General features: G+C 44.5%; 1 protein-coding gene across 2 annotated transcripts; it reads right to left on the reverse strand.

Annotated features, from left to right (window-relative positions):
• Positions 1-2,357: 2,357 nt before the first annotated feature.
• Positions 2,358-46,391, reverse strand: NCK2 (NCK adaptor protein 2). 2 transcript variants are annotated; one of them, XM_044285953.1, is made up of 5 exons: positions 46,182-46,391; positions 36,210-36,293; positions 10,042-10,281; positions 8,979-9,700; positions 2,358-3,412 (listed from the first exon to the last, which is right to left on the reverse strand). In XM_044285953.1, exons 3-5 carry the CDS (start codon positions 10,265-10,267, stop codon positions 3,218-3,220), a joined length of 1,143 nt encoding a protein of 380 aa, XP_044141888.1. In that variant the 5' UTR covers positions 10,268-10,281; positions 36,210-36,293; positions 46,182-46,391; the 3' UTR covers positions 2,358-3,217. The 2 variants fall into 2 exon arrangements, with proteins under 2 accessions (XP_044141888.1, XP_044141889.1); XM_044285954.1 differs by lacking the exons at positions 36,210-36,293; positions 46,182-46,391 and adding an exon at positions 19,189-19,312.
• Positions 46,392-72,089: the final 25,698 nt, after the last annotated feature.

The following is a 72,089-nucleotide window of genomic DNA, read 5'->3' on the forward strand; positions in this document are numbered from 1 at the left end:
ATACCCTTACTGGGTTCAGTATAAACTGTATACTGTTAGCCCCTCCTAGTGCAGTGATAGCGAGACCAGGTGCCCAAACTGCAACCCAAAACCCACTTATTTATCGCAAAGTGCCGACACAACAATTTACCCTGAACACTACAGTCCAATATAGTATATCTTCCATGTAATTTAGCTATAATAACCTGCCTACATTCAGCCTGCCTGTGCTGTTCATAGCGTGCCCTGCGCTGATGAATGGCAGGAAAAGTCTAAGGCATATTGGTACACCATAGACTTTTTCCAGGGCGCGGGTGCCCACAGAGAGGGCTCTGAGCACCGCCTCTGCCACCCGTGCCATAGGTTCACCACCACTGTCCTAGTGGCAGGTGAGATCATTAAAGTACAAATGCAGCACAGGTCTGAGACAGGAGTGAAGGATTTGACAAGGAAAGTCAAAAAAAGAAAAAAGGAAGAGATAAAGAATCAGGCATCAATGAGGAAAGCATCGTGGAGGAGGCTCTGGAGAATGATAACTATCTCTGTATAAATAACCACTTACACATATTTTTAGCCCATGTTCACATCTATGTGAGCTTCCTTTTGACAGAGGTCTCTTGCAGCTGGACAAGACATCACATGCAATGTTTTTTTGTCCAGAAAGAGGAAATTTCCATTGTATAAAACCTCAAATTTCTGCTCAGGGTATGGCCAGGGTTAATATATACAGTTTATTCACAGAGCAGGGAAAATCACAATGTAACTGAGCAGAGTTGATATGAATACCTACGTCACAGTCCTTATCCTGCATACCTCTGGCTTCATTAGTTAAACAATACGCTCCTCTACAAATGCAATGCAAGGACATTCTTCATTCATGCAAGACAGTGACAGAGAGTATTCTTCAGATTTGTTCTTACATGCTTACTGAACCAAGCATCTTTACTTGCTCATCGAAAACATACTTACAATTTTGCTGAAGAATGGTTTGACACAAAACCCTGACCACTGGGCGTCAGACTATCTGGCTCCACAGTCCAATGACAGAATTTATAGTTAGTATGGTAAGTTGCCAATTTTGTTGTGAATTTCAACCCTTGCTCAGTGGAAGTGATTCAAGTCTTTAAAAAAGTTGCCACAGAATGAGCATCCTGCCGATTTACATGTTTGCAGCGTGCAGAAAAGCACCACAGTATTTGTCAAATCTCATCCATTGGCCTTGTATTGTAATCCGCTGCGAAAATCCGCCATGTGTCAATTCACCCAAAGGCATGCCTTAGATATGATGGTTAAAAAGAGCCCAACAGCTATGATGATATAGTCTAGGTTCTAACCAATTACTAAAGGAACATGGCACATTATATATCGTAAACCAAAAAGTCTATTAAAATGTACTTACTAAATGAAGTCAGGTAGACCAGGGAAATGACGGCCAGCAACAGCACTTTGGTAGGACTCATGGCTACGAACACCAGCAAATACCTGTACACAGTATTATATACTGCAGTAAGGAGACCAGCTTCTTACACTATATGAGGCACACCTCCTTGAGTAGGGACACAACCAAGTTTTCAACATAGCTTTGTGAGATTTCAATGCCCACGCCACTCCTGGTCCCTGAACCGTCACTTCTTCCCATGCGCCGATGAAAACATGCAGGATCCCTATGTATTCAAAAGTAGTGTTGAGCGAACTTGTTTTTTTTTTTTAAGTTCTAAAATTCGGGTTATCGAAGAATCGCATTATGGATTCAAAATTCTGTTATGGTCCGTGGTAGCGGAATCCATAACGCGATTCTTCGATAACCCGAACCTGAACTTAAAACACAAGTTCGCTCAACACTATTGAAAAACCTATACTGATTTATACAATTCAGACATATGCCAAAAGGACACACCGGGCCCAAAGAATTTGGAAAATTTGCCGGCATATACCACAAACATGTTGGGAACGGCGCCTAACCGGAATCATGAGACTATCTTTAATCATAAAGGTAGAAGAAAAAAAAAAATGTGATTTCTAATTCAGGTTCTCTTTACATCTCGTTGCAAGGCCGCTTTGGAGGTATATGTTGGGAGGATCTCCTTACGTATAGCTCTGACTGAAATCTGTGATGTATCCTACTATACAGTGGCATACACCACCGATAGGCTCCCATTGTACAGGGAAAAAAAAAAAAAAAAAAGAGAAAAAAAGTTTTTTTTTTTTTTTTTTTTTTAAAAGGTGGCCCTATGCATTGATAAGTGTAGTGTAAAAGGTTTGCTGATGCTTACCGGCCCAGCATATGCCAAAAGTACAGTCCTGGCATATACCGGGTGCATGGACACGGTGGTGGTAATACACAGATTTTACCACTATAATATTATAACATGCACCACTAACATTTCAAAAAACAAAATTTTATTTGTCTGTATTAGCATAGACAGCTACACATACATTTTACTCTTATAATTAAATACTTAATTGTATATTTAGAACAGGCAGGGGATGGGGCATAGAAAAAAAATGAAGATGGCACATTTGGTTACTTTTCATGTAGAACTTGGAATTAAATAACTTGCTTATGAACTTTCTATTATTTTACCAAATACACTATGTACTACAATCATGTTACCAGGGCGTTCTGAGATATGCTGCCACGATACTTGTGCGGAGAGGTGAGGAGGTGGCAGAGCACTGTACAGTGTAGAGAGTGTTTCTACAGCCTAGCCTGGTAAGCAACAAGGCTACAAGTTTCACAGCCACAACCGATACAGCATGTCTACATTATTATTACTATTTGCTGCAGCTTCAGTGCATGTCGTTGTGCCTAACATCTTTCAATAAAGATTTATCTTTTTCTATGATAAAAAAAAAAATAAAAATTATAATATAGCGTTTCTTAACACTGCTTCAAGTTGCCCCCTATTCCTCGGGCTAGTCATACCTAGCTATGAACTGTAAACATGTGCAGAATAGGAGGCCTTCAACCAAGGCCTGACAGTGAGTGCTTACAATGGTCACTTGAGTGAGGTCTTCAACCTGAGGGCAAGATGACTTACAAACAGAAAAGACAGAACGGATATACAAATAAAAAAGATAAAAGTACTATGTCAGAGTGTTTGTGGGATCAGAGGAGCCCGTATTATTAAGACTGCTTCCTTTGTAATGATGGCTCTGTTCCCTGGAAGTCATTTCTCGGAACTAAGGCTTGAAGATTGAGAGGCCAGTGTGAGCGAGGCCGCAGAGCAGTCTGACGTCACGGCAGTGCCTTCACCAGATATAACTTTTCGCCATGTTCACTAGTGAAGATAGGGGCTTTTTTGTAATGTTCCACCAGTTCGTCCAAGCTCTTAAACCTCCTCTGTCCAATACAATAGACACTGTCCACCAGCTGCACTTTAAAATGCTTGTTTTTTCCTGATGCCTTTAGTGAAATGGAAAAATCGCTGGGCTGGAATACAGAAGAAAAGAACAAATTTACATACACAATCAGAACGTAACCAAAAATGTGTGATCTATCAGAGATCAGAAGATTAACATCTAACTTTATTACTATATTGAGTATTACACACCCAAAACCTAAGGCCGCACTACTGATAGACATCATAATAGGAACTGCTGACTCCACAATCTGTCAGGTTCACTGCTGCCCTTGTGAACGCCCCCGCACGCACACAACAAAACTACTAACTATTCAAGGCAGAAAAGTTGTACATACGGTTGGCTGTATTTGACTAGTGCAACATACTTAGTCTACATTCGCATAAAAAAATAGCAGAGAGAAAAGTCTTGAATTGAGGAACTGTTTGAGGGTGCTATAGCGCCAGAGGCAGCATGGTAACCTCTCTATTATTTCCATGGGTCAAGATGCTGTTCCTACTGAAAAACGCTATACATTTGATAGATGTGAAGCAGGGCTTCACAGCTTTGTGACATTCAAAAGATGAAACTCCCCAATCTAATATTATCCTAAAGGCAGGCCATGAATTTGGTGGTCCAGGAGATCTGCTACAGTGTCTGGGGGCTGAAAGACCCTGAACGCCCACTCTTGGGTGATGGAAATCAGTTGGATAGATTCAGCTAATTCATTTGCCTCATTCCCCTCCGAGTGAAGCTGCTCCCCTTGTATGAGCTATAGGAATCTGGTCAAGCCAGAAAAAGGATGTTACTGGGGATATGCTTTGACACTACACTACTGTATATTTATTAAGTATATTACTCAAAATCTTTGGTGTTGTCAACATATCTTAATACAAAGTCTTGTTAAAGGGGCTGTCCGATTGTTGAAGGTTTTTTTTGTGTAAAATAATTGAAATCCTAATAAATGCTTTATTTTCCAAAGTTGCTTACATTATCCTTTTCGGTGGCTGTCTTGTTATACGCCATGAGGCAGTCAACCAGGCCCCGACGCCATGAGGCAGTCAACCAGGCCCCGACGCCATGAGGCAGTCAACCAGGCCCCGACGCCATGAGGCAGTCAACCAGGCCCCGAAGCCATGAGGCAGTCAACCAGGCCCCGAAGCCATGAGGCAGTCAACCAGGCCCCGAAGCCATGAGGCAGTCAACCAGGCCCCGAAGCCATGAGGCAGTCAACCAGGCCCCGAAGCCATGAGGCAGTCAACCAGGCCCCGAAGCCATGAGGCAGTCAACCAGGCCCCGAAGCCATGAGGCAGTCAACCAGGCCCCGACGCCATGAGGCAGTCAACCAGGCCCCGACGCCATGAGGCAGTCAACCAGGCCCCGAAGCCATGAGGCAGTCAACCAGGCCCCGAAGCCATGAGGCAGTCAACCAGGCCCCGAAGCCATGAGGCAGTCAACCAGGCCCCGAAGCCATGAGGCAGTCAACCAGGCCCCGAAGCCATGAGGCAGTCAACCAGGCCCCGAAGCCATGAGGCAGTCAACCAGGCCCCGAAGCCATGAGGCAGTCAACCAGGCCCCGAAGCCATGAGGCAGTCAACCAGGCCCCGAAGCCATGAGGCAGTCAACCAGGCCCCGAAGCCATGAGGCAGTCAACCAGGCCCCGAAGCCATGAGGCAGTCAACCAGGCCCCGAAGCCATGAGGCAGTCAACCAGGCCCCGAAGCCATGAGGCAGTCAACCAGGCCCCGACGCCATGAGGCAGTCAACCAGGCCCCGACGCCATGAGGCAGTCAACCAGGCCCCGACGCCATGAGGCAGTCAACCAGGCCCCGAAGCCATGAGGCAGTCAACCAGGCCCCGAAGCCATGAGGCAGTCAAGCCCGAAGGCAGTCACCAGGTCCCGAAGCCATGAGGCAGTCAACCAGGTCCCGAAGCCATGAGGCAGTCAACCAGGGCCCGAAGCCATGAGGCAGTCAACCAGGCCCCGAAGCCATGAGGCAGTCAACCAGGCCCCGAAGCCATGAGGCAGTCAACCAGGCCCCGAAGCCATGAGGCAGTCAACCAGGTCCCGAAGCCATGAGGCAGTCAACCAGGTCCCGAAGCCATGAGGCAGTCAACCAGGTCCCGAAGCCATGAGGCAGTCAACCAGGCCCCGAAGTCATGAGGCAGTCAACCAGGCCCTGAAGCCCGACAAATATTCAAACCTATCAATCATGCTAAAGGCACCAAACAGATTCGTACAAACCACACAACACAAATATTCGCTGTATAACCTAAGTTACACAACAGAAATATTCTCTGTATAACCTAAGTTCATAAGGTGTTCCTTGTTTCACAGCCCTAGAGGCTGCATGCTCCAGGCTCCTCTGTCCGGGGGACAGAAAACCATACTAAGGGCTCTTGCACACAAACTTATTTTTTTTTCCTGTTTTCGTTCCGTTTTTTGCGGATTCCGTTTGCGGAACCATTCATTTCAATGGGTCCGCAAAAACAACAGAAGGTACTCCGTATGCATTCCGTTTTTTTCCGTATTTCTGTTCCGTTCAAAGATAGAACATACCCTATTATTGCCCGCAAATCACGTTCCGTGGCTCCTTTCAAGTCAATGGGTCTGCAAAAAAACTGAGTGCATCCGTATGTCTTCCATGACTGTTCAGTTTTTTGCGGAACCATCTATTGAAAATGTTATGCCCAGCCCAATTTTTTTTATGTACCTACAGATTAAACATTATTGTATGCTTCAGTTTCCGTTTGTAATCTGCAAAAAACGGATCACAAACGGAAACCAAATGGCAGAAAGGAAGCGGAAACACTACTGAAAAAAAAAAAAAATTAAATAAAATGGAAAAACGGACCCCATACAGAACGTTGTGCATCCGTTCCGTGCATTGGGGACTGCAATTTGCGATCCCCAATGCACGGTCAACGTCCGTGCGGCGGCCGGGACGGATCGAGACCAATTCAACTTGAATGGGTCCGTGATCCGTCCGCACCGCAAAAAAAAAAAGCACAAGTTCTATTTTTGGGGCGGTGCGGAGGCAGTTCCGATCCATGCTTCCGTTGCGAATCTCTGCATTCAAGTGAATGGGTCCACATCCGTGATGTGGAGTGCACACAGGCCAGTGACCGTGTATTGCAGACCCGCGTATGAGAGCCGCAATACGGCCACAGGCACACTCAACATTAGTGTGCAAGAGGCCTCAGGGAGGAAGTGGGTGTTCCCTTTTTGATTGCTCTGGGGCTTCCTGTTCAGTTGTGGGGGCGGATCCATCTCTCTATGGTGCTGTGGGAAGGGAAAAATATTTTTATATTTTAATAGTACGGACGTTTTTGGTCGTGGTGATACCTATGATATTTTTTTATATTTAGGTATTTATTTTTTAATTATACGGAAAAGGGCGATTTACACTTATTTTTTTTATATATTTAACAGGTCTTGATTTTGAAGCTCGTATTTGAGCATATAAAATCCATTTTTTTATTCTGAACAATCAGATTTTTTAAATATATTTATTACTGACTATTGCTCATTTCTTATATGGGCCTTTAATCCGGTGGCCAAAATAAGAATTGCAGCATGAATGCCCTCAGCCTCTTCTGCGAGGCTGAGCACATTCAAATCAATTACCGGCATCCTCACTGGCCACACAGGTATTGTTGGGATAATGGCACCTACACATTGTTCCCTGCTGCCGTGTACTTGTCTTAAAGGGGTTCTTCAGTTTGTTTAAACTGATGATCTATCCTCTGGATAGATCATCAGCATCTGATCGGCGGGGGTCAGACATCCGGGATCCCCGCCGATCAGCTGTTTGAGAAGGCAGCAGCGCTCCAGCAGCACCGCGGCCTTCTCACTGTTTACTGCAGGCCCAGTGACATCACGAATGAAAATGGCCTGGTATTGAAGTTAAACAATGTTTTCATAAAAATTCCATAGACATTTAAAAAAAATTAATTAGGAACCAGTTCCAATGTATGTGCGCATTTTTCTCCTGGTACCTTGGATTTATATACGGCATTCTTCAAACTTAGGCTACTTTCACACTAGCATTCGGGGGTTCCGCTTGTGAGTTCCGTTTGAAGGCTCTCACAAGCGGCCCCGAACGCATCTGTACTGTCCTAATGCATTCTGAGTGGATGCGGATGCGCTCAGAATGCATCAGTCTGGCACCGTTTTTCCTCCGCCGTTTTTCCTGGCTGTGCGGAGGTAAACGGATCCGTCCAGACTTACAATGTAAGTCAATGGGGATGGATTCGCTTGAAGTTGACACAATATGGCTCAATTTCAAACGGATCCGTCCCCCATTGACTTTCAATGTAAAGTCTGGACGGATCCGTCTGAGCAACTTTCACACTTAGAATTTTTTCTAAACTATAATGCAGACGGATCCGTTCTGAACGGATCCCATCGTCTTCATTATAGGAGCGGATCCGTTTGTGCAGACACCAGACGGATCCGCTCTGAACGCAAGTGTGAAAGTAGCCTAAGACACACTTTTTAGCATGAAAAAAATCTTGATAAAGAGTCTCTGCATCGACTAGATCAGAGTTACCTTCAGTTACTAAGGAGGCTGAATAGCAGCTAGAGTTGTGAGCCAGGTCCTGTTTTAAGAATCTAAGCTTTAAAACAAGACCAGGATGGAATGCTAGCCATGATACAGCCTTTAGAAACCAGGAAATGAGATCTACTGCTATTTCCTTATAGGCTAGCACCTTGATTCAGGCCTCCTGCTTACTGATATCAAGAAAGCTGAAGTATCCCCCCCCCCCCTTCCCCCCCATATTAGCATGGAAGGAGCAGTGGGCTGACATGCTGGCAGAGAAAGAAGGATAGGCATACATCCTACTTCTCCTTGTGTAGCAGAACGTGACCTGGCAGAAGGGGAAAGTTGGCCTTAATATCTGTGCATGTTTATCAACCCTCCCATCAAATTAAAAAGTTACAAAATGTAAAAAGAAACAGTTAAAATATAGCCACATAAATAACTTCAGATTTTTTCGGAATATCCGCAGTCATCCCGTTGAGGAGAAACCCTGTTTACTAGCATTATGCAACATAAAATCACTGAACTCAAACCACCATATCATATACAATTCCCCAAACACTTTGGAAACAGAAGTAAAAGCCTGGAGAACATTTAGAAGCTTTTCTTCCGCTCATACGCATTGATCTTCACAGAGAAAGAGCTGACAAGTCCCAAATGTAAGAGCAAAGTGGGCAAATGTTTGCCATGTGACAATGACTAAGCTTCATTGAACAACAAGCACAACTATGTGACCTATACCCTGTAGTGATGAAATTACACGCCATTTTCTGGGCAAAGCTTTTCAGCCAATTGGAAAACAAAAAGAGCTCTCTCACTATAATCAGAGATTTTCTATGGTACATCTGGTAACAGCGGGATATAAGCTTACATATTTCATGCACCGATTAGTGGCATAAAAAGTATGAGGACTTTAATCAAAACACAAAATTAGGACCCCACAAATGTAAACGACTCCTCAACACTGCAATTTAATGGAACAGAAATTTCCTGCTTCATAATTTATGGAACCTTTTTACAATTTTAGATAAAAATGAGAGTAAACTTTCAGAATATATGACCTGCATACAGGAAAAACAGCTTGCAATGCAGAGGTGGAGAGAAACGTACTCACCGAAGACTCACTGTCTCGGACAAGAAAGTCTCCCTCTGCTCCTCTTTCATTCAGGGCACATTCAGCTTGATGCCTTGTGACGCCTCCATAGTACCAGCCTTTCCCAGCAAAGCGTCCTGTGCATGCAGGGCCAGTGTAGCTTATTTGGTGCATGTGAGAACTATTTATGGAAGGACCATCATTTAAAATAACCACATAGTTTTTGGGAACAAGGCCAATTTGTCCACTGGAATTTTTACATTTCCACCATTCAGGGTCGTTTTCCGGCTTCTCAACGACTTCCATGATTTCTCCTTTCTCAAAGTTCAGCTCTTCTTCAGTTACCGAACTAAACGGGTAGAGTGTCTGAACAACATGGAGAATTTTAGTGTTCTGTCCATTGCTTAGAGTCGCTCCTTTCCTCAAACTGAGAAAACTGGGGGAATCAGCCGTTGCTTCATCAACCTCTTCCACTACGTAGTTTGATGGGAACCAGCCAACCTGTCCATTGTGTGTCCCACGCCACCAGCCATCACTACATTTTTCCATAACAATCACTCGTGAACCCTTCACGAGGGAGAGCTCATCATCTCTCTCTGCGGTATATGCAAACTTTACATATGCTGGAATGTTTAAGTCATAGATCCGATCCGAATTGGTACCATTTGTTGAATATTCTGCATCAGTACTGGGAGTGGGTGAGGCATCTCTAGTGCTAGTCTTCCTCTTAGTCTTCCCCAGACCTAGAAAGAGACAAGGAGGAAACACTAATCAAGAGCAACATAACTAAAAAATAAAAACAAATATAAATAGTTGTTATGAACCATCATTATATTGGATCCGATAGATCATTGGATGGAAATGAATAGACTGATAATTATACATCTTCAAATTCATGCTCTGACATTAATAGAGATGTTCTCTACTGAAAGGGGGACACACACAAAAATGTGTTACATTTTAACGACCTGAATTTGAATATTCCCCCGTTTTGGCATGGTCGGATGCCCACCATTAAGTCGTTTATATGGCATATCCTACTTATGTGCTATAGTGGGAATACCCAAACATAAAAGTGGCTTACCCAAGGTGTCTTTCAAGTTCTTAACCAGTGATCCTTTCTTTAAGCTGTTTTTCCTCTCCACGTAGTTTGACGGTACATATCCCATCTTGTTAGCTGCATTTCTAACACGCCACCAGGTTTTGGAGTCATCCAGCAACCAGAGGCGCTCATTTTTCTTAATATCAAGTTCTTGGTCCTGCTGTGCCATATAATCCCACTTGGCAATAACAATGACTTCCTCTGTCATTTTTCATGGAGTCACTGTAAATTAAAGTTAGAAGCCTTAATTAGTAACTGTAATAATTCAGATGTATCCCCCAAAAAAAGAAAAGCATATCATCAGTTTATTAAAAGGTGCATGCCCATCTGGCATATAGCTAGGATCGAAACAATGGAAAAATAAATACATTTCGAAATGACCAATGCTTTATTCCTAGGTAGATGCAGTTGACCTATCCGAACATTTAGCATTAGAAATAACAGTTTATGTATCTTTTTGAAAATGATGGTTGTTGCGATACAAATTCTTAAGTGATATCCAACATGACTGCATTTACAGTTGTCACCTTTTCATCTTAATTTTTATGTATTAAGTCATTGGTGGCGCAGTGCTGCTGTGTGTACTGTGCACAGGGCAGCAGGGAGAGTGTAAGATCCCATTCACCCTAATAGAACTCTATTAGGGTGAATAGGACAAGGGATTAAAAGATCCCAGGTTCTAGCCCCTAAGGGCAATAGTTATTAAATAAAAAGTAAAAAAAAAAAAAAAAAAAAAAAAATAAATTTAAAACACAGCAAAATATTAAGTATAAATCACCCCCTTTCCCAATTTTACATATAAAATATATAAACAATAAACATATTACATATCGCCACATTCTCCTATGCGGTGAACACCGTAACGGAAAAGTAAATCAAAACCGCACCATTTTTTTTAGTCACCTTGTCCCCCAAAAAATAGGATAGGACTGTTCGATTATGGTCCGGACGTTCCATAAAACGCAGAATGCACACAGCTTTTTTTGGCGTTTTAGTTTTTTTTGCGTGCTATCGAGTATCGCCATAATTTTTTATGGTATCGAAACCCGAATCAAAATTTTGGTATTGAACCAACCCTAGAATACATGCAGGTTGCAGAATAAAATATCAAACATTTGAAAAGCTTATATACTTTTTAGTAAACAGAAATTACTTTATTAATAAAAAAAATTAACTACAATGAAAAAGAAGATCAGTGAAAAAAGTTCAGTCATACTGAAATATAAAACAAAAAACTACATTAACAGATTATGTTTTATTCAAATGTGATAACAAAGCAATAGCTTATTTTTTTCATTAATCAAAACTAGTCAGTCTAATTACACAGACTTCAAATGAATTTCACCAGCAGCAAAGAAATGTAATTTATCTTTTAAATTAAAAGCGACAAAATAATTCTAATTACACAGAACTGGTTCTGTACTGCAGGCCACAAATTATAGTATTCCCTCAATGCTGTTGGAGAATTCATGCAGCTACACACAGATCTATCATAAATGAAGCCAAAAAAGAATAAAATAATTCCTCTCAATTCTGTAAAAGTGCCTACAATGGAAAACGTTTCCTTGGAAAAGACAAATTGCAAAACTAAAGATTAGCACAATGGCCATACTGCCATGTTCATGTTGTCACTTATGTGTGATGAGAAAATGTACATCTGACGTCTTATAGGAGTCCCATGTTTTCAAGACATGTAGGCTTCCATCCACTGCTTGACTGCTTCCTTCCTATTCTACTCTGCATTGGGAGAAAGCTGTCAATCAGCAGCGTGTAGGCGAGGGGAGCCTACATATCATAAAAATAACGGACTGCTTGCTGGCCATACACTGCAATAAATGAGATCTAAGCTCTTTTAAACTACACCAAATTAATAAGTAATTGACAGATTGCCGATATCTGTGTGCGCGACTTTATGCAGTACAAAGCAACAGGCAAGTCCATTAAAACATTAGGTCTTCTACATATAGTGGTCCCATCATCGTGTGGTCACTGTAGAGACACCAATTAACCATCTACTTTTAGCATTTCATAAGATGGAAATCACAGGAGACCATGAACTGGGACCCAAACCAAACACAAAGGAAACAAATGCTGTACTCCTTTAGACTTGAGCTGAAAGTGTGATAGTATTGTCACTAGGGTTGTTTTTCGGGTATCGAACTTTCGATACTTTTATGTAGGGGTGGTCGGTATAGGCGATATGAATTTGGGCCACGATATGGATTTGCGCCATATCGCCATATACCACAGGGTCCCCCTCCTCCCCCCATCATTGGTGGCAGTTTGCAGTTCCGATCGGAGCCCCAGCAGTGTAATGCTGGGGCTCCGATCGGTTACCATGGCAGCCAGGAGTCACGCTGCTGAAGTCCTGGCTGCCATGGTATGTTAGTAAGCAGAGAGCAGCGCATTATACTCACGCGCTGTGGCTGCCGGTCGCTCCTTCTCATAGGTCTGTGTCAGGGCAACATGGGGTTAATGTTGGGGTTGAGTTTGTAAAACATAGAATAAATGCTCAAGAAATAAGGCTCCTTTCACATCACCGTTTCTCCTTTCCGTTCCCCGGCTCCGTTGAGGAGCAGGAGAACAGAAAGGACAGATTCTGCAGATAACTGAGACCTAACTGAGCGTAACAGAGCCTAAAGACCCCATAGACTATAATGGGGTCCATTCGGTGTCCGCTCAGAATATGATTTTTGAGCAGAGATGAAAGTCCTGCATGCAGTCGGGCAGGAGAGTCAAAGGCTCCTCATTAGCATTGTTACTTTGGCAAATTCAATATTGAACTCTGACCTCTGGTGCAGGTTTTTCTGTTTAATTCAATAAGGGCTGTTTCACACGAGCGGATGCCGTGCGTGGCATCCGTTCCGTGAAAGAGTGCCAAGACCCGATGCAGACTGCAGAGGCACGGAGCAGTAACAGTCATGTTACTGCTCCGTGCCTCTGCAGTCTGCATCGGGTCTTGGCACTCTTTCACGGAGCGGATGCCACGCACGGCATCCGCTCGTGTGAAACAGCCCTAAATGTTTTACGTTTAAAGGATAACTGTCACATTTAGACCCCAATTTCAATTTTCATATATGTAGTTACTAATAACATGATATTCCAGAATCAGTTACTATTAGACTGACTTACCCCATATTTAATAAGATTCAGCCCTTAGCAACCAGTCTGCATAAAACTGCAATTTCACTATTCAGTTAAGATGGCCGCCACTGCCCTCACCCTGAGGCTAATCCCGTCTGCCCTCACTAGCCAGTGACAATAGCCCCCAAAAGTGTCAGTAACCAGAGCCCTCCCCCCTAAAGGGTTAATCTCATGCAGCACAAAGGGGTCCTCTTACCACATGTTGCTTTCATTTATACACTGAGCAGACGGCAGATCTCCCTTTCATGGTCTGCGCTGCTTCAACTCTGCATTCTCCAGCTCTGCTGAGTGAGGGAGCGTCTGCCAAGCGCAGGGACAGGGAGAGGTGCACACAGCCCAGGCACTGTTATCAGCTGCTGGGGAGGACCTGGCTTTAATCATTTACTTACAGTCCCTGGCGGTCTGTAATCTGACCTTGCACGCTGCCTGCTTCTGCGTCCTCCGTCCTTCAACAGATAGACGGACAATGCCTAGCAATACTATTTTAAGCACAGGTAAAAGTAGGCAGTACAGGGAACTAAACTGTGGAATTAAGGGGTAATTGATCACACAGTGAAAAGTTGAAATAGGGCCACCAAGGAGATATTAATCACAACAATCCAATACAAAAATATAATAATAATAATACGACAGGTATACTTTAAATAATCAAAAGGCTTTTTTGTGTTTTATTTTATTTTATTTTAGCGTGGTATCGAACGGTATCGAGTATCGCAATACTTTTTTATGGTATCGAAACAACCCTAGCTCAGTTTGGTGGAGCCGAGATACTTCTTTTTGTCTTTTAATATAGAGAAAATACATGAATATTTTTCTCTAAGGAGTTTACACAAAGCTTACATGGATAATGCATCTGCACATACATGAAGAAAAGATGAATAAAATTGCCTGGAAAACGTTAAAAATTGATGTACTTCTGTACAATACACTAGAAATGAAAAACCAATACTAAAAAAAGAGGGGACAGCCGGGAAAGGAGGCATTGACTTGGGTGCTGGTGAACAATGCCACAGGATAATGACCTCAAACACACCTTGAAGTCCAGAAATGGCTGGTATATTACAAAACCAATACTTTATATTACATCTTAGGCTACTTTCACACTTGCATTCAGAGCGGATCCGTCTGAGACGGATCCGCTCATATAATGCAGACGGTGGATCCGTTCAGAATGGATCCGTCTGCATTATATTGCAAAAAAAATTCTAAGTGTCAAAGTAGCCTCAGACGGATCCGTCCAGACTTTACATTGAAAGTCAATGGGGGACGGATCCATTTGAAAATTGAGCCATAGTGTGTCATATTCAAACGGATCCGTCCCCATTGACTTACATTGTAAGTCTGGACGGATCCGTTTGCCTCCGCACGGCCAGGCGGACACCCGAACGCTGCAAGCAGCGTTCAGGTGTCCGCCTGCTGAGCGGAGCGGAGGCCAAACGCTGCCAGACTGATACATTCTGAGCGGATCCGCATCCACTCAGAATGCATTAGGGCTGGACGGAAGCGTTCGGGGCCGCTTATGAGAGCCTTTGAACGGAACTCACAAGCGGAGCCCCGAACGCTAGTGTGAAAGTAGCCTAAAATACAACCTTAAAAAATAAAATCAGACATCATATAGTACATGACAATGTCTTGCTAACAAAGCCAGAACCAGCCCTGTACCTCACATGGTGATCACAGCAATAATGCTGTCTGTTAAGGCAAGAATTTTCCAGCATCAGCAGGATTGGATCCAGAGCTGCCATCAAGAATTTCAGGGCTCCATGCAGGAAAAGAGGTGTGCCCCCCACTCCTATTTACCAATCACCATAGTAGATGATATGTTCATTATAATGTATGGGTTATTATAATTACAGAGATGCCAATTACTGTTTTGTGATATATAATTTGAAGGGAACCAGTCATAAACTTTATGCTGACCTCACTCAGTGCAGCATAAAATACTGACAGAAATGCTGATTTCAGCGGCGTGACACTTATGAGCTAAAAGTCAGTGGTTGCTGAGGACCAGCAGCATAATCGTTGCAGCCCAGGCCTCGAGAAGAGTTAAATCTACCTGAGAAGAGTCATGGTTAATCCTAATCTCCTGCTCTCCTCACCCATCTGCTGATGACTGGAAGTTCTCTCCTAGAGACAAAAGGAGAAAACTACATAGAAGCCTGTCAGCCATCAGCAAGTGGGCAGGAATTCATGAATGACCAGGACTCTTCTCAGGTGGCCGTGACTCTTCCAGGCCCAGTCTGCAATGATTGTGATGTTGGTTCTCGGCAACCACTTACTTTTACCTTTTAAATGACAGACCGCTGAATTCAGCTCACCTGTCTCTTCTTTATGCTGCAGTTAGTATGAGTAGCATAAAAGGTGATGACAGGTTCCCTTTAAAAAAAAAAAATATATACCATAAGGCATAAAAAATCCCATCTTTACAGTAGAGCTTTTCTATAGAAGAATGGGTAAGTCAGCGGTTTACTGTACAGAAGGTCTGAGGTCCAAATGTCACTGAGACCTGCAAAGTAATCTGTACAGTAAAAGGAATGGCATAAAAATCCTGCCTGCCCTCACTAGCCAGTAACAATAGCCCCCAAAAGTGTAAGTAACCAGAGCCCTCCCCCCCTAAAGGGTTAATTTCCTGCAACACAAAGGGGTCCTCTTACCACATGTTGCTTTCATTTATACACTGAGCAGACGGGAGATCTCCCTTCCCTGGTCTGCGCTGCTTCGGCTCTGCCTTCTCCAGCTCTGCTGAGTGAGGGAGCGTCTGCCAAGCGCAGGGACAGGGAGAAGTGCACACAGCCCAGGCACTGTTATCAGCTGCTGGGGAGGACCTGGCTTTAATCATTTACTTACAGCTGCTGATGAGCTGCTGATGACTGGCTGGTATCTCCTATTGAGAAAACCAAGTAGAAGTCCAGCAATCATGGTAGGTGGGTGGGGAGAGCAGGTGCTTGTGAATCACTGACTCTTCTCAGGCCCATGCTGCAATAAGTATGTTGCTGGTTCTTTAAGCCTATGAATGACATAATGTACCGCGGAAATCAGCTCATCTGTCACTACTTTATGCTGCTTCCAATTGGCTAAAGTTGATAATAGGTTCTCTTCAGGCCTCATGCACACGACCGGTGTTTTTCTCGGCCTCCGTTCCGTTAGTTTTTTTGCGGATAGGATGGGGACCCATTCATTTCAATGGGTCAGCCAAAAAATGATGATAGTTCATCTGTTTGTGTTCCGCGTCCGTTGTCCGTGTTTCCCTTCAGCAAAATAGATAGTGCATGTCCTACTTTTTTCACATTTGCGGCCAAGGATAGGCATTTATTACAAGGGATCTGAGAAAAAAAATTGATCCTCCAAAACAAACGGATGACGCATTAGTTTTTTTTTAGCGGATGCACAATTTGCGGACGCAAAGAACAACTTTCGTGTGCATGAGGCCTTAAGCAGAGAAAATTCAGCCTTTCCAGGTCTGTGGTGTAATGGCAACTCTTCTGCCTGCAATATGGGTCTGGGGTTCAAATCCAAGACCTGTTAAGGCTACTTTCACACTTGCGGCAGAGTGATCCGGAAAGCAGTTCCATCGCAAAACGTATGCCAACTGATGGCATTTGTCTTAAAAATGCCTGATCAGCCGGAAAATGCAAAAATGCATTGAAATGCTGTCTCAGTCTTTCCGGTGTCATCCGGAAAAACGGATCAGGCATTTTTTTTTTTCAGATTTTTGAAAGGATGGATCCAGCATTTTGAATGCCGGATCCGGCACTTATACATTCCTATGGGAAAGAAATGCCGGATCCGGCATTCAGGCATGTCTTCAGTTTTTTGGGCCAGAGATAAAACCGTAGCATGCTGCGGTTTTATCTCTGGCCTGATCAGTCAAAATGACTGAACTGAAGACATCCTGAACGGATTACTCTCCATTCAGAATGCATGGGGATATAACATCAGTTATTTTCCGGTATTGAGCCCCTAGGATGGAACTCAGTGCCGGAAAAGAAAACCGCAAGTGTGAAAGTACCCTAAATACTGTCATTTCTTTAGTAAAGGTCTATGTGCTGGAAGAGGTCCCCTTCCCCAACCTATATCCAATACCGCGTTATTAGTAGTCACTGTACTGCCAGCCCTGCTTGGAGTCTTGAGCTGGGATGTAACCACAGGGTGTGGGTCACAGATCGCAATTCTGCTGGAGGAGTCAAAGTGCACTCAGAACGTCATCTTCTGACTTTGGCCCCTTTCACACCAGCGAGTGCAATGAGTGACGTGAACGCATAGCACCCGCACTGAATCCTGACCCATTCATTTCAATGGGTCTGTGCATAAGAGTTTTTTTTTTTTTTTTTTTTCGCGCATCAGTTCTGCTTTGAGTGAGAATAGCAGCATGTTCTATATTCTGCATTTTCACACACCCCATAGAAGTGAATGGGGCTTCAGTGAGAAACACACTGCATCCAGATGTAGCCTGGAAGCAGTCCGGATGCAATGTGTTTTTCACTGAAGGTTCTTAGATGTTGTTTATAAAGTCTTAAAGAGGACCTTTCACTACTCTACAAACGAAAAAGTAACTATACCTGTGGGCAGAGCGGCGCCCAGGGGTCCCCCTGCACTTACTAGTAAGTCTGGGCGCCGCTCCGTTCGCCCGGTATAGGCTCCGGTGTCTGCGCTCCCTCTGACTGTTTTCTTGTAGGAGGCGTGTCCCTTGCTGCACTGCTGGCCAATCGCAGCGCACAGCTCATAGCCTGGCTAAAAAATCAGATAGTACATGCCAATCTCTTTCCAACAAAGCTAGAACCAGCCCCATAACTGACATGGATGCGGACATATGCCCATTCACTGCTCCAATTGGTCTGCTAGATAGGCTGGCAGCTTAGGGAGCATTCCCTTTCTGCTGCAGCCCTCTCAATGGAACTGCCAAGGCACAGAAGATATGGCAGATGACAGTTAAAGATTTAAACTATGTTTGACCATGTGCGACCACTGCAGTGAAGTGGACGGAGCAATAAGGAAAAGAACAAGGAGCAGGTGGTGCTGTACAGATACATTTTATCGAATACCTAAGTGGCTATGCTACATTTTTAATTACATGCAATTACTAAAGTATTCAGATCCAGGTGCTGGTTTAAAAAACTTAGAATATTTTTCATGGCACAAACCTTTTAAACGGTAAAAAAATATATAGCCTTGTGTGTCAACAAAAGAGGCAAAAAGCAATATAACAGATACAATTTTTAGGCTATTAACCATTTCACCATGTAATGGATCGAGCTGTATCCTACTTATATGTACAGATGTTTGGTGTCACATTAGAGCAGCTTTCTCCACAACAACTACAGTATAGTTCTTTTATTTACAGCAGTGATACCTCAACTGTTTTTGCAAAATGTTGTGTTTTTCACACTATGATGTCGAGTTTATGGGAAAATAAAAAGAACAGTCTGACAGGAAGCTCAGTGTATATTTCAGAGGTGAGTCAGTCTATTTGCATAATACATCTTTTAATTTTTTATTTTATTTCTCTATTAATTTTATATTTAGAGAAATACTGGTTTTTGGAAACTATTTGTCAACTAATATAAATGATGTCTCCAAGTGACGGGTACTAACATTTTGGTGCTGTGGAATCTCTTAATGCCTCCATCTAACTAGCTGCCCTGCTGACATAGATCCAACAGAGCACTGGCTCTGTATGGGACTGCTCTCTCTGCGCTCCCCCTCCCTTCTCTCTGTGTTAGCAGCAAGAGAAGAGTCTGATAAGAGGTTTAGGAAGCATTTTTCTTTAATAAAATATTAAAAAGTTTCTGATATTTGCCTGTACTATTCATATATGAAAGAAAAAAAATGAGACTACAGTTATTTTTTAACTTACTCAAGCACACAGCATTAGACTAGATCTACACGACGACATTTGTCACGCGTCAATTTTTATAATGGTAGTCTATGGTGTTGCACTGTGACATGCTGCGACTGCGACAGTCGCAGAAAATGATGATTACTTACCGGTAATTTGATTTTCCAGAGCCCATGACAGCACCACGAGAGAGGAACCGCCCTCACAGACAGGAAACCTACAGAATAAAAGGGCGGACACTCTCCTCCCAATTCAGTATGATATCTAAGCACCGGAGGAAGGCCGCCAACATATTGTTAGATAAACATTTAAATACACTTTTTTTTTTTTTATGCTACACCGTGTGAATATAGAACCAACACACAGAAAAGAAAAACCCCAAAAGTGAGGGAATATAAGGGTGCTGTCATGGGCTCTGGAAAATCAAATTACTGGCAAGTAATCATCATTTTTCCCTTCTCCCAAGACAGAACCACGAGAGAATTCCCAAAGGAAACAATCAGGGTGGGAGAGTAGAAAGGAGAACCTTTTCCCCAAAGGAGGAGCCAGAAGGAGAAGCATTCAAATCCAAACTGTAGTGTTTAAAGAAAGTGCAGGGAGACGACCAAGTGGCGGCTCTGCAAATATCCTCCAGAGGTACAGAGGATCTTTAAGCCCAGGAGGTGGCCACCGCTCTGGTAGAGAGTGTGCCTTCAGCCCCGCAGGAGGGGAAACACCACAGGACAGATAAGACAGAGATAGCAGAGACAATCCATCTAGCAATAGAGTTTTTGGATGCTGCACCACCCTTATTAACTCCTTGAAAGAGAACTAAAAATGAAGTTCTGGGACAATCTTTTGTGCAAGATAAACTGTTAATTAACGCCCTCCTGACGTCCAAGCAGTGAAGGGATCTTTCTTCTTCTGACCTAGGATCTTTAAAAAGAGTCGGAAGAATAATCTCCTGAGATCTATGGAATTTGGTAACGACTTTCGAAAGGAAAGCCGGATCACGACGTATTACCCTTTTGTCTTCTAGGATTGTGGTATATGGAGGGTTGATGGAGATGGCCTGGATCTCATTCACTCTGCGGGCAGATGTTAAAGCTATTATCAAACATAACTTCAGGGTGAGGTTTTTGATAGAAATGGATTCAATTGGTTCAAATGGGTGACGAGTTAGAGCTTTTAAGACTAAGTCTAAATCCCAAGGTGGAGGTCTAGGTGGCACTATTGGGGTAGAACGTTCTACTGCCCTAAAGAATCTTGCAACCCATGGGCATCCCGCAATGTCCTAATTAAACAGAACTGAAAGAGCTGAGACATGAACTTTTAAAAAGGTATTACTTGCCAGCGCCAGGTTCAGACCCTTCTAAAGAGATTCCAATACTAAATGGATAGGAGCTGAACATGGAATCGCATTTATCTGGATATGTCCAAAATCAAAAAAATTCTGCCACACCCTAGCATATATGGCAACTGTTACTTTCTTTCTGCTTTTAAGAAGGGTAGAGATCAAAGGGTTGGAGAACCCTTTCCTCTCTAACAGGAACCTCAAGTTCCAGGCAGTTAAGTGGAGATTTCTCAAGCCAGGATGAACTACTGGGCCCTGGCTCAACAGGCCCCGGATCTCTGGAAGGACACATGGCTCCGATAGACATGATCCGGAGCCTCGTGAACCAAGATCTCCTTGGCCTTCTATTGAAGGCAACAGAAAATTGCATTAGGCTTGTCAGTAAAAGCAAAAAAAGGAAGAGACCACTGTGGTACTCAGAAGTGGCCAAAATCATTAAAAACAAAAAGATAGCATTTAGGAATTATAAAAAAAAAAAAAAAAAACAACGAGGATGACAGACAAATTTATAAGATTAGGCAGAGAGAGGCCAAACAAGTTATAAGAGCTTCTAAAGCACAGGCAGAAGAGAAATTAGCTCAGTCAGGGAAAAAAGGCGATAAGGCATTCTTCAGATACATAAATGAAAAAAGGAAACTAAAACAAGGAATTACCAAATTAAAAACTAAAGAAGGAAGGTATATGGAAGAAGATAAAGAACTAGCTGACTGCCTCAATGAATACTTCTGTTCAGTTTTTACAAAGGAAAATGAAGGAGAAGGACCTCAGTTAGGAAAGAAGACTAATGAATCTTTTGACGCATGTGTCTTTACAGAGGAAGAGGTTCTAAGTCAACTGTCTAAAATTAATACCAATAAGTCACAGGGGCCTGATGGGATACACCCAAAGCTATTAAAAGAGCTCAGCGGTGAACTAGCAAAACCATTAACAGATTTATTTAACCAATCACTGGCAACAGGAGTCGTCCCAGAAGTTTGGAAATTAGCAAATGTTGTGCCCATTCACAAGAAAGGTAGTAGGGAGGAATTGGGCAACTATAGGCCAGTAAGCCTGACATCAATAGTGGGGAAATTAATGGAAACCATACTTAAGGAGAGGATTGTGGACCATCTAAAATCCCATGGATTGAAAGATGAAAAACAGCATGGGTTTACTTCAGGGAGATCATGTCAAACTAATCTTATTGATTTTTTTGATTGGGTGACTAAAATAATAGATGGCAGAGGTGCAGTAGACATCGCTCATCTAGACTTTAGTAAGGCTTTTGATACTGTCCCACATAGAAGGCTTATCAATAAAGTGCAGTCATGGGGCTTGGACTCCCATATTGTTGAATGGATTAGGCAGTGGCTGAGGGACAGGCAACAGAGGGTTGTAGTCAATGGAGTATATTCAGACCAAGGTCTTGTTACCAATGGGGTACCTCAGGGATCTGTTCTGGGACCCATATTGTTTAATATCTTTATCAGCGAAATTGCAGAAGGCCTCAATGGTAAGGTGTGTCTTTTTGCTGATGATACAAAGATTTGTAACAGGGTTGATGTTCCTGGAGGAATACACCAAATGGAAAAGGACTTAGGAAAACTAGAGGAATGGTCAAAAATCTGGCAACTAAAATTTAATGTTGATAAGTGCAAGATAATGCACCTGGGACGTAAAAACCCAAGAGCAGAATATAAAATCAGTGAAACAGTCCTAACCTCAGTATCTGAGGAAAGGGATTTAGGGATCATTATTTCAGAAGTCTTAAAGGTAGGCAGACAATGTCACAGAGCAGCAGAAAATGCTAGCAGAATGCTTGGGTGTATAGCAAGAGGAATTACCAGTAGAAAGAGGGAGGTGCTCATGCCGCTCTACAGAGCACTAGTGAGACCTCATTTGGAGTATTGTGCTCAGTACTGGAGACCATATCTCCAGAAGGATATTGATACTTTGGAGAGAGTTCAGAGAAGAGCTACTAAACTAGTACATGGATTGCAGGATAAAACTTACCAGGAAAGGTTAAAAGACCTTAATATGTATAGCTTGGAAGAAAGAAGAGACAGAGGGGATATGATAGAAACTTTTAAATACATAAAGGGAATCAACAAGGTAAAAGAGGAAAGAATATTTAAAAGAAGAAAAACTGCTACAAGAGGACATAGTTTTAAATTAGAGGGGCAAAGGTTTAAAAGTAATATCAGGAAGTATTACTTTACTGAGAGAGTAGTGGATGCATGGAATAGCCTTCCTGCAGAAGTGGCAGCTGCAAATACAGTGGAGGAGTTTAACCATGCATGGGATAGGCATAAGGCCATCCTTCATATTAGATAGGGCCAGGGGCTATCCATAGTATTTAGTATATTGGGCAGACTAGATGGGCCAAATGGTTCTTATCTGCCGACACATTCTATGTTTCTATGTTTCAATAAGAATGACCCTTGCTCTGTCTTCCCTGATCTTTCGTAACACACGAGGGATCAAAGGGAGAGGAGGAAACGCATAGCCCAGGGGAAAGCTCCATCTCTGTACTAGAGCGTCGATCCCATAGGAGAATCCTGCTGGATCTAGGGAGCATATTTTTGGAACATTTTTGTTCTGGTGGGTAGCAAATAAATATATCTCTGGCTGTCCCCAGAGGGCTGTTATCTCTCTGAAGCTAGAGGATCTAAAGTCCTCTCCCCCTGAGAGAGACGGTGACGACTGAGAAAGTCTGCTTGTTTGTTCTCCATACTATTTATATGCACCGCCGATATTGATGCACATTCTCTTTCGGCCAGTAAGAGAATCTTCCTGGCATTTCCTGCATCTTGTACCTCCTTGTTTGTTCAGGTAAGATACAACAGTCCTGTTGTCTGTCATCACCCTTAGGCCGAATGCACACGGCCGTGAGCTGTCCGTGGAACCGCGGGCTGGATTCCGGCTGAGAGCAGGAGCGCACAGCGTCATTGGTTGCTATGACGCCGTGCACTCCCTGCTGCCGCAGCAATGCAGTAATACACTGGTATGATCTATACCAGTGTATTACTGTACTGCGTCGGCAGCAGGGAGTGCACGGCGTCATAGCAACCAATGACGCCGTGCGCTCCTGCTCTAAGCAGGAATCCAGCCCGCGGTTCCACGGACAGCTCACGGCCGCGAAAAACAGCCGTGTGCATTCGGCCTAAGGGTGATGACAGACAACAGGACTGTTGTATCTTACCTGAACAAACAAGGAGGTACAAGATGCAGGAAATGCCAGGAAGATTCTCTTACTGGCCGAAAGAGAATGTGCATCAATATCGGCGGTGCATATAAATATGCCGTGTGCATTTGGCCTTAGGCTACATTCACACGTCAGTATTTTTCTATATTCCGAATTTCGGTCCGTTTTTTGCGGATCCGTTGTTCCTGAAAATGTTTCCGTATGTCATCCGTTTTTTGCGGATCCATTGACTTTGTATTGTACCAGGATCCGATTTTGCGGATAATAATAGGACAAGTTTTATATTTTTTCGGACATGCGGAATGGAACAACGGAAACGGACAGAACACATTGTGCTGTCCGATTTTTTTCAAGACCCATTGAAAATGAATGGGTACGCAACTGGTCCAGATCTGTTCCGCAAAAAACAGAACAGATCAGGAAAGAAACAACGGACGTGTGAATGGACCCTTAAAGTTCTGTCTTTTATCCTTGGAAGAGAGGAATTCATTGGTAGTGAACTGCTGTTAACTCTTTCAGGTTGGAAGATCCTTTCTTCTGACAACTGCTCCACCGACCCTGAAGAGAAATCTCCTGAACATGCGCGCCCCACCCCCAGGGACTGACATCTGTAGTTAGGCATACTAAGTCTTCTAATCTCCATGGCACCCCCTGAACTAGATTTTCTCTCTCCAGCCACAAACTCAAATCCTGGAGTATACTATCTGAGATTTTTATCTTTTTCCCTAGAGAATCGTCTTTCTTCCAGTGAGACAGGATCTCCCGCTGCAAAGGCCTTAAATGGAGCTGTGCCAATCGTACGGCCGGAATACATGATGTGAGTGATCCAGACCCAGGATAGACATTGCTTTTCTTAGAGAGACCACTGGATTCCCGATCAGATGCTTTATTTTTTTCTGGATGAGAATTACCTTTTCCTCTGGTAAAAAAAACCACTTCTGGCATGAAGAGTCTAAAATCAACCCCAGAAAGGACTGTTTCCAGGTGGGACATGGCCTTGATTTTTCTTGGTTTACAATCCAACCTAGTTTGTCTAGAATCTCTAACACTATCTGTACTGCCATTTTGCAAGCATATTCTGTTTCTCCTACAATTAAGAAATCGTCCAGGTACGGGAGGAAAAGGACATTTTTCTCCCTTATGTGAGCTGACATTTCTGCGATGATTTTTGTAAAAACCCTTGGGACCATCGAGAGGCCAAACGGTAGGGCCTGGAACTGGAAATGTCTCAACCGACCCCCTATGCTGACTGCGACTGGAGAAATCGAGATGTGAAAATATGCATCTTTGAGATCTAACACTGCCATGAAGCAGTGAGGAAAAATTAGGTTTATGGGAGATTTTATAGTCTCCATTTAGAATTTCTTCACCCGAAGAAAAAGGTTCAATTTATTTAAATGTATTATTGTCCTGAATGAGCCATCTGTTTTATTCTTTTTTTTTTTTTTTTTTACCAAAAACAGGGGGGAGTAATATCCTTCGCCCATCTCTTTTCTACCACCGGGATTAAAACAGATTTTTCTATTAATTTTAGAACTTCGTTTTCCATAGCGGAAACGCCTAAAGTTGAAGGCTGAACCCTTGTAGGTAAGAATCTTACTAGAGGGATTTGAGGGAATTCAAATTTTAATCTGTTGCGAATGGTGTCCAGAATCCACAGACTTTAGGAAATTTGGGACCAGGCATGGAAGAAATCTCTTAATCTGCCCCCTACCTGTCCCCTGGCATCTATGTTGATCTTGTTTTTTCTTGTCCTTTTTTTTTTTTCTTGTCCCCAAAGGACTGATTGAAGAAAAAAAACTTCTACCTTTCCTTTGGGTACGAAATCTATCTTCTCTGGTCTTTTTATCTGACCCCTGACCACCTCTAAAGGGACGAAAAGGACGGTCTAATTTATTACTAGAAGGGAAGGAACTTTGAAATCCTGGAAATTTCCTCTTTATCGGCCGCTTTGTCTAATAAATCATCCAGGGCAGACCCAAAGGGTATTCCCCCTCACGAGGTACACCACACAGCTTATTCTTAGAAGTAAGGTCACCAACCCAATTCTTCATCCAAAGAGACCTGTGTCGCAGTATGTCGCACTGCGACACCATAGACTTCCATTCTAAAAAATGCTGCGCGACACCTGTTGCAGTGTAGTTGTGCGACTTCTTGTCGAACGACACATGTCGTCGTGTAGACCTAGCCTTATAGATTTATAGATGTGAGTTTTGGTCCGTTAAATCCACAACCAGTCTATGACATATATGAGTAATATTGACAGATAAGGTGTTCTGAATACGCTTGTGAATAATCCCTTGGAGAAAGCAGCAAGGAGGGGGAAGGACACTGTACATAGTAGATCAGACTGGAGGGGGGGGGGGGGCAGGGGAGAATCCAAGTCTTCAGGGAGGGCAGAATACCAAGGCTGTACAGTAGATAGGGAGGCAATCATAAGCAGTGTGCATGGGGAGGAGGGGGAAGATCATACAAACTTCATAAGGGCTCATTTAGACAACTGTATATTTGTGTACGCAATTTTGCAGAACAGATGTGGACCAAAAATTTCAATGTGACCGCAAAAGATGCAGACAGCACACCATGGGTTGTCCATACTCGTACTTGTTTCATGGACCTATAAAAAAGACTGCGGACAAGAATAGGCATCAATGACAGTCAGTGGAAGGCAGAGGAGATCCCTTAACCCCTTAGTGACCAGCCTGTTTTGGGCCTTACTGACCAAGCGTTTTTCTTCCTTTTTCCATCGTCGTGTTCCAAGAGCTATAACTCTCCCCCCCGTCTATATAGCTTTATGAAGGCTTGTTTTTTTGCAGGACAAGTTGTAGTTTTTCATGGTGCTATTTTGGGTTACACATAATTTTCTGATTAACTTTTATTAACTCTTTCTGGGAGGGAGATGGGGAAAAAAAAGAAATGCTGCCACTGCGTTTTTACGTTATAAATTGTACAGCATTCATTTTTCGGTATAAATAACATAATAATACCTTCATTCTCTGGGTCAGTACGATTACAGCGATACCAAATACATATAGTTTTTTTTTACGTTTTACTACTTTTTTTTTGCAATAAAACCCCCTTTTTTTTTTTTTTTAAAGAAAGGAAAAAAATGTTTTTGCATTGCCGCTTCCCAAGACCCATAACTTTTTTTTATTTTTCTATCTATGGAGTTGTGTGAGGGGTTGATTTTTGTGGGACTTGTATTTTTCATTGGTATCATTTTGGAGTAAATGGCGCTTTTTGATCAGTTGTTATTAAGTTTTTTCGGTAGCACCTAAAAATAATTAAGCAATTCAGTTTTTTTTATTACGGCGTTCACTATAGGGCACGGGTGTCAAACACAAGGCCCGCGGGCCGAATCCGGCCCGCCAGACCTTGTCATGTGGCCCGCCGCCGGCCTTCACCTTTTATTATCACTTCCTGCAGGCGGCCCCTGCAGGAAGTGATAATAAAACTACAAGCGCTCGCCGAGACTGAGAGGAGGGAGGCTGGGCGCTGGCAGTGTGAGTCATACGTCACGCGCCTGCGCCGCCCACTTTATGAATGAAGCAGGCGGCGTGGGCGCATGACGTATGACTCACGCTGTCAGCGCCTGTCCTCCCGGCCTGCCTCCTCCCTCCTGCCTACCGAGCGGCGAGCGCTTGTAGTTATAAGTGTCACCCACAGATCCCCCATGAGTGTCACCCACAGATCCCCCATGAGTGTCACCCACAGATCCCCCATGAGTGTCACCCACAGATCCCCCATGAGTGTCACCCACAGATCCCCCATGAGTGTCACCCACAGATCCCCCATGAGTGTCACCCACAGATCCCCCATGAGTGTCACCCACAGATCCCCCATGAGTGTCACCCACAGATCCCCCATGAGTGTCACCCACAGATCCCCCATGAGTGTCACCCACAGATCCCCCATGAGTGTCACCCACAGATCCCCCATGAGTGTCACCCACAGATCCCCCATGAGTGTCACCCACAGATCCCCATGAGTGTCACCCACAGATCCCCCATGAGTGTCACCCACAGATCCCCCATGAGTGTCACCCACAGATCCCCCATGAGTGTCACCCACAGATCCCCCATGAGTGTCACCCACAGATCCCCCATGAGTGTCACCCACAGATCCCCCATAAGTGTCACCCACAGATCCCCCATAAGTGTCACCCACAGATCCCCCATAAGTGTCACCCACAGATCCCCCATAAGTGTCACCCACAGATCCCCCATAAGTGTCACCCACAGATCCCCCATAAGTGTCACCCACAGATCCCCCATAAGTGTCACCCACAGATCCCCCATAAGTGTCACCACAGATCCCCCATAAGTGTCACCACAGATCCCCCATAAGTGTCACCACAGATCCCCCATAAGTGTCACCACAGATCCCCATAAGTGTCACCACAGATCCCCCATAAGTGTCACCCACAGATCCCCCATAAGTGTCACCACAGATCCCCCATAAGTGTCACCCACAGATCCCCCATAAGTGTCACCACAGATCCCCCATAAGTGTCACCACAGATCCCCCATAAGTGTCACCACAGATCCCCCATAAGTGTCACCCACAGATCCCCCATAAGTGTCACCACAGATCCCCCATAAGTGTCACCCACAGATCCCCCATTAGTGTCACCCACAGATCCCCCATAAGTCCAATACAACCGGCCCTTTGACGGTGACCAAACTGCTGATGCGGCCCCCGATGAATTTGAGTTTGACATCCCTGCTATAGGGGATAATTTATGATATTTATGTAGTCTGGGTTCGTTACGGACTCGGCGATACCAAACATATGGGGGAGATTTTTTTTTTTAGCAATTTTTTTTATTGAAAAGCGTATTTTCAATGGAAAAAAGCGTATTTTTTATGGGATTTTTTTTTATGAATGTGTTTTGTTTTGTTTTAACTTTTTTTTTACCACTTAATAGTCCCACAAGGGGACTATTACAGACAGCTTATTGATTGATTTTAAACTGCAATGCATTATCCCTATAGTGCACTGCATTTTAATGTCGGTGCTATTCTGACATTGACCAGCAGTCTGCAGGAAATTACTCAAGGCTGGTCTGGGGCCTACTTCAGATCCCTGCCAGCCTTCACACACATCGGCACCCCGCGATCGCATTTGCAGGGTGCCGATAGGAGACAAAGGGAGTCCGCTCCTTCTTTCAGCACTTTACATGTGGCGGGCGCTATTGGCCACGGCATGTAAAGTGTTAAGCAGCCCGAATCTGCACTCCTCATGTGGGGGACCCATGCAGCGCTTAGACTGGGCCGCCGTAAAAAAAAAATGGCGGCCCGGCCTAAGTGACCGCTGTAAAAAGGCGTGTGGGTGGTCACTAAGGGGTTAAAATCTGTAGAAGAGCAAATCAGTACAGGAATGAAGCTCTGTTTGTATAAGAAAAGCTAAGGAAGACAGCATCATCCTGGAAACTGGAGCTTCAGCATGCATTACTGGAAGGGATACACCCACAAGAGGAAAGTCTGAAACTAGGAGCAGTTTAATAATTGCATATCAGGGGGTCTGAAAATGAATGAACGAATGAAGTTTGCAGACTGAAAATTAGTGCAACAATTTTTTTTTACCCAATGCAACCAGTAAAATCAGTGCGGTCACTTGGCTTTTGGAAGTCCCATAGCAGTATATGGAGAAAGTCACATATGTGCAGTGTGCTCGCCATAAAGGTCTCAGATGGGAACACCCTCAAAGAAATCGACCAGTACAACATATCATGAACCAAAACTTGGCATCGTGGCAGCTCATTAGTCAGCACTGTTGCCTGGCAGTCATGGCATTAGAATCCACTAGATACTCCAGTTCTTGCACAATACAGGAACATGCTGATGTGTCACCTGGTTTCCTAAGAACCTGGCATCAGATATGAAGGAAATAAATTAGACGGCCAAATAAACACAGATCAGAAACCTAAGTGAGGAATCATAATCTGTGCCTGGCGGCATGGCGTTTACCAGTGCCATATAAAACCAGGCATGAGGGCAGACTGGTTCACAACATAAATCCTTAATTATATTCAATAAAGTATCTCCCTTCTCCTCTCTCCACGTTCTGCTTACGTTCCCAATGTAATATTCTCACCTCATGCAGGCTGATTTCTGATGTGCGTCACTGAATAACAATATGCTAACAGCTGGAGAAATGCATGGGAGGTGCAATGTATCTCACCCTGTCAGGTTTCCCTACTGCTAAATGCTGACGGAGCTCATTCACTTGCCCAGTGCTATTATACGGCCAGACAGGATATAAATGTGAGCTTCTCGTGCGCCAAGTGATGTAGAAAGCATTGCTGGATTCTATGAATGTCAAGAAGAAGAGGATGCACAGCCTGACAGCGACAAGGGAGGCAGAAGGTGGCTTCTTAGCAGGTCACTGGAAGGCAATGTCCAGTGAGGACAAGAGAAAGATTCAGGGACTAGGCAATTACTGATCAGGAGAGCAAATATCCAGCTTCTGTCCTTGACAAATGTCACACTGCTACTGACTGTTCTTCTAGTGCAGAAGTGACATCTAGAGAAGAAAATGATGGGTCGATGCACAATACATGGAGATTTCCAATTATTCAGCCCGTCTCTTCCCATGGGAACCTTCAGGAGTTCATGTATTGTGCTGTATCTATACAGGGTTAGAACCATTTGACTGAAAGTGGTTGCAAAACAATTTGCACACACAAATATAAAACCATGAATTACAAAAAAATATATATAATAATCATAATTCAACCCTACACTTGACTTATCTTCTAGAAGTAGACATCTTGCACATCCAGCGCTGTTCAATTATGAGTGTGCGTTCATGCAATTCTGCATCCAAGTGTAACTTTTGTAAGAGGTGCACAAAGTGGCTAAGACGTACAACAGCTCCAAAATGTACAGTACATATCACTTAAAGGGTTTGTCCTGTCACATACACTCACCTAAAGAATTATTAGGAACACCATACTAATACGGTGTTGGACCCCCTTTTGCCTTCAGAACTGCCTTAATTCTACGTGGCATTGATTCAACAAGGTGCTGATAGCATTCTTTAGAAATGTTGGCCCATATTGATAGGATAGCATCTTGCAGTTGATGGAGATTTGGGGGATGCACATCCAGGGCACGAAGCTCCCGTTCCACCACATCCCAAAGATGCTCTATTGGGTTGAGATCTGGTGACTGTGGGGTCCATTTTAGTACAGTGAACTCATTGTCATGTTCAAGAAACCAATTTGAAATGATTCGAGCTTTGTGACATGGTGCATTATCCTGCTGGAAGTAGCCATCAGAGGATGGGTACATGGTGGTCATGAAGGGATGGACATGGTCAGAAACAATGCTCAGGTAGCCTGTGGCATTTAAACAATGGCCAATTGGCACTAAGGGCCTAAAGTGTGCCCAGAAAACATCCCCCACACCATTACACCACCACCACCAGCCTGCACAGTGGTAACAAGGCGTGATGGATACATGTTCTCATTCTGTTTACGCCAAATTCGGACTCTACTATTTGAATGTCTCACAACAGAAATCGAGACTCATCAGACCAGGCAACATTTTTCCAGTCTTCAACAGTCCAATTTTGGTGAGCTCGTGCAAATTGTAGCCTTTTTTCCTATTTGTAGTGGAGATGAGTGGTACCCGGTGGGGTCTTCTGCTGTTGTAGCCCATCCGCCTCAAGGTTGTGCGTGTTGTGGCTTCACAAATGCTTTGCTGCATACCTCGGTTGTAATGAATGGTTATTTCAGTCAACGTTGCTCTTCTGTCAGCTTGAATCAGTCGGCCCATTCTCCTCTGACCTCTAGCATCAACAAGGCATTTTTGCCCACAGGACTGCCGCATACTGGATGTTTTTGCCTTTTCACACCATTCTCTGTAAACCCTAGAAATGGTTGTGTGTGAAAATCCCAGTAACTGAGCAGATTGTGAAATACTCAGTCCGGCCCGTCTGGCACCAACAACCATACCACGCTCAAAATTGCTTAAATCCCCTTTCTTTCCCATTCTGACATTCAGTTTGGAGTTCAGGAGATTGTCTTGACCATGGCCACAACCCTACATGCATCGAAGCAACTGCCATGTGATTGGTTGACTAGATAATCGCATTAATGAGAAATAGAACAGGTGTTCCTAATAATTCTTTAGGTGAGTGTATATTGATTAACTATCGTCAAGATAGGTCATCAATATCTGATCGGCGGGGCTGGCACCCCCACTGATCAGCTGTATGTAGAGGAGGTGGCGCTCCATGCAAGCTCCGCTTCCTGTTTATTACCCTGCACTTAGTCTCAGAATACAAGTACCCGCTCTATTCAAGTGAATGGAGCTGGTACTTGTAATTACCGTACACTACGCCACCGCCCCACAGGAGACGACACGTAATGTAAAGACCAGGAAGCGGCGCTTGCGTGGGGCGCTGCCTACTATTGAAACAGCTGATCGGCGGGGTTCCGGACCCTGCCGATCAGATATTGATGACCTATCTTGCCAATAGTTAATCAATATATATGGCTGGACAACCCCTTTAAGCCTACATCCACACATCTTTACATAATCACCAGAACCCAACAGACAACAAAAATCTCCATGATCCAAATATCATTCTGAAAATGGCACATATGTCTATGTCTCCACAAAAAGAACTAGAACTAAAGAGACTAAAAATCTTTGTAATTCAGATGCTAGTAAACATGTGCATGAAATGTCCTGATTAGTCACAAGACGAGATTACATGTGCACTACTTCCTCCAGAAGTCAGTCTGCCGGAATAGGCAGAAAGCAGCTGCGGGCACCTCTGGCAGAGGCTTATCAAGAATAAAAGGATCATGCAGTTGAATTCCAACTGACTGATCCTACCTTCCCCGACGTCTGCTGTCAGGGAGAGTCGGAAGCCGCTATAAATGTCAGGTGGTCGGACTGTTTATGTAGTGGGTATAACCAGCTTTCAGTGGGGAAGAGTGCTGTGTAATTTGCTATGGAATAATGTAAAGGCAATAATCAAATTTTTTAACATCTTGGAAGCGAGCAATTCTTTTTCACTATAGCTCCTCTAAAATGTAACAGAAATACCATTTACATGGTACATATTTGTGCAGAGAAAAATTGTATTCTTGGAGCAGATTTAAAAGGGTTGTCCGGGTTCAGAGCTGAACCCGGAGTCCCGGACATACCTCCATTTTCACCCAGGCAGCCTCCCTGACGAGCATCGGAGCAGTTCACGCTCCGATGCTCTCCTTTGCGCGGCACTAAATTATGCAGGGCAAAGGCATTTTCAGACGAACAAAGCTCTCCATGGGGCTGCCAGGAAGCCCGGTGACGTCACCAACACTGATGGGCGGGCTTCAGCGCTGCCCGAGCCAGTAAAACAGCTAGGGCAGCGCTAAAGCATGCCCATTAGAGCCGGTGACGTCACCGAATACACTGCTGGCATCTGACCTCTGACAGGGCGCTGCAATCTGCGGCAGTTAACCCCCTCAGGTGCGGCACCTGAGGGGTTAATTGCTGCGGATCGCAGCGCCCTGTCAGAGGCAGGATGCCGGCAATGTGTTTCTGCCGCCTGCATTTGTAATGTATTAAACATTAGTTATCATTGGTGGTACAGGGGCCACAGCCCCTCCACTCTCTCCTCTCATTGGTGGCAGCGGCACAGGGAGAGGGAGAGACTGCTAGGGGGCCACTCAGGTCTATGCTGAAGATCGCTGTATGGGGAATCCCCCCAGTGTTATTGAACAGTCAGGACTAGTTCCCAGAGGCTTAGGCGTCCCTGCTCTGACTCCATATATAGCTCTGTCCATGCTATGAACATGGAGGGGGCATCCCCAAGCATAGTCAATAAGCTTGGGGACACCCAGTGTATTAAAGTCTAATTTAGCCTCTATTTCTGAAATGTTTCTGCCTGGATTTGAACTTAACTTTATTGATACACAAGCCTGGCTGCACTGCACAGTGATGACAGGCTCTCCCCCCACACACACACAGCTACTCCATCTATAACTCCTGTCTTTCTTTCTACACCCAGACCTTCACTCAGTGTCTAAATCCCATCACTGACCGTCCACAGGCTCTGCCCTCACCATCTCCAGAGTGTAATAAACAGCAAGCACATCCAAACACATGTGCATCTAATCCTATCCTGTGAAACAGCCTGCTGAGCTGTGTATCTAATCCCATTTTGTATGATACAGCCTGCTGAGCTGTGTATCTAATCCCATTTTGTATGATACAGCCTGCTGAGCTGTGTATCTAAACCCTAATGCACACGACAGTATCAATTCTGCAATCTGCGAGACGCAGATCCAGTAAATAAGGATACTGTCCGTGTGCGACCCGCAATTTTTTTGCAGTCCCATTGATTTTTATGTCTTTCAGGTCAGCATTATGAGGACCAGAACATGTTCTTTTTTTTGCAGCACATCCATATATCAGTACAGCAAAATATAGAACATGTCTTATTCTGGTCCCCATAATGCAGATCTAAAACCCATAGAACTCAATGGCTCTATAAAAAAAAAGCACATCTCACACAGGCTGTAACCTTATTTAGCAGATCTGCTACTTGAAGAAAGAAGAATAGATACGGAAGGTCCTGTGCATGAGGCCTAAGCCCATCTTTTTTGGTCCTGACTGCTGAAAGGTTTACCTATGTGCGATACATGCGAGATAAGACCATGACCGGCCTAGGAAATCACGGTCCGTGTGTCGCCACATCTTCCAGGCCGACCGCACTCTCCAGACCGAACTGACGATATGACAGTAATATATGATACAGCCAGTCTCTTATCTGGTCAGAGGAGCCAGGGGTTGGCCTGTTAATTGTGGCTGACGGCTGACACATGTAGTTTGCATGATCCCCATCACTCATACTGAGCCCCCATAACAGTCACATCCACAGCGCCCCCATAACAGTCACACTGTTATGGGAGCACTGTGGATATCACTGTTTTGGGGTCACTCTAGCATCTCTGTATGGACGTTTTAAAAACATGCTTGCAGAGACCACAGCTGTGCGCTAATCGTGCAGCTCCAGCAGGGGGAGCCCACTGTCAGCATGGCTCCCCTTCAAGAAGGCAAGGATTGTTACTTATCTTTGCCTTCCCAATGGCTGCATACACAGCGCTCAATGAGTAATATGTATACAGCTTATCCCCAGCAGCCATGTGATTGTGGGGGGCAGGTGACTGCACAAGCTGCTTAGCAGACCCAGATCAGCTCCGCAGAGAGGTTGTACATACACCTTTCAACGACCGGAAGGGGACCGGTATTTGAAGGGGTTGTCCGCTTTTTACTATTGTTGATGATCTACCCTCAGGATAGGTCATCAATAACAGATTGTCGGGGCTCCGACTCCTGGCAGCCCGCTGATCAGCTGTTTGAAGAGAAGGCATTCCCACATATGAGCGCTGCCTTCTTTGCTCCGTTTACCTGCTCGCCACAGCAATTGCAGTAGTCAGCAGGTGTAATTACAAGTATGGCGTCCACATTCACTTCTATGGGACAGCTTTGGAGTATTCACCTCAACAGATGGAGCCATCCCACAGAAGTGAATGGGCCATACTTGTAATTACACCTGCTCACCACCGTAAATTGCTGCGGCGAGCAGGTAAACAGAGCAGAGAAGGCAGCACCGGTATGTGGGCATGCCTTCTCTTCAAACAGCTGATCGGTGGGGGTACCAGGAGTCTAACACCCACCAATCTGATATTGATTGATAAGGAAGGGAACAGTTTTTCTTAGTCCTAGAGCTTCAAGAACACAATAAAGACATAGCAAAATGAATGTTCTCTCCACTCTCTCTATATATGCTGAAAAGCAAAGTGCAAATTATAGGGGTTATCCTGTAATATTGATGTCTTATCTTTAGGATAGGTCACTAATATCAGATTGGCACCCGGGACCCCTGTCCATCAGCTGTGAGGCCTCTTCCTAGGCCATGTGATATCACCGTACATCAGTCACATGGCCTAGTTGCAGCTCAAGACCCTTTGAAGTGAATAGGGCTGAGCTGCCATACCAGTCTCTGTACAATGTACAGCGCAGTGCTTGGTAAACTGCGTGAGCTCCAGCAGGTGGCGGCCACTTGAGACGGCTGATCGGCGGAGATGCCGGGACTTGGAACCCTGCTGATGTGATAAAGATGACCTATCCTGAGGAGTGCGATTGTGTAGTGGCGAGCTTGCACACCTGAGACTGTGCCTGCAAATGAAGCAGCTGAAAAGTAGATCACAGTGGCAGGAAGCAATGTGCAGCTGCAGGAATTGTGGCAACACAGCGCCTGCGCGAGACTACATTCAAGTGACCGGCATTGGGTAACTCTACCCATGAAATGCTAACAAGGCAGGAAAGAGGGTGTGGCGAGCTTGATTGAAGCAAGAAAGCCGCTGCCCCCTCGACTTTAAGACACTAATTTACATGCGGGCAGTGAGTAAAACTCTTTTTCTGACTTTAGGCCCATCGTACAAAGACAACTTTGGAATCATGCTACGGACTTCAATAAAGTAATGCTGGCGCGTTATTATGCATTTTGTAGGTGACAGGTTCCCTTTTTTTTTATATAATTAATCACGTGCAACTTTGCAATCTACTCATTCCCTATTCCTTACAGTTTAAGACTCCTGCTTGCTGTTAGTGAATGATATCGTTGGGTAGAAAAGTGTTACATACCTAATGCTTTTCACAGCTGAGAAAATTCCATAATTGTAAAAAAAAAAAAAAGTCTCCAGTCACTGATGGCACAGATCTTGAAAGCTGCAAGAAAATGAAAGAAAATGATATTAGAATTTTGCATGGCACTTCATATTGATTGAGCATTATATACCCGATTCTGGAAAACCCTGCAGGCTGTAGTGTACCACACTGCCGAGAACTAGGCCGTAAAACGGCGGTTTAACCTCAAAAACAACCACAATGTGTCGTTCTAAGCAAGGGAGCATACGCTAAGTAAGCCAAGTACGAGGGAAAGTGAATCAAGGACCTTTAGACGGGCAGATAAATTGCCCACAACGAGTGCCAACTGAAAACACAGCGAGTGACTTAAGCCTCATTCACACGTCAGTGATTTCCATTGTTATTGTGAGTCAAAACCAGGTGCGGCTCTAAAACACAGAACAGGGGCAGATGTGCAGCAGAAAGGACGCGTCCCCTGAGCTGCCAGGCTGAAGATAATCTAGCAGTGAACAGTGTTCCCTCTAAGCCTTGGCAGCTGCTGAGCGGGGTCGGCTCAGAGCTGGGCACAGCGCCATCAAAGGTGGGCGATAGGAAAACCTAAGATAATTGTCACTTCAAAGAGCATACAAACCTTAGCGCCATCCCGTACAATATACAGTATAATCCCTGCACCATCCCGTACAATATACAGTATAATCCCTGCACCATCCCGTACAATATACAGTATAACCCCTGCACCATCCCGTACAATATACAGTATAACCCCCTGCACCATCCCGTACAATATACAGTATAACCCCTGCACCATCCCGTACAATATACAGTATAACCCCCTGCACCATCCCGTACAATATACAGTATAACCCCTGCACCATCCCGTACAATATACAGTATAGTCCTCTCTGTGATCACTGGACATTGGTCTCCGTATAAAAACCATACAGGGAAAAAAAATCTTTGATCCAGAGAACTTACATAGAAAAACTAATAACCAAGAGGCTAAACAAAACCCAGTTTCTGACCCTTATGTTAAAACATAATTTTCATTTTATTGCTCTAAGGCCTCGTTCACACTTCAGTGTTTGGTCAGTGATTTCCATCAGTGATTTGTGAGCCAAAACCAGGTGCAGCTCTAAACATAGAACAGGAGCAGATTTTTCCCTTCTACCTCATGTCTATGGAGGCTCCACTTCTGGTTTTGGCTCACAAATCACTGATGGAAATCACTGACCAAACACTGAACTGTGAACTAGGCCTAATACCTAAACACCTAAAGGAAAAAAATAATTTAAAAAAGCTGCTGTTTCTCTAGATGACCTTATGTTGAGAGTAGTGGTAATAGAGTCTCAAGGGTCTATAAAAGCATCTACACTATTTTTACAAATCATTGAGACTCTATTAACACTACTATCAACATAAGGTCATCTAGAGCAGCGTTTCCCAACCAGTGTGCCTCCAGCTGTTGCAAAACTACAACTCCCAGCATGCCCGCACAGCCAAAGGCTGTCCAGGCATGCTGGGAGTTGTAGTTTTGCAACAGCTGGAGGCACACTGGTTGGGAAACACTGATCTAGAGAAACAGCAGCTTTTATTTTTTTCCTTTCTCTTTAGGTGTTAAAATAGAACTTTAATTAGATTGCTGTAACACCTAAACACCTAAAGGGGGAAAAAAGAAAGACTGTGCTGGGCTGGCGGCGCTGCTGTTGCTGTGGGCTGTGGCAGGGCCGGGGTGAAAAGGGGAGAAAAATACGTTATAAAAAAGTCTGATAAATACCAGTGTGAATGAAGGACTGTTAAAAGGGGTTAATAACTACTGAAGGCCCTTCACAGTAGTTATTAACCACTTCAGCAGTCCCCCATTCACAGTAGTTATTAACCACTTCAGCAGTCCCCCATTCACAGTATTTATTAACCACTTCAGCAGTCCCCCATTCACAGTATTTATTAACCACTTCAGCAGTCCCCCCTTCACTGAAGAGGGGACTAGTGAAAGGGGTTAATAAATACTTTGAATGGGGGACTGCTGAAGTGGTTAATAAATACTGTGAATGGGGGACTGCTGAAGTGGTTAATAACTACTGTGAAGGGCCTTCTGTAGTTATTAACCCCTTTTAACAGTCCTTCATTCACACTGGTATTTATCAGACTTTTTTATAACGTATTTTTCTCCCCTTTTCACGCTGGCCCGGCTACAGCCCACAGCAACAGCAGCGCCGCCAGCCCAGCACAGTCTATCAATTTCTTTCAGACCAGACACGGCCACTACCTCAGCAAACTCTGTGCCCGCGCTCCTCAGAGTTCCCTTCCTTCTCCCACGAATCCTGCAGCGCCAATAAGTGCGCGAACAGCGGTGTGTGTGTGACGTCTGACGTTATGTAGGCGGCGCCCCGCTGTGCTGAGCCGCATAAGACTACGAGGAGGACGTCGGCGCCGTCACGCACAAGTCTGACGAGTGACGACAAGAGCTGGCATTTTGCCAGCAGTGTTAGCGAACTAGGCATGAGCGAGTGAGCGGGCATTATAAAATTGTGAGCGGGGCCACAATAATTGCTGCGCGGCCGCCCACCCGCGCAGCTTAGAGGGAACACTGGCAGTGAATGGGGATCCATGTGAGGTACAGGGCTGGCTCTAGCTTAGTTAGAAAGGTCTTGTCATGTACTGTATGATGTACATTGTTTACATCACTCATGATGGCACAACCCCTTTAAGAACATATTCAGAAGGAACAGAAATAGAAATCTCACCCTGAAGATTTACTCTGAGTAGGGATGAGCGAAACGACTTCAAATGAAACATCCGAAGTCAATTCGCATAAAACTTCATTCTGGTACTGTACGGAGCAGGATCTCTGTACAGTATTAGAATGTATTGGCTCCGATGAGCCGAAGTTATTACTTCCTGTTACCTTAGAACCGAACCAGAGTTCGGGAAATGGTTTTTTTACAGTACAAATTAATTTAGGAAGTTATCACCCGAAGTCTCGCGAGACTTTGCGAAGCAATAACTTCGTCTCATCGGAGCCAATACATTCTAATACTGTACAGAGATCCTGCTCCGTACAGTACCAGAATGAAGTTTTATGCGAATTGACTTCGGATGTTTCATCCGAAGTCGTTTCGCTCATCCCTACTCAGTGTAAATCTTCAGCGAAGTTCATTCGCTCATCCCTAACACTGAGGGTAGACTAAACGACTGAATGGATTTACTAAATTAGAAAGCGAGATGTAGTGGGGGCAATGCTATTTTCGGCGCCACCTGATTAACTGCCTCCTTCACACACCGTATTTATAGATCCATTTGATTAAGCAAGCAGAAATGCAAATTGAAAAATGTTCCAGTTGCTCGGTCGCCTCTGAAAGGCTTCCATTTACCGGCAATGTTTGATTTCATCTTCTAATTAATTCCTTGCAGCACCCGATGGCCGCATCCAGCCGCCGCTCACTAATTGCTGACATCACTAATACAAGTCTATTTTTAATCCGACCACGTCACTTCTAGGGCTGAAGCTGCGCCCCTGTAAGCCGGTCTATCAAACATGTCCAGGGACGAGAGTTCAGCTGCAATTCCAGACCAGTAATATGGACACTCAGCACTGGTGACCAGTAAGGACAGGGACATTCTGGCTCATCGGGGCTGTAAGAGGGCTGCAATACATATGGCATTAACACAAGCCCCACTTAGATTTCATTTCTCCTGGGCTGGAGACAGATGATACCAGTGTGATCGCTGTCAGCTTCTATAGAAAGCAGTCTGTTCAGCATTGTCTCTGGAGGCCGGTGCTGAATGAGCACACTGTTTATGAAGGCTACCACTGACCTTTGTGACGGCATCGGCCGGACACAATGGCCTTTTACTGAAAGAACTAGTAGAACAAGGGGGCCCTGCTGGTTCTCTCGGAACAGATGACATCGCATTTTAAAGGGGTTGTCCCATGACAAATATTCTACACTTTTAAAACGTGCCCTGGATCTTAATACTTTTGTAAGTAATCATTTTGTATAGCCACTGAGTTATTCAATTTGCGGTCCCCAACGCCATCCGTGCGGCTGTCATGACGGATCCAGACCCATCCAACTATTGCAAGTGAATGGATCCGCATCTGCGATGCGGGGTGCACACGGCCAGTGCCCGCATATTGTGGACCGCAATACAGGCACAGCCGAACAACAGCAGTGTGCATGAGATGTCATCTCCTATATGATGTCTGATTAGTCATGGGATAAGCATTTTTTGCTTTTTGGATTTTTCCTCCCCATGTTCCAATAGCCATAACTTTTTTATTTTTCCATTCACATAGCCATGTGAGGGCTTATTTATTTTTTTGTGGGACAAGATGCATTTTTAATTATATTGGAAAACAGGGGAAAAAAATTAAAATTTGTGGGCTACAATTGTAAAAAAGCAAAACAAAAACAGAACATTCCGCCAAGGTTTTTGTGGTTTTTATATCACGGCGTTTACTATGCACTAAAAATGACCCAACATCCTTATTCTGCAGCTCAATACAATTTCGGCGATAGCAAAACATGTTTTTTTGTTTTACTACTTTAAAAAAAATAAAAACCTTTTTTCTTTGCATCGCCATTTTCTGACAACCATAACTTTTTTTTTATATTTCAGTCTACAGAGCTGTTTAAAGTGGTTGTCCAGGATCAGAGCTGAACCCGGACATACCCCCATTTTCACCCAGGCAACCCCCATTTCCTTTGCCCTGCGCTAAGTCGCGCAGGGCAAAAGCATTTTCAGAAGTTCCGGTGACGTACCGGGGCTCTCCATGGGGCTGCCAGGAAGCCCGATGACATCACCGGCACTAATGGGCAGGCTTTAGCGCTGCCCTAGCCAGTAAAACGGTTAGGGCAGCACTAAAGCACGCTCATCAGAGCCGGTGACGTTGTGCGGAAGCTTCTGCCCAGTAGTGTGCGATTGTAAACAAAAGAGCCCGTGCCCTGCACGATCTAGCGCAGGTCAAGGGAGAGCATCGGAGCACGAGAGGCTCCAAAGCTAGCATCAGGGGGGCTGCCTGGGTGAAAATAAGGGTATGTCCGGGTTCAGCTCTGAATCCGCACAACCCCTTTAAGGGCTTGTTTTTTCTGTAATCAAATGTAGTTTTTATTGGTATGACTTTTTGATCATTGTTATTACATTTTTAAGGGGGGGGACAAGGTGACAAAAAAAAAAAAAAAAAAAAAAGGTGAATCGCGTGTTTTTCATTTTATTCTGTTACAGCGTTTAGCGCAAAGGATTTTTTTTTCTTATATTTTAATAGTTCAGACATTTTTGGACACGGCAATATCTAATATGTTTATTTTTCTTGTTTATATATTTTTATATGTAAAATTGGGAAAGTGGGGCGATTTAAGCTTTTTTTTTTTATATATATTGGTGGTTTTTTATTTTTTAGAGATCTATTAGGGTAAATAGGATTTTTACACTCTCCATACATGTACAACGTTAAGTGGTTAAGGGGGGGGGGAATTTTTTTTTCTGCCTGTTTGAGTTCAGATAGATCCAAACGATGCATGTGACGTAACCTATGAAGAGCACGCTAAAAACACATTTTGTCAAAGGTCTGTATAAGGTCCTACTCACATGGCAGTAAGACCTTCACAAGTAAAATAAAAAATCCTAGACAACCGCTTTAATAGATACCAAAGGCGCTATAAACTGGAGGCAACACTTCCATTACCTGCACCGCTATCATCCCAGCGCCAAACCTAGTAAACCCCTATGCAGAGGGAGAGGGGTCAGCAGTGCAGGCAATTCTGGTGCGCTCGGGAGGTCACAAGCAGCACAAATAGCTTTTCTGTACTGATAGCTTGTACAGTAAGGCTGAGTTCACACTTCAGTTATTTGGTCAGTTATTGTGAACCAAGACCAGTACTTAAAGGGAACCTGTCACCTGGATTTTGTGTATAGAGCTGAGGACATGGGTTGCTAGATGGCCGCTAGGACATCCGCAATACCCAGTCCCCAAAGCTCTGTGTGCTTTTATTGTGTAAAATAAAACTATTTGACACATATGCAAATTACCCTGAGATGAGTCCTGTATGTGAGATGAGTCAGGGACAGGACTCATCTCAGGTTAATTTGCATATGTATCAAATCGGTTTTTTTACACAATAAAAGCACACAGAGCTATGGGGACTGGGTATTGTGGATGTGCTAGCGGTCATCTAGCAACCCATATCCTCAGCTCTATACCCAAAATCCCGGTGACAGGTTCCCTTTAAGCCTTCTCAGAATTAGGCCTCATAAACACGAACAGATTTTCTTTCAGTGTCTGTTCCGTTTCGGGTTTTTTGCAGGCCATATACAGAACCATTAATTTCAATAAAAACGGAAGTTACTCCGTGTGCATTCCGTTTCCGTATTTCCTTTTTTCTGTTCTGCAAAAAAATAGAACATGTCCTATTATTGTCCACATTACGGACAAGAATAGGAATGTTCTATTAGGGGCCAGCTGTTCTGTTCCACAAAATACGGAATGCACATGGATGTCATCCGTATTTTTTGCTGATCCGTTTTTTGCGGACCTCAAAATACATACGATCGGGTGCATGAGCCCTTAAGGTGTATTGGAAAGATGTGCACCTGTTCTGTGTTTTTCACCCACACCTGGTTTTGGCTCACAATAACTGATGGAAATAACTGACCGAATAAATGAAGTGTGAACTTGGCTTAAGATGCGAAGGAAGGGGCACTAACACATGCATATTCTGCCATAAATTTGTGAACATTCTTCTGCATCTGAACACAGCCCTATCTGGCATGGAAACCAAGCCGTTTAGAAGTAATTTAGTTTATGCATGTTTTCAGTCCCTGGAGATAAACAAGATTTTTTCCATCCACTGACACCAAGCAGTGATCCTGAAAACAAGGAAATCAAAACACTAAAGCTACATGCACATCTCCTGGACGTGTATCCGGTAGGCTATACCAGCAGAGGTACAAACTACCGGAGTTACCATATCCGACATAGCCGGACACCACCAGGCACCGACGGACCACCGCTGCGTATAACGGGATGTGATGGGTATCCGGCGGATGCCAGACACATAGCACTGCATGCAGCAGAATTTGTCCAGCAGAAATCCCACCAGATCCCATTATAGCCAATGGTAATGTGACGGAGTGCGGCACTGTCCAGCTATACCGGATACGATCCTCTGATGGATTACCTGCCAGAGATGTGAACATAGTCTAAGGCCTAATTGAGACTACAGTCTTGTGTGCAAGCAGGCTGCATCCTCATAGCACACAGACCTAGCAAACTTTGGCCTCTTTGGCAAGGACTCGTGCTGTCCATGGTTTCCACGGACAGAACACCCACACATTGACTTTAATGTGTGGGGGTGGGAAGCATGCCTTATTTTTGTCCGTGACTACGGATCTCTTACACACACTATAGTCAATGGGTCCCTGAAAACCATGGACACGACACAGGTGACATCCTTGTTTTCACAGATGGTTGTTAGAACGGATGCCGGAAATTAATCTTCAGCCGAGCAGTGTCCGTGGAATACACATGACACACGGACCAAACACAGATCCTTCGAGGATGAATCCCTGATCATCTTGTCACGGATGAGTGAAAGAGGCCTTGATGGTGCAATTCTCACTTCTGGTTTTTGAAACAAAGTCTCAACTTGCAAAATTATTTCCTCGTTTTCCATCCAAGCTTCATTAAAATGAATGCATCCGGAAATAAAAACTGGCACATCCCGGTCTTCTGAATCTGGTCTACACTGCGGAACTTGGCTTTATTTATATAAAAGCAGAACAGTAAGAAATTCTCCCTAAGTGACGACACAGCCTAGGGGATCATTCACACGACCACATTTTTATGTCCACATCCGTTCTTTAATTTTGCGGATCGGATGTGGACCCATTCAATTACAAAGTCACAAATTATGGTGCACGCCATAATTTGCAACTAACGTTCACCACAATAGGGTGATAAACTGTGTACGTAAAATCTACAGCCTAAGGGGTCATGTTCGCGATTATGTTTTCTGTCCGCATCCGATCCGCACTTTAACGGGGCTGAAAAAGATGCGAACAGGACATTCCATTCTGCTGGCTCGCAAAAGAAAAAAAAAGAAAAAACATTCCATTCTTGCGGACAAGAATAGGCATTTCTATCATGAAGAAGGGCGTTCTGATCTGCAAAATGTGGAAAGCACACGGCTGGTATCCATGTTTTTGCGGGCCACAAAAACGGATATGGTCGTATGAATGAGCCCTTAGGCTGGTGTTATACTCTGCCTGATGTATCTGTCATATGACGGCTGTATGAGCGAGTATTATAATGCATTATCAGGCTACTTTCACACTTGCGGCAGAGGAATCCGGCAGGCAGTTCTGTCGCCGGAACTGCCTGCCGGATCCGTCAAAACGTATGCCAACTGATTGCATTTTAAGACTGACCAGGATCTTGATCTGTCTTACAAATGCATTGAAATGCCGGATCCGTCTTTCCCGTGTCATCCGGAAAAACTGATCCAGCATTTATTTTTTTCACATTTTTTTCGGTCTGCGCAGACGGATCCAGCATTCTAAATGCCGTATCCGGCACTAATACATTCCTACGGGAAAAAATGCCAGATCTGGCATTCAGGCAAGTCTTCAGTTTTTGTTGCCGGAGATAAAACCGTAGCATGCTGCATAACAAGACGCAGCATGAAGACATCCTGATGCATCCTGAACGGATTACTCTCCATTCAGAACGCATGGGGATAAAACTGATCAGTTCTTTGCCGGTACTGAGCCCCTGTAACGGAACTCTATGCCAGAAAAGAAAAACGCTAGTGTGAAAGTACCCTTACCTATGAACTGCAAGTATCATACAACACGATATAAAGGGCCTAATTTACAGCGTAGATTGAGAACAGAAAGTATCTGTGCCAAAGTACACTGATAAGCGAACACCATAAAAATGCATCAAGACGTCTGAGCAGCAAGTAAGAAAGAAGGATTGTGGTAATAAGAGGCACCCGCACCGATTACACAGGAAGAGCAGCTGCTCATGGCGGGTATGGAAGGCTAATGGCGGAGTAGGGGGACACATGTCATATACGCCAGACAAGAGATAGTTTGTAAGTTATTCATTCTAATCTCTGCTCTTCCTGAGCTCTGGACTGTTTTCTCCAGTAAAAAAAAAACAACGGGATTCAGAGCAGATATGTCGGACCCCACTGTAGTCAATGAAGTCTGTTCGGGTCAGTTATGTGCCCTATCCGACACTTCCGCTATTCTCTTTCTCTGACGGAGGTGATGTGAACCTGGTCTAAGGCCTTATTCACACCTCAGTGTTTGGTCAGTGATTGTGAGCCAAAACCAGGACCGGAGCCTCCCCAGACATAAGGTGTGCACCTGTTCTGTGTTTTTCTCTTCCGAATGAGAAAATTACCACCACGTAGGGTCCATTCACAGGAGCGGATCAGACGTGGACCCATTCATTTCAATGGGGTGGCAAAAGATGCCCCGCAAAAAAAAAAAAAAAAAAAAAACAGAACATGAAGATAGCTGGGATTAGATTTTTAGAGGCACAGCCACAACCAGAAAGTCTGGTGCCAGCTGCAGATACCTGTCACATGGAGTGGGTGGGTCAATGGTCAATTATGCCGCCCCTTAGGTGACCACCTATGGAGAGGGGGGGGTAACACTTTTTATTATATATATTGCCACAGGGTACCCCCCCAGTGCCATATGGTGGCTGTGGCACAGCAGCACATGATGGGAGCTCACCATCCACAGAAAACTTCCAGCAGCCGGAAAGTTTGCAGGCAGGACTCGGGTCCCACATCGAGGACGGACCGTGCCACATGAGGACAGGGAGCAGAGCCCCTGAGGGGAAGAGAGACCCCCAGGGGAGGAGAGCGCAGCCCAAGGAGGGGAGGGCTGTGACAAAGGCTGGAGAGCAGCAGGCCTCGGGGAGAACATCTGGGTATCCCCATCACACTCACTCACCTCCCGCAGCTCCCAGGATCCTGCTCGCTTCGTTTGCCGGGACTCTCGGTCACAGGCCCGGCTTCTTCTACGGCTCTTCCTGTCGGTGCCTGCCCACTTTCCTCCTTTCTTTCTTTCTTTCTCTCTCTCTCTCTCTCTCTCTCTCCTCCACCTCCTGGCAGCTCTCTCCGGCCAACCGACACCGCGCGCTCCCCGGCTGTCACCTCCCGCCTGCGCGCGCACCCGCCCGCGTGCCCGCGCCGTCTCCTCACCAGCCGTCACCTGACAGCGGTACTCTCCCGGGACCCTGCGTCACGTGACCGGCTCTGCCGCTCCTGTCATGGGTGCACTGCTGCACTGTACATTGCATCCAGTCGTCTGAGCCTGATTTATTAGCATGCCATGTGAAGAGAACGGCGTAAGCTATTATGGAGGTCACTAGGCAAGGAATAGACTAAGCCCTCGTTCACACTAGCCATACTGAATGTGTCAGGAGGTGTGCAGGAAAAAAAAAAATATGTTTTCGTATTTTTTGACAATTTATGTGAGAGAGGCCCCTATCCAGGGGCGGACTGACAGGTTGGGCACTTCGGACCTGGTCCGAGGGCCCGGCCGGGATGGGGGCCCGCCGCAGGCCCTATCGGAGCTTCGGACACAGATGTGAAAGGAGCCCAACCTTTCTTTGTATGTCGTACGGTTTATATTCCACTTTATACTAACTTTAAAGTCTCAGCATAAAAAACACCAAAGAAAATAAAGGAAAAACGCTCTGTGCGAATCCAGGATTACGGAGGAGCCCACTATAATCCACTGGTGGGCACGATTTACGCGTACATGGCAGGAGGCATGTGGTGTCAATGGGTTATGTGTTATACATTAGGGTTGGTGAGGAGGGAGGAAATTAATGATTGTCTATCATTACATTGGGTCGTCGTCGTCTCCCCCACCTTTAAAAATAAAAATCTAATCCAGTTTTCTAGTAGTCTTTTAGGGCTCAGTGCTTGTATTACGGCCCACAAACAGCGGGTCCGCAATATGCAGCTGTGTTCACGCTGTATCATGGATGCAGACCCATTCATTTGAATGGGTCAGCAATCCGGAAGGAGTGGTACGGAACCACTACGGAGTGCATCCGTGTGGTTTCTCGGTGCGTATCGGAACACCCGTCTTGATAAATGTCCCTCATTTAGGCTACATGCACACCAACGTTGTTTCCGTGTCCGTTCTGTTTTTTTTTTTTTTTGCGGCTAGGATGCAGATCCATTCATTTCAATAGGTCTGCAAAAAATGCGGACAGCACACCGTGTGCTATCTGCATCCATATGTCCGTTAAGTAGCCCCGCAAAAAAATAAAATAAAATAACAACGTCCTATTCTTGTCCGTTTTAGGCATTGTTACAATGGATCCTCAAAAAAAACAGCTGGCATACGGATATAGATGCGGACCGCAAAACACATACGGTTGTATGCATATAGCCTGAGTGTTCGCCCCGTGAGGCCATACCCATAGGCTACCTGCACACAGAGGCAGGTTTACAAACAAAGGGGCAATCTGCGCCAGAAATACGCCTAGATTAATAAATAACCCCAACAATCTGTACAGATTTCTTTGCATGTGTTAGTTGCGGTTATTGATGCAGTGTTGCGCACAGTGTTGCATTACAAAGCATGAAATCCACCCAAAAATAAATAAATCACACAAACAATCGACAATTTCTAAATCCAAACGGAAGAAAAAAAGGCCTGTCCCATAGACGGTGGACTGATGTGTCAGAGATGGGAGTTGTTGATCTCCTTGTGATTCCACCTCCTGAGATCCGATATTTATCAGTAGTGATGAGCGAATGGACCTTTGAATCATAGATCCGAAGTTGATTCGTTCCAACGCTTCAATTTAATGCTGTATGGAAGTCGCAGGTAAAATTAGCAATCCAAAGTTCGGATTGCTGATTTGAAATGAATACCAAATTAATTCACGGAAGTCTCACACGACTTCCACTGAAACAAATTTTGCCTCCGCGGAGCCAATACATTTTAATGCTGTATGGAGACATAAATTATAACACAGTGTTAGAACAAATCAACTTCAGATCCGAAGCTCGATTTGCTCAACACTATTTGTCACCTATCCTGTGGACAGGTGATAAATCATTTTCATGTGACAGCCCCTTCATCTCCTATCCGCAATCTAGGTGATGAATAGTGGTGAGCGAATTGATCTGGACGAAGTGAAATTCAATCCGAATTTCAGGGAAAAATTGATCTGCCGCAAAGCTGGACTTCCTTGTGTCTCGTGGTAGTGAGTCGAGGCATATATAATAAATCATATTACCTCATCTGTTTCAGCACGAAGAGCGGGCCGCCACCATCTTGATTGTAAGAAACCCTGTGTGCGGTAATGTATGACCCCACCACACCAGCTGACGTGATATCGTCATCACGGGCCGCTCAAGATTTCACACTATATCCTCAATCAAGATGGCGGGGGCCAGCTCTTCGTAATCAAATGGATGAGGATAAGGCCTCATGCACATGACCGTATTTTGTTTCCTTGTCCATTTCCGTTTTTTTTTTGTTAGTTTTTTGCTGATAGGATGCAGACCCATTCATTTAGATGGGTCCACAAAAAATGCGGACAGCACACCATGTGGTGTACGCATCAGTATGTCCGTTCCATAGCCCCGCAAAATAAATAGTGCATGTCCTATTTTTTTCTAGTTTGCAGACAAGGATAGGCATTATTATAATGGATCCGCAAAAATAACGTATCTGCAAAAAAAAATATGGATGCCATACAGACTTCATCCGTTTTTTTTTTGGGCGGATCCGCAATACACATACAGTTGTGTGCATGAGGCCTAAGTATGATTTAATTTTTTATTTTACACTGTATTATTTCTTTCAGATGCCACAATCAGCTATGAACGTGTCATCTGTGGGGTACAATAACGGGGGCGGCACAATCACCTCTCCCTATCGTTGCTCCCACTACTTACAAAGAAATGCGCTTTATGACGAAGCAGCCGAAACACGTTTTCAATACTTCGCTCATTACTACTGATAAACATGGGATTAGGACTATGGATGTAATTGTACGTCTTGGAATGTGTATCCCGTCTTGCACCTTGAGAACCTTCCACCTAGCTGCACTTCTTCAGAAGTACTAATTCTTAAAAGATAACTTGAACTTCAAAAGAGTTAATATTTACCAGAAGACTATTTTCACTGTATTTTGAGCCGAATAGACTCTGCCCCATGGATTTATAGATTGCAAACCCTTGGTATGTGGCATAATTGCATATATAAAAGTAGATCTCTTACTTTGTGTTAGCCCTCTTTTATACATGGACGTGTGCTGTCCATGGTCTCCACGGACCACTCAAGTATCTATTGACTTTAATGTGTGTATTCGCACATCAGTGGTTTTCCATGGACCGCGGGGTCCACGGTGACATAGCAGAAGCATGTCCTACTTTGTCCACGATTATGTACATTATATTTATTTATTTATTTTATGCACTTTTATAGCCCTACTATATTCCGCAGTGTATTACAGACATTAGCATCCAACTGTCCCCAATGGGGCTCACAATCTAAGGTCCCTATTAGTATGTCTTTTGGAGTGTAGGAGGAAACCGGAGAACCCGGCGGAAACCAAAACCCACCCATGCGTGTGGCAGCGGTGAGAGCGGCCTCCACAATGGCGATTTTTTAATATATTTTTCTAACCCAGCCGGCTGTGTTTAAAAATCGCCATTGTGGACGCCGCTCTCACCACTGCCACACACAGGAGGCTAACTCCACTCTATGTCTACCTACACATGAGGAGGAGAGCTAACTATCTTGAGGCTTTTTGATGTTTGGACTATCATTGAGCGAATGTTTATGTATTGCAGTCTTATTTGAGTCCATATGAATATGTGCTGAATACAATATATATCCAGGATTGGGGCGATTGACCATCGCCAACCTGGTTGGGAGCAATTGAATTTGATACCCTGTGTCTTCACAATTTAGACACTTATGATTTGATGAGTCCCCCGATGAGTTGGCTTGTAACCAACGAAACGCGTTAGGACAATTTTTGGACAATCTTTTTGTATTGAGGTCCCCTACTTACCTATGTAGCTGGGACAAGTTGTGTACATTTACTGTTGATAAGCATACTGGTCCTTCCCTTAGCTTATGACTAAGCTGGGCAGTCACTCTCGTGGCGCAGGGACAAGGAGGACCGCTAGTTAGCACAGGATATTAGGATTGGCACCAAATAGTTGTAAGAGACCAAGTATCAGAGCCCCCCAACCCTAGTAATAGGTGGCGCTGCGGTTTAACGTAGTTTTGCACAATTTTATCATGGACGTCTAAATATTAGCGCTATTTTAGCAATTGTACAATAAAAGTTATGTATTCATTATAAGGTACCTGTTGGATATGAATTGTGTAGACCCTGAGATACCCCTACAGTGGAAAACCACAAAATGTGACTCCATTTCAGAAACTACACCCCTCAAGGAATTCTTGAAAGGGTGTCGTGAGTGCTTTGACCCCAAAGCTGTTTCATAGAATTTAGAAATACTTTTCTGTGAAAATAAAATATATAATGGTCCCTCAAGATACAATATTATTGGTCCCAGGAGGACCATTGTATGTTGAAACCTTTGTAAGTTGAGTAATCGGTTCCAAAGCCCCAAAATGTCAACCAAGATAAGAGAAAATGAAGATTTAAGAAAAATAAGCAGATAACTGAGACAGATAGAACAAGTCCTTACATACAACAGTCAGGAATAGCTGCTAACCAACAACTAATACAGCCATTTACCAGAGAAGTGGCCTTGACTGGTTGGATCTGGGCCTGAGACATTGTATGTTGAGTCTAGTTTTTAACTTACGATGGGTCAGAAAAGACCTTTGTATGTTGAAAATATTGTATCCTAGGGCCATTGTATCTTGAGAGATCACTGTACTTTTTTCCCAATAAAATGTTGCTTTAGCTCCAGATTTTCCATTTTTACAAAATGTAACAGGAGAAAAGCACCCCTCATTTTCTATTTAATTCGGCAACACACTATACGTGGTTGTAAACTGCTGTTTAGGCACACTGCAGGGTTTGGAATAGAAAGAGCGCCATGTGCAAAAATGAATTCATAGCAGATGGTGCAAGGTGAAAAGTGCAATGTTTACACAGATATTCCACTTCAGTGCCCAATATGTTGTGTCCAGTGTGAAAAGCAAGCACTTTTATTATTGTGCCGTACTTCCTGGTTTTTAAAACACCCTACATGTGGCCCTAATCTTTTGCCAGGACATACAACAGCACCATGCACATTTGAGGTTCGATCTGGTGATTTAGGCATCTTGTGCTGACAACTGTAGAGGCTGAAAAAATAAATGGAATCCCAAGAAATAACCCCATTCTGAAAACTCTGCCCATCAAGATATTAGGGGGTGTAGTGAGCATTTTGATGCCACAGGTGTTATGAAGAAATTATTGAGACTGTGTGAAATGAAAATATGCAAGATATGCTATGCCCAGCTGGTGCCATATGAGACACACCACACCCTTTAAAGTGTTAGGCTGGTTCTACTGGGTACAGAAATGCCATGAACATAAACTGCTGTTTGGGTACGCTGCAGGTTACAGAAGGGAAAGACCTCCTTTTGGCTTTTGCAGTACAGATTTTGACGGCTTGGTTTAGGGTGCCATGTTGCTAATGGACATCCTCTGGGTGCCAGTACAGACATTTTCTCAGAACCATTAGTTTTTTTTATTGTTCACAGGATGAGTTACCATTATTATTGGTTCTATTTTGGGGTTTGTATCACATTTTGATCACGTTTTAGTTCACTTTTTGAGAAACAGAATAAAGAAATGTAGCAAAAAAATGGCTTTGCTGACATACTGTAGTTTATGGCATTCACCTGACAGGATAGATCATGTGATATTTTTATCGAGCCAGTCGATACAGATGTGGCATTCACTTGACAGGGTAGATCATGTGAATATATCTATTTTTAAAATGTTCTATTTTTCACATTCATAACTGGCTTAATGAGGGGAAAGGGGAGTTTTATTTTATTTTTTCACATAAATTTTTTTTTTTACTAAAAATAAAAAAGCTTCACTTTTAATTTTAGTCCATTATAGGACTTTAACTTTTGAAAGTCTCATTGCTGATTCAATAGCAGTACAATGCATGCTGTTTTGTAATGCATTTAAACTGTCAGTTTCACACTGACAGTTACCTATGACATGCAGCCTGGGGGCTAGGCCTGATAGGCTTCAGTATATGGCAGGCCCAGAGGCCTTTTTAGGCTTCCAGATGCCATGGCAACTATTGACACCCTGCGATCGCATTGTGGGTAGCTGATGGAGTTACAGAAGGAGCTCCCTCCCTCAGTCTCAGTCTTAACACTGACCCAGGCATCTGAGGGTGGCATCAAACCGGTTAATCAGCCGATATCAGAGTTTTCAGATACAGACAGGCCCCTGCACTGCCCTCTCGATCAGATTGCCATACATGTACGGCACATGCCAGGAAGGGGTTGAAAAAAATTATTACATCAAAGTTCTTACAATGAAAAATCAACCTTAAATATTATTCCCATCTTATAAAGCAGGGTCAGCAAACAACAGCTGTAATGAAACTACAACTATCCCAGAGGACACCCCTGCTCTGCTGTTCTTGGAATTCCCATAGATATGAATGGAGCATGCTGGCAGTTGTAATTTCTTACTAGTTGGAGTGCCGGAGGTTGCGCTGATCCCTCTTATAAAATGATTGCATATCGATAGGACTACTTGTTGGACCTGCACCAATCTTGAGAATGAAAGGGTCACTGCTTTGGTGTAGCACTCTGTCCCCTTCACTGCTTTTCCCTACACAGTAGTACCTTACCCTCCAGCTATGCTGGGAACTGCAACACAACCCTATTAAAGTAAGGGCAGGAGCACCTCTGTGATTCAGCGCTCTGGCCCCTTTAGACATAGTAAGGGTCCCAGAAGTTAGACATTACCCCCTTTAAGGTTGAGGCTGAAAATATTGAGCCAATTGTGGGAATGTAGCTTAATATACTGTGAAAAAGTAGCAAAATCCCTATAATTCCCCAATGTATTTGAAGAGCTGTAACAAAAAAAATGATGCTCCAGCCCATCAAATTTAATTGAACAGCAATAAAGTAACATTCTGATATATTCATTCTAATATAGTAGCCAATTAAAAACACTGTTGGGTCACAGACCGCTGTCTTCCTGACACTATTATGTAGTATCTAATCTCAGTCACCTATTATATATAGCATGTCTCATACACCTAGCAATGTAAATAAAACATCAAGTACATATCCTTATCTCTGTCAGAGTATAGAGTAATCTACTCTTGCAGAATTAACTCCTCTTGCAATTCTTGTTCAACCAGGATAGTTCTAGCTCCCTTTAAAGTAATGTTCTGCGCTGTTAGTTACACGTAGGTTCACACTAGCATTAGGCAATCCGGTATCGGCCATAAATGCCGGCTGTTGACCAGACAAAAACTGCACCATACGGTGGTGTTTGTCCAGCTGTAGTCTGGCATATACTGTATGCCGGAAGGTGGCCAGATTAATGGTGTATCCCCACTATACAGTAGTCAATGGGGATCCAACGGTAAATGGCAGTATCCAGCAATGCCGAATTTCATAACGTACATGTGAGTGTACCTTTACAAACATAACTGTTGTGCTAAAGAAAAGAAAACGGATATGGTAAGTTATTCTGTACAGCAGGGATGCTTAACCTACAGCCCAACAGCTGTTTCAAAACTACAACTCCCAGCATAATACCTAATAGCTGTAGGCTGTCCAGGCATGCTGGTAATTGTAGTTTTGCAACAGCTGGAGGGTCGCAGGTTGGGCATCCCTGCTGTACAGCATTTGGACCAGAGTTACCACACACAGTGACCCTGTGATAGCCTAAATTTGCAAACCAAGAGACATACAGTATATGAAATGTTATACGCAGAGCCATTTCATTAAATAACTGTTTGTACTGTTCTTGTGTTTATATGGTACTGTACATAAGTTTCGTTTAAAGTCAAGTATCACATTACTTTCCGAGCACCACTGCCACTTTGTTTTGGTGGTTAACGTTCATCCTAGTGGCAAGCCACCATTGTCCTTAAGTCCCTGTAAGGGTCTTATGGCAGCAACAGACCCACACATTTGTAATTTAGCCTAGAATTATCTATTTAATACATGACATGTGTGAGGAATATGGATTATCATTTACTGGCAGCCCTGATTTTCATTTGACTCACCTTTTGCATGTACACAGCCAGTGTACATGCAAAATATGTTCTCACCCCCCAGCCATCTGCTGTCATATAGAAAGGGAGGAAACCCCTTAGGGGTCCAGGCTTCAAGGAGGCCCCAGGTGGATAAAGTCACACCTCTTCCAGCTGACAGGCAGCAGGAGGATGTAGCAGGAAAACTCCCGGCAGGAGGTCTCAGCGCTAGACCAGATCTATCACTTTCCCACACACATTTTGGCACCGACATTTCATAAGGAATTATGAATTGTCTGTCCATCCCAGGCATAATTTGGTTATCTTTTTGCTATCCTAGGGGCAAAGCCAAACATCCACAAGTTCCTGGCTTGATGCTAGGATGCCCGGGAGGGGACATATACATAACTCCCCACAGAAACCACATAGCGGTACCATGTTCGGACTCTAGTTGTAGCCAGAACCCAGGCGGATCAATTGGACCCGGAACCACCTCCCTGTGACCTTCTTGTCTGGAGCTATGAACCCTAAAGGATTTTGAGGGTCATTTGCTGCCAGCCCAGCAGAGGGGGTGGTCCCCTCCCAAAGGCCAGGAAAGGAGGGACCCGCTACAGGTTAAAAGGCTTGTGCCAGCAAGCGGGCGTGTCTTTTTCTGAAAGGGGGTCACATCGTGCAAATGTGTTTGGAGAGACCTGGAAACCAGCTGACATCACTGCCCTCTATGTGAATACAGCAAAGGAACATTCATCTACCCAGTAACTGACTTGTGGTCTGTGTAACCCTGTTTGTACCATATTACCTCTATTTGTAACCTCAGACCACTGTATATATTCTTAGTGCATATTGTGCTATCTAGTGCGAGCTTAAGGCGATTAAATATATAATTTAATCTTGTGCTGTCTTGAATCTCGATCACGAATCCCCACGTCCATGTTTCGGCCTAGTTATAAGCTACGTGGGTTGGTTTCTTACCCTATATAATCCCGTTAGCGGACCGGGCTTATATCAAACGAGAAGCTGGTGGCAGATTTCCTGGGCTGGGAAAGCGCTGTTTCATGGCGGCAGTGAAAAGGCTCCCTCAGCTTGTTGCCTCTCTGTGCCCGTGTGGACAGAAGGTGTTTGTGTAAACTGTACCAAGCTGACCTTACCTGCTCTTCCAGGAGGACGTAACGTCACACCTTGGTAACCAGGGACCATACTGCGTCTCGTAAGCTAGACGTAGTTCACTTCAAGCGGGCACGAGGGGTGGTATCCATCACAACATGTATGGATGTTATTGACTTTTGCATGGTTTGTAGTGTACATGAACCATTACAAGTCTGCCTTATGTATAATTAAACAATATGATACATGGAAAAAGTGGGAGTTAAAGTTATGGGATGCCAATTACACCAGAAACAAGGCTGGACTTTGGCTCTATTTGGAAATCTTTTAGTGGGTTTTAATGTGTACTTTACATACAGGTTTGCAGCTTACGGTACATGTCTTTTTTAACTGACCAGAACAAGAAAAAAAAAACATATTTAAGTTTCAATTTGTCTCAGACGGTCAATAAACGGAAATAGATGCCACTAAAATAGCTCACAGCATTTGGCACAGTTGGTAGTGCCAAGCTCTGAAGCTGGCCTCATGCACGCGGCCGTTAGGCAGCCGTTCCTTGCATTGGGGACTGCAATCTGCGGTCCCCAATGCACGGGCAACGTCCGTGCGGTGGCCGGGACCGCATAAAAATAGAACATTTTCAAATTTTTTGTGGGGCGGAGGCACGGACAGAAACACCACGGAAGCACTCCGTAGTGCTTCCATGGGGTTCCGTGTGAATGGGTCCACATCCGTGATGCGGGAAGCACACGGCCGGTGCCCGCATATTGCAGACCCGCTGTTTGCGGGCCGCAATACAGCCACGGGCGGGCAACGGCCGTGTGCATGAGGCCTCTGTCTATAAATATGTGTGAGCAGCAGACATACATTAATTTCTGAGCTACTGAACTGAATAGTTTACAACAGTCATGAATGGAATTTCTAACAGCTGGCTAAATCATATGCTTTCTGCTATGCACTGAAAATCTCAGCTGGGGCATGCACAAGTGAAAGCTCTTCACATAGCATTGAGTCACATTGTATTCACAATACATAAAGAGATCATTTATTAATCACACTATAAACAGATAATGCAATAAACTTCCCATTATATGCTTACTCTCATTCAGAACCTTATTTTTATAAATATTATATACGGTGTGTGTGTGTATATATATATATATATATATATATATAATTTTATAATATATATAATTTTACATTTTATAATATATATAATTTTACAATCATCCCTATCACAATTTTACAAATGAGAGTAACTGTAGATATGGGGTATGAAGGAAAGCAGATTTTCAGCTATTTGTTCTTTTTCACATTCTGAGAGTATGTTCCTCCTGTTCAACCTTGCAGTTGGGCGACTCTAGTTATGCTTGCCTTTCTCAAAAATTTGATTTGGCCGATTCAACGAATTTTCCAGAATAATTAGGTTCGATCAGAATTTATTTGTGGTGAATCATGTTAAAAAACAGCTATTTCCTGGTTGCAGAGAGCCTTCATAGTGGTGTAGAACACTGTGCCTTGCAGTAACAGGCATAGGGAGTCTGCTGTGGTAGTGAAATAATACTGTGAGTATGTATGACATGTAGATGACAGGCGTCCCTCAGAATCAATGCACACTTCACTTATTTGGCAGTTACAGGGCCAAAACTGACCAAATAACTCAAGTGTGAACTCAGTCTTACAGGTCAGTTAGCGCCAAGTATAAAGAACCGTGCAGAGGCCCAAGATCCTACTATGGCGTGAAAGAGCGCACTTCTTTTACACCAACTCACTGATTCCACATAGATTTCTACAGAACCTGTTCTATTAAACGCTTATACAAGTAGAGCCCCCCGACAGAGGGGCGTGGGTGTCAGAGTTAAGTTAGTGTTGACGTCACTGATTATTTTGCCCTTCCTCTGATCCGTCAGAGCAATAACACTCAAAAAACAGATCCTGTCTGTGGAGCATCCACCTTCACTTGGTCAGCATTTGGTCAGTAATCTATCAGTATTGCTATAGCCAAAAAAAAACAAACAGGAGTGGATCCAAAGCAGAGATGACACGTGAATGGAATGTTTTCATGTCTTCTGTGTTTTGTACCCACTCCTGCTTATGGCTACCAAATCATAAGCCAATTCTGATGCAAAATAGGGATCGTGGCATGCAGGCCTTACAGCTGTTACATAGACAGGATTCGTCGTGCGTCTCAGTTTTCCTTTCTATTGACAGGTCAGAATAAGGGTCAAATAAATGATGATGTCAGCCAGGCTGAAAGGAAAATAGTGGCCCAGTCATGAAGTGGGGAGGTTGGGAACAGCATGAGAAGTCCACAGAGAGGCCCTATGACATAGTGGTGAGGTGAAATCAGCATGAGGAGACTACAGAGTGGCCCAATGACAGAGTCTGGAGGTGGCAGCAGCATCAGGAGGCCACAGTGGAACAATGACATTGTGGAGGTGGCGGCAGCAGCAACATCAGAAGGAGGCCACAGGGTTGCACAATGACAGTGTAGAGGTGGCAGCAGCATCAGGAGGCCACAGAGTGGCAAAATTACAGTGTGGAGGTGACAGCAGCAGCATCAGAGGCCACAGAGTGGCACACTCACAGTTTGTGGAGGTGGCGGCAGCAGCAGGATCAGGAGGAGGCCACAGAGTGGCACAATGACAGTATGGAGGTGACAGCAGCAGCTTTAGAGGCCACAGAGTGGCACAATGACAGAGTGTGGAGGTGGCAGCAGCAGAATCAGAAGGAGGCCACAGGGTGGCACAATGACAGTGTGGAGGCGGCAGCAGCAGCATTATGAGGTTACAGAGTGGCACAATGACAGAGTGTGGAGGTGGTGGCAGCAGCATCATCAGGAGGAGGCCACAGGGTAGCAGGATGACAGTGTGGAGGTGCCAGCAGCATCAGGAGACCTGAGTGGTGAGGTGGCAGCAGCATCAGAAGACCACAGTGACCCATTGACAGAATGGGGAGGTGTGTGGCAACACCAGTACTAGCTGAAGATGGTGGGTGAAAGAAGGAGCATCAGATGTGTGGCATCAGGAGGGTGGCAGCATCAGAATAGTAGCTGAGGAAGGTAGCCAGAAGAAACTGGTCTCTTTTGTCAAAGTGTTAGTGTGGCACCATGGATGATCTAGTCTGATTCATCAGGCAATTCTGTCTGATCCACGCCTGATTCATCTTTACAAAGGTCAGTCTCTCCACATTTTGGGTGCACAGGCGAGTTCTTCTTGGGGTAACTATGGCCCCGCTGCACTAAACACCCGCTCTAATGCCACACTACTGGCCGGGCAGGACAGGTTTTCCAGGGCAAACTCTGCCAGTTGCAGCCACAAATCCAGTTTGGCTGCCCAGTAGTCCAGCGGATCTTCAATGTGGGGTGGTAGGGTGCTCTCCAAGTATGCTATGCCACCACCTGCTGGTTCAGGTCCTGCTTCAGGTCTATCTGCTGCTGCTGGTGGTGAGTAGTTTCTTCACTAGGTGGGTGAAGAAAGCTGCTCATCAGCAACTCTAGACTCAAGTTTCTGCTGATGGAGCTGGAACTGCTCCTTACCCCCCCCCCCCACCTTGCCACGGCAGCTATAGCAGAGGAACGTGAGCGTGAGCGCAGAGGGCCCTGCCGGTCAGACCTGCGAGAGGATGGATAATGGCGCAGATAGACTGCAGCCAACTCACTACATAGGATGTCTCCTAATGCTGACAATTCGGCTGTCACTACGCAAGCAAGTGATCATGCATCAGGCTATTTGTGCAAGTGACTCGGAGGGACTCCCTACCTCCATCTCCACTGTATACTACCACAGTGTGTCTGGGTCCTCTGCCTCGTCTTCCTCATCACCCTGTAGCTACTCTGGCTGCTCCTGTTCCTCCACCTGTGTGTAAAAAAATACCAATTTCGCTACACATTGCTTGTGCTCCAATGTTCTCCTCCAGTTCAGCCCCCACAGGGCTCACGTGGCCGTGAGATCTAGGCGCTACGTCTCCAGTCTACTGACCAGCCAGATTTACCAGCATCTGTTCCAGGACAAGAAGCAGTGGAATGACATTGTTCATCTAGTAGTCCTGGCGACTGACAAATAACGCGGCAGGTGTCACGCATGAGCTGACACTGGCTGACATCAAAGTTACACAGGGGAGTACTCCTGTCTGCTTGGATCATCAAGAAATCGTTTATGGCCTTTCTCTGTTTGTAAGGTTGGTCCAACATATGGAGGGTGGAATTCCAGCGGGTGGAAATGTCGCATATCAGCCTATGTTGGGGGATGCCGTTCTGCTGATGCAGGTCAAAGAGGGTGTGCTTTGCGGTGTACAAGTGGCTGAAGTGCATGCAAAGTTTCCTGGCCATTTTTAAGATGTCTTGCAGATGGGTGGAAGACTTCAGGAATTGCTTGACAACCAGGCATGGCACACGGCTCAGCCCTCCTTGACGCAGCACCGACACCATATTCTTCCCGATGTCAGTCACTATGGTTCCGATTTTAAGTTGTTGCAAAGAAAGCCAGGATTCGATTTCTTGATGAAGGACACAGAGCAGTTCCTCCCCTGTGTGACTCCGTTCGCCCAGGCAAACGAGGTGCAAAACACTGTGACACTGCTGTGCCCTGCACATGTGGTATGCTGGAGGGGCACTGTGAATTGTCCCTGCAGTGGAGGCTGAGGACATGTGCGGGAACCACATTCACCCAGTGGGCCGTAAGGGACATGTATTGTCCCTGACTGTAGTTACAGCTCCACACGTCGACGCTGCTGTGCAGACACCAACAGGCTCAAGGACTGGCCACCTTCTGTTCTACATATGTGTGCAGGTCTGGTACTGCCCTTTGGGCAAAGAAATGACGGCTTGGGACTCTCCACCTCGGCTCGGCACAAGTCATCAGTTCTCTGAAAGGTGCAGAGTCCACCACTTAGAAAGGGAGGGACTGCAGCACCAGCAACTTGGCCAGGAGCACATTCAGCTTTTGCGCCGTTGGATGAATGCTCGAATAGTGTTGTCTCTTAGCAATCGCTTTGGTGATCGATTGCTGACAGAATGACTGATGAGGAGCAGGAGCATCACGACCAGCAGATGATGGGAAGGGCAGACAGCTTCCTTTGGCTGAGGTGGTGGAGCCTTGACTGCCTGAAATCGGGTGCATGCCACTGGGTGATGCAGAGGTTTCTGCAACAGGCTGGACCACCACATCGGAGCCACGGTTCTCCCAGGCCACTTTATGGTGATGCTGCATATGTTGACGCAGGGGCGTGGTGCCAACATTGGCACCCTGGCCTCGCTTCACCTTCTGCCCACAGATTCTACAAATGGCCATGTTCACCTCTTCCGGTCGCTTAACAAAAAACTGCCACACCGCCAAGTAGGTGATTTTACCCCCAACACTCCGCACTGACTGCTACCACCGCTGCTTCTGTGAACCCCTGCACCACTACTTTCCGGGCAGATAGGCTCCTGTGAAGCGGTTGGTCTACCCCAGGCACGTTTGGCTCCCAACCTCCACTGCTTCTACCCTGCTGACTCTCGGCCACGCTAGCAACTTGCTGGCTCCGCCGCTGCCATATGGGCAAGCGGCCACCCTCTTCTCCTTATTATGATGAAGCCCCTTTGTCACCTGGCTCCCAAGTGCAATCAGCTACATCATCATCATCGAGTACCGTCCACACGTCACTGATGTCCTCCTCAACCGTCTCTGGGTCAGGAGCCTGACCACTCGCAACACCAGCTCCCTTGCCACTCTCCTCATCACTACTTGCCCGCCTACCGGAGGTAGTGGCGGATGTCTCCTCCACATCTTGGCTGACCAGTAGCTGCTGACTGTCCTCTAGAAGCTCATCCTCGCTGTATAGTGGAGTTGAGCCCACAGCATATAATACTTGTCTGGCTGAGGGAACAGAATTCACTGCAAAAAATGCACCAAAATGATACACAACTGACAATACTAGCTAATTCCTCAGGCCGATGTTAAAAGCTAAGAACTTTGCCAATATCTTCCATTCAGGAACATATCGGAGCCCCTCATGCACCACGTCACGGTGTCTCAGCACGCATGGGGTCCTACCATAACCTGCCCGTGGTGTGTGAACAGGGTCTGAACCGTGTAATTAAGGCCTCATGCACACGACCGTTGTGTGCACCCGTGGCCGTTCCGTTTTCCGTGATTTTCTGCAGACGCATACTGGCCACCAATGTTCTTATTACAATAGAGGGAGGGAGGGGGGGCCGGGGGAGGCAGCACACTGGCCACCAATGTTCTTATTACAATAGAGGGAGGGGGGGCCGGGGGGGCCGCACACTGGCCACCAATGTTCTTATTACAATAGAGGGAGGGAGGGGGGGGGCCGCACACTGGCCACCAATTGTTATTATTACAATAGAGGGAGGGAGGGGGGGCCGGGGGTTGGAGCGCACACTGTGCCACCAATGTTATTAATACAATAGAGGGAGGGAGGGGGGCCGCACTGGCCACCAATGATATTCAAACTGGGGAGGGGGGGTCACCTGAGGGGTTAATTGTGCTGATCACGGGCCCCTGTAAGAGATCGGGTGCTGCCAGGCAGCAGGGGGCAGTCATGTACACAGTTTGTAGTATATTCTAACTAGAAGCGTCCCCATCACCATGGGAACGCCTCTGTGTTAGAATATACTGTCGGATATGAGTTTTCACGATGTAACTCATATCCGACAGTATATTCTAACATAGAGGCGTTCCCATGGTGATGGGGACACTTCAAGTTAAAATATACCATCGGATTGGAGAAAACTCCAATCCGATGGTATAAAAGAACTCCAGACTTTACATTGAAAGTCAATGGGGATGGATCCGTTTGTAATTGCACCATATTGTGTCAACGTCAAACGGATCCGTTCCCGTTGACTTGCATTGTAATTCAGGACGGATCCGTTTGGCTCCGCACGGCCAGGCGGACACCAAAATGTAAACGTAAAATTGTTAAGACCAGTACTATATATCTCCTCTGTAATATAAAAAGACTCATTTAGTTGTAGACTAGAGACCTTTAAAGGGCACCTTTAACCACTCCTGACATGCCTCTTTTGATAGCTTCATGCATTCCCCATGTGATAACAATTCTGCAGCATCTATTTTTATGTCTCTATGTTGTGCCATTCCTTTATTACTTCTGCTAGAAGTTATGAATGAATGGTGATGGACCATGTGATGTGATGTCACCACAGGTCCTTTAGCCGGCAGCTCATGATTAAAGAAGTAAGAAGAGACCGGCAGCTACGCAATCAAGAGGAGAAGGTGAGTTAATTATTTTTTATTTTTTAACCCTCAATTGACCACCTACTAAGCATTCTGTATTAAAAAATGCTATTATTTTCCCTTATAATCATGTTATAAGGGAAAATAATAACATCTACACACCACCTAACCCAAACCTGAACTTCTGTGAAGAAGTTCGGGTCTGGGTACCACAGTCAGTTTTTTATCACGCGCATGCAAAACGCATTGCACCTCGCGATAAAAACTGAACAACAGAACGCAATCGCAGTCAAAACTGACTGTAATTGGGTACCTACTCGCTCGGGTTTGCCGCAACGCATCCAGACCTTATCCGGACACGCTCGTGTGAACTCAGCCTAAGGGGCTAGCTGATCTTCTGTGGGCTAAACAGCTCACAGTTCTGGCTGATACATTTTCAATGCTGTGTATAGTGGCAAACTATCATGACAAAAGAGAGATGTGTGCAGCTGCTGCTAATGCATTTTAGGGCTTGTTCACATTGGTGCCATGCTTCTGCTAATTATTTTTGTTCCTCCATTGTACAAGAGTTGAACAAAAGAAATGACAGAAGTCCTGCATCCATCAGAAGACAAACAGCAACAGCGCCCAACGGACTCTGCTGACTACAAGGCCTGCCAGGCTATTGTTACAGTGTCCTTCTACTAAACAAAATAGCATAGTATAGTGCGCTACTTTCTCCACCCTTTCAGGGAAATCTGCAATGGAGGCTAACAATGGAGCCCCCAACACAGATGTAAACACACCGTAACGCCTCCTGCACACGAAAAGTTTTTCGCCGTTTACGGTCCGTTTTTTGCGTTCCGTAAAACTGAATGTACTCCGTATGCATTCCATTTCCGTTTTTCCATTCCGTTGAAAGATAGAAAATGTCCTATTATTGCCTGCAAATCACGTTCCGTGGCTCCGTTCAAGTCAATGGGTCTGCAAAAAAAAAGGGAACACATACAGAATGTACTCTGTATGTCTTCCGTATCCGTTCCGTTTTTGTGGAACCATCTATTGAAAATGTTATGCACAGCCCAATTTCTTCTATGTAATTACTGTATACTGTATATGCCATACGAAAAACATAAAGGAAAAACGGAACAGAAACGGACACACAACGGAAACAAAAAACGGATCTGTAAAAAACAAACTGCAAAACACTGAAAAAGCCATACGGTCAGCCTAAGGCCTCCTGCACACAACCACGTCTGCATTTCAGTGTGCAAACCATGGATCTACAAAATCGGAATATTTTAAATGTGCAATCAGCATGTTTCTCATTGTCATCACTAGAAACAACTATTTTGGTCCACCAAAGGGACAAGAATAGGACATGTTCTATAATTTGCAGAACAGACACGCGGATGCAGACAGCACACGGGTGACACCCGTTTGTTGTCTGTGTATTTTGCGGACTTGTAAAAATGAATGGGTCCGTGTGCAATCTGCAAAAAATCCGGATACAACATGGATATAAAATACGGTCATGTACATGTGGCATAACTAACAGAGGATTGTCTGGACTGGATACAACTGTATCAACCTTGCAGCAAGTGGAAGGAACTATTTTGTTTTTTTATTGCAAAGCCCTTTAGATGTCAGTGCGGAAGAATTTAAAGGGGTTGTCTCACTTCAGCAAACTGCATTTATGTCGATGCAGTTAATACAGGGCACTTACTAATGTATTGTGATTGTCCTTATTGTCTCCTTTGCTGGCTGGATTTATTTTTCCATCACATTATACACTGCTCGTTTCCATGGTTACGACCGCTCTTCAATCCAGCATTGGTGGCCGTGCTTGCACACTAAGGCCCCCTGCACACGACCGTATGGCTTTTTGCAGTCCGTTTTTTACAGGTCCGTTGTGCCGTTTTTTCTTTTCTTTGTGTTTCTGTTCCGTTTTTCCTTATGACATATACAGTATGCATTAATTACATAGAAGAAATTGGGCTGGGCATAAAATTTTCAATAGATGGTTCAGCAAAAACGGAACGGATACGGAAGACATACAGAGTACATTCTGTATGTGTTCCATTTTTTTTTGCGGACCCAAGGACCTGAGTGGAGCCACGGAACGTGATTTGCGGGCAATAATAGGACATGTTCTATGTTTTAACGGAACGGAAATATGTCAATACAGAAACGGAATGCATACGGAGTACATTCCGTTTTTTTTTCGGAACCATTGAAATGAATGGTTCCGTATATGGACCATATACAGAATGCAAAAAACAGCCCGTAAACGGGGAAAAAAACGGTTGTGTGAGAAAGGCCTTATGGGAATTTTTGGCAGGTTTTGCCAAAATCAACAGGATACACTGTGAAAAATCTAATGCTGGATGTCAGCTTTTTTTTTAAAGGCTGCATTCACATCTCCATTTCAGAGATACGAAGCAAATTCAGGCTGTCGCCCGACAAAAAAATAATAATGTTGCATGCACCGTTTTTTGTCCTGCTGAAAACCGCAAATTTATGCAACGGGGATCCAGTGGTGAAGTAGGGGATCCCGCGGTAAAGTAGGGGATCCGGCGGTGAAGTAAGGGATCCGGCGGTGAAGTAGGGGATCCGGCGGTGAAGTAGGGGATCCGGCGGTGAAGTAAGGGATCCGGCGGTGAAGTAGGGGATCCTGCGGTGAAGTAGGGGATCCGGCGGTGAAGTAGGGGATCCGGCGTGATGCTCTATACTGGAACAGCTTGCTGGATCTCCTAACGGAGATGCGATTGAAGCCTAATCTGGACACATATTCCCCTGAATACAAGTGTTTGAAATGGTGGAAAATTGGCAGATATAACTTATTTACAAGTAGCCAAGGTAACAATCTTGCTTACAAAGGTTCTACAATGACACCTTCATTAGTCACACTGCATTGTTAGCTTTGGTTATCAAAGGCAGCAGTAAGGGAAAAGGTGTCCTAAATCAAACAGCACGTAATGTCATGTATACAGCTAAGGCTACTTTCACACTAGCGTTCGGGTTTCCGTTCGTGAGCTCCGTTTGAAGGAGCTCACGAGCGGACCCGAACGCAGCCGTCCAGCCCTGATGCAGTCTGAATGGAGGCGGATCCGCTCAGACTGCATCAGTCTGGCGGCGTTCAGCCTCCGCTCCGCTCGCCTCCGCACGGACAGGCGGACAGCTGAACGCTGCTTGCAGCGTTCGGGTGTCCGCCTGGCCGTTCGGAGGCGTGCGGATCCGTGCGGATCCGTCCAGACTTTCAATGTAAGTCAATGGGGACGGATCCGTTTGAAGATGCCACAATGTGGCTCAATCTTCAAGCGGATCCGTCCCCCATTGACTTTACATTGAAAGTCTAGGACGGATCCGTCCCAGGCTATTTTCACACTTAGCTTTTTTTTGCTAATATAATGCAGACGGATCCGTTCTGAACGGAGCCTCCGTCTGCATTATTATGAGCGGATCCGTTCAGAACGGATCCGCCCGAACGCTAGTGTGAAAGTAGCCTAAGTATAGTACAGGTCTTTAAGGCTACTTTCACACTCACGTTTGGTGCGGATCAGTCATGGATCTACACAGACGGATCCGTTCGGATAATACAACCGTCTGCATCTGTTCTGAACGGATCCGTTTGTATTATCTGTAACATAGCCAAAACGGATCCGTCTTGAACACCACTGAAAGTCAGTGGAGGACGGATCCGTTTTCTATTGTGCCAGATTGTGTCAGAGAAAACGGTTCCGTCCCCATTGACTTACATTGTGTGTCGGATCTGTTTAGCTCAGTTTCATCAGACGGAAGGCCGCGGCGCTGCTTTTCCTAGGCCAGTGACGACACATTCAGTGCAATAACAAGCACAGCTGCTATACAATGTACGGTGCTGTGCTTGGTAAGCACAGTGGTGTTCACATGTGCGCTGGTGCCTTATCAAACAGCTGATCGGCGGGGGTCCCAGGCGTCGGACCCCACAGATCAGATACTGATGACCTATCCAGAGGATAGGTCATCAGTAAAAAAAAATCTTGGAAAACCCTTCTGGTCCCAATCAAAAGACTAGGACACAGCGCCAATACCAATCACTGACACAGCCGTATGTGCAGCACTGTGTCTGAGAAAGCTATGAATGAAAGAGCGCTTAATGCCAGCCAGTCCGCAACATCAAATATTAATTTCATGTCCTAAGGATAGTACATCAATATAAGGGTCCATTCACACGTCCTGTTTTTTTTCATCCTGAAAAACGGTCCGTTTTTTGCGGATCCGTTGTTCCTGAAAATGTTTCCGTATGTCATCCGTTTTTTGCGGATCCGCAAAAAACGGGAGCATGTATACATTTCAATAATCAAATAAAGTTGTTTGGATTTCTTTGAAAAAAAATTGAAAAAAAAAAAAAAAAAAAAATTTGTTATGTGTTTCCAGGAACGGAATCCGCAAAAAACGGATGACATACGGAATGACATCCGAATGTCATCCGTTTTTTGCGGATCCATTGACTTTGTATTGTACCAGGATCCGATTTTTCAGGACAAGAATAGGACATGTTTTATATTTAAACGGACATGCGGAACGGAACAACGGAAACGGACAGCACACATTGTGCTGTCCGATTTTTTCCAGGACCCATTGAAAATGAATGGGTCCAGATCTGGTCCTGATCTGTTCCTGAAAAAACGGAACAGATCAGGAAAGAAAAAACGGACGTGTGAATGGACCCTTAAAGTTACAGAAAACAACTTGAAAGTCAGTGGATGCTTGGTGTCAATCAGCATCGTACAAGTCAATAGATTTGCTGGAAAATGAACATGTACGTTGTGGTTTCGTAGCACGAGAATCTCCACAACTGGCTCTACGCATGGGAACATGTTATCTGAATTTCGCTTTAACTTTCATATATTGTGTATAGTCAATATCTGGGAATTAAGAGCTCATCTACACTTGGTATCAGTTGAACCACAAAGACATTGCACTATTGAGATCAATGATTACAATGAAAACTGAGATCCTGGCCATTTAACTGCTGTGATCAATATCATGGCGTCACAAGGCAGGGGGGTCTCTTGAAACGGATCATCAGCCCAAGCAATGGAGTTTACCAGGGCTGATATTTGAAGGAAAATTATAATGAACCCCAGGGATGTCCTGAGCCGATTCATGTTAGAGCTTACCCGAGGCGCAATTCATTCAAATGAAACAATACATTTTAAGTAAAAGTGCTTTTACAGGAAAAAAAAAATGAAGGTTTAAAAAAAATTTGGGTTAAAAAGTATGCATAAAAATAACAAATGAAAATGAATGCAAATTATAAAAAAAAGTAATTGACTCAAAGTAATAAAATTAAAAATGCTGCATACCTTAGGCTACTTTAACACTAGCGTTTTTCAATTTTCGGATGAAAATGCTTCAGTTTTGTCCCCATTCATTGTCAATGGGGATAAAACTGAACTGAACGAAAAAGGATCCGTCCCCTATTGACTTTCAATAGTGTTCATGATGGATCCGTCATGGCTATAGAAGACATAATACAACCGGATCTGTTCATGACGAATGCATGCGGTTGTACTATTGTAACGGAATCGTTTTTGAAGATCCATGACGGATCCGCAAAAAAACGTTAGTGTGAAAGTAGTCTTAGGGTACTTTCACACTAGCGTTGTTCGGATCCGGCAGGCAGTTCGGCAACGGATCCGGCAAACCGTATGCAAACGGAAATATGTTTTTTCTTGATCCGTTAGATGGATCCGGTGATATACCGGATCCGTCTCATCCGGTGTCATCTGGAATAACGGATCCGGTATTTTATTTTTTTCAAAGATCAAAAACAAAAATATCTCCTCCTATGTCCCAGCACATGCACAGACCGGAAAACCGTATTCGGCAACGCGGCAATTTCCGGAACACTTGGTGCCAGATCCAGCATTAATACATCTCTATGGAAATGTATTGCCGGATCCGATAAGTGCGGTAGAGTTCCGGGATATTGGCCGGAAAAAATACCGCACCAAGCTGCAGTATTTTGTCCAGTCAAATACCATACAAGGGACAGAACGGAAGACATCCTGATGCATACTGAACAGATTGCTTTCCTTTCAGAATGCATTAGGACAAAACTGATGCGTTTTCTTCCGGTATTGAGACCCTTTACCGGATTTCAATACCGGAAAAAAATAACGCTAGTGTGAAAGTATGCTAACCTATAACCTTGTCCCTTACAACCTGTAAACAATTACACAAACATAATTTAAGGTGTTTAGAGAACTAGTAATAAAGCAGTAATAAAGTGAACAATTAAGTAATAGAACAAACAATGCCTGAATTTATTATGTATGCCCGAAACACGTAAAGCTACTTTCACACTAGCGTTTTTCTTTTCCAGCGCTGAGTTTTTTCCAATGCATTTTTTTATTGTGATCAAAATCCTGATCAGGATTCAAATGTAAACTGTTTTCACACGTTTTTCCGGATCCGGCGGGCAGTTCCGGTGATGGAATTGAACGCCGGATTCAAACAACGCTAGTGTGAAAGTAGCCTAAGCGACAGTGGTTTAAATATTTTTCTACTATGTTCTGAGTTAATAAAGGAATTTGTTTTTATTTGGGTGCCGGATATATCCACATTTTTGGGGAATTTATTATTGTTTCACATTCTTCTTTAAAAGCTAATATAAATTCATTGCTAGATGTTATGTACAAAATAAATATACCACTTGAAACACAAATAAAACCTGCACACTGAAACATTAGCACATATGGCTACTTGAATGCGGTGAGTCATAAATGGAGAAATATCCTGTGTCCTCAACGCCTATGAGGTATGCCCTTAAAAGGGCATTCCCGATTTTTTTGTATTGAGCATTTTTTATCTGGATAATAGCAATGAGATTTGTCAGATGCAAAGAACACATGTAGGAAGTGAACCTTGTGTATTGGATTGTTGAATGGTCCATTACGATGTAAGAAATAATAATTGGTAAATGGCTGATATGTACAATTATTCCGAGATCTTTGATTGGTGTAATAGATAAAATGGTACTGCCCCTTGGTATACAGGTGTGTAGATTTTAATACTTTGAAATGCTTGTTGGATGTACTTGTGAATAAGCACCCCACTGATGGAGATACTGAGATCATTGCATTTTTTAAGATCTACTATCTGGATAGGTTATCAATATCAGATTAGTAGTGGTCCAACACACACTGTAGTGTCCCACTAGGTAGGGGTGGGCACTACACAAGGGTCAATTGGTGTGTGCGTTACTCCTACTCACAAGGGACAGAAATGTTATATTTAATTGTGCATTTAACGTATGTTCTAATGTGTTTTTCTATGCAATGTACCCCTGTATGATGCAATATCAGGCCTAGTTGGGTGTAGTTAGACATCCCAGACACTAGAGGGAGATAGGGAGCCCCTAGTATAAATGTCCCAGCCTAGACAGGGAGAGGGAGTGCAGAGTCAGGAGTCTGAGAAGACAGAGGTTAGAAAGCCTCCTCCTGACATGCAGCTTGATAGCCCTGGCTGCTAGTGATGTCCAGGAGGCTAGTGAGAAGCTCCAGCCTGCCTGAGGACAAGAGAGCCTTAGTTAGCTCTGAAGTCACCCCAGCAGCAGGACAGAACCTCCTGGGAGAAACCCACAGTCATCCACCAAACAAGTAAGGAAATCCCAGGGAAAGCTAAGTAACCCTGATGGGCAGATGCATTACAAAGTAAAGCAAGGATTTAATTAATACCAGAGGAAGAGATATTTACCAAGGATTTAAGCCACCCTTTAGGCATCCGGGCCTTGGGAAAGAAAGCCAGACAGGAGTTCTAGAAAGAACAGTGTACACTATTTCTGAGGAAAGGTACAACCTGCTTATGAGTGGATTGTGAATTTACCCTCTGCGTATCTTGCATAACTAATACCTGCCATCTTGTGGAGAAAGCCTACTTGTGAAACTGTGATTTAAGGACTGTGTTACCACCTGCTTGTACAAAGTTGGACTGTTCAGTAAAGTAACGTTTAGTTCACTATACTACCTGTGTACCTCCATCATTCCAACTACCAACCGGCGTGCCACCGTCAAAGGCACTGGCGTCACGAATCCAACAGGGACCTTGCCCCAGGCACTCAAAATACCTGTAACATCCAGGGCACCTCATCCACCATCAGGCCTGGTCCCTACATACCGAGTGTGCCCCAGAGGAACTGTGTCTACCTCTCATTCACTGCCACGCGCCTGCCCAGGGTTCTCCAGTACAGTGAGCAACCCTCAATTGCCCATAACCGTGACCTCACTTCGCTATACCCTGCAGGTCTGGCGTGTTGCACCACCACCTCCATCTGGTGAACAGACCAAAACAGGAGGGTCCGTCTACTGTGTAATGGCCAAGGCAGCATCGTGCAGCTCATCTTCCATTCCTCTGAATGCAGTACGTCTCTGTAGACTGAGCCTTGTACTTCTGGCTCCACCCACTGTTCAGTTTCTGGCATTGATGGCGCCCCCAAAATAGCTGATCAGTGGGGTGCCTGGTGTCAGACCCCCCCTCCACACACACTGCCTGATATAAATAAGCTATCTGAAGGATAAGTCATCTATATTAAACAGTTGAAATACCCCTTTAACAGGTCAAATACCTTTAGTGTTTGGCTACACAGCGATTTTGCCTGTGACAGCTGTCACATGACTAAAGATTGTAGTGTAGAGGAAGGGCTGCCATAGGAATTAATGGGTTTGTAGCATGAGTCGCAAAAAATCAAACACTGCTGGATATTTTTGCGAATCACATGTCGCGGTCGCAACAAATGTGTGCATTGTGCTGCAACTCTATTCATTCCTATGGCAGCAGGGCTGCCCAATATACTGAATACTATGGATAGCCCCTGGCCTTATCTTATATGAAGGTTGGCCTTATGCCTATCCCATGCATGCTTAAACTCCTCCACTGTATTTGCAGCTACCACTTCTGCAGGAAGGCTATTCCATGCATCCACTACTCTCTCAGTAAAGTAATACTTCCTGATATTACTTTTAAACCTTTGCCCCTCTAATTTAAAACTATGTCCTCTTGTAGCAGTTTTTCTTCTTTTAAATATGCTCTCCTCTTTTACCTTGTTGATTCCCTTTATGTATTTAAAAGTTTCTATCATATCCCCTCTGTCTCGTCTTTCTTCCAAGCTATACATATTAAGGTCCTTTAACCTTTCCTGGTAAGTTTTATCCTGCAATCCATGTACTAGTTTAGTAGCTCTTCTCTGAACTCTCTTCAAAGTATCAATATCCTTCTGGAGATATGGTCTCCAGTACTGAGCACAATACTCCAAATGAGGTCTCACTAGTGCTCTGTAGCCTCCCTCTTTCTACTGGTAATGCCTCTCCCTATACACCCAAGCATTCTGCTAGCATTTCCTG

The sequence above is a fragment of the Bufo gargarizans genome, chromosome 3, assembly GCF_014858855.1.
Source record: "Bufo gargarizans isolate SCDJY-AF-19 chromosome 3, ASM1485885v1, whole genome shotgun sequence".
Taxonomy (NCBI): Eukaryota; Metazoa; Chordata; class Amphibia; order Anura; family Bufonidae; genus Bufo; species Bufo gargarizans.

What these genes read in the sequence shown, in the direction of transcription:
- NCK2 (XM_044285953.1), bottom strand. Translation starts at nt 10,267, where the DNA reads ATGACAGAGGAAGTCATTGTTATTGCCAAGTGGGATTATATGGCACAG. An exon ending in GAACTTGAAAGACACCTTGG is followed by an intron (nt 9,701 to 10,041) that starts GTAAGCCACTTT and finishes GTCTCTTTCTAG; the next exon opens with GTCTGGGGAAGACTAAGAGG. An exon ending in TCCGAGACAGTGAGTCTTCG is followed by an intron (nt 3,413 to 8,978) that starts GTGAGTACGTTT and finishes TCTGTATTCCAG; the next exon opens with CCCAGCGATTTTTCCATTTC.